The 72,089-nt window shown below is 35.2% G+C and overlaps 4 protein-coding genes across 5 annotated transcripts; 2 read left to right on the forward strand and 2 right to left on the reverse strand.

The window, feature by feature from the left end:
- Nucleotides 1-7,399: 7,399 nt before the first annotated feature.
- On the reverse strand, nt 7,400-45,237 carry LOC123313425 (transmembrane protein 184B). 2 transcript variants are annotated; one of them, XM_044898306.1, is made up of 8 exons: nt 44,994-45,237; nt 41,743-41,917; nt 30,007-30,172; nt 29,554-29,812; nt 28,380-28,549; nt 21,630-21,859; nt 20,365-20,449; nt 7,400-8,529 (listed from the first exon to the last, which is right to left on the reverse strand). In XM_044898306.1, the coding sequence occupies exons 2-8, from the start codon at nt 41,914-41,916 to the stop codon at nt 8,330-8,332; spliced, it is 1,284 nt and encodes a 427-aa protein (XP_044754241.1). In that variant the 5' UTR covers nt 41,917; nt 44,994-45,237; the 3' UTR covers nt 7,400-8,329. The 2 variants fall into 2 exon arrangements, with proteins under 2 accessions (XP_044754241.1, XP_044754250.1); XM_044898315.1 differs by lacking the exon at nt 7,400-8,529 and adding an exon at nt 16,193-17,029.
- Nucleotides 45,238-49,806: 4,569 nt separating this feature from the next.
- Nucleotides 49,807-59,648, forward strand: LOC123317806 (COP9 signalosome complex subunit 1). The gene is made up of 3 exons (XM_044904419.1): nt 49,807-50,011; nt 50,105-51,454; nt 59,407-59,648. Exons 1-3 carry the CDS (start codon nt 50,003-50,005, stop codon nt 59,488-59,490), a joined length of 1,443 nt encoding a protein of 480 aa, XP_044760354.1. The 5' UTR covers nt 49,807-50,002; the 3' UTR covers nt 59,491-59,648.
- A 2,657-nt stretch (nt 59,649-62,305) lies between these two features.
- Nucleotides 62,306-70,331, reverse strand: LOC123317140 (syntaxin-8). Its single transcript, XM_044903532.1, has 5 exons — nt 70,226-70,331; nt 69,985-70,170; nt 66,248-66,462; nt 65,106-65,198; nt 62,306-62,951 (listed from the first exon to the last, which is right to left on the reverse strand). The coding sequence occupies exons 1-5, from the start codon at nt 70,255-70,257 to the stop codon at nt 62,791-62,793; spliced, it is 687 nt and encodes a 228-aa protein (XP_044759467.1). The 5' UTR covers nt 70,258-70,331; the 3' UTR covers nt 62,306-62,790.
- Nucleotides 70,332-70,687: 356 nt separating this feature from the next.
- Nucleotides 70,688-71,641, forward strand: LOC123317148 (NHP2-like protein 1). Its single transcript, XM_044903541.1, has 2 exons — nt 70,688-70,845; nt 71,215-71,641. Exons 1-2 carry the CDS (start codon nt 70,843-70,845, stop codon nt 71,593-71,595), a joined length of 384 nt encoding a protein of 127 aa, XP_044759476.1. The 5' UTR covers nt 70,688-70,842; the 3' UTR covers nt 71,596-71,641.
- Nucleotides 71,642-72,089: the final 448 nt, after the last annotated feature.

Here is a 72,089-nt window from a genome sequence, read left to right on the forward strand (position 1 = left end):
AAAAAAAGGGTAATTACCAGAGCTGAAGTTTTCCGCAGCCTTACCTACAAAGACAAGGGAATCAACACTCAGACTGCTGCCACTATCTATATATATGCAGACCACTTATCGATTATGGGCACAATCTATACTTGGGCTGTAGAAGACCAACCATTAGGCAACTTGAAATAGCAGAAACAACAGCAATGTAGAAAATAACCAAAATTCGCCATCCCAATAATCCTTTACACAATCCTCCAAACTCGCTGCTATACGATCTACTCAAAATCGAGCCTATAGTTGACAGAATGAGGAAACTTTCCATGAAATTCGCACAAAGAACGCACAACTGGGAAATCCTACAACCGCACTTAAACCAACGAAACCAGCATTCCAAGTCCAGAGCAAAATACCCCCTAAAAACTATCAGAGAACAACTTGAGGAGTTCAGAGACAGTCCTACCCACTGAGTGAGCATGCAAGATGCCGATCAATGACCACCACTTCAACCACATCAAAAAGAAATAATATAATATATATATTGAGTTTGTATTTTTTTTGATCTGTACAAATGTTGAATTTTCAAACAATCAATCTCCAAATATTGTGCAATCTCACATTTCATTATTATAAACTTACCTGGCTGTAGGACTAATACTGTCGATGGCCATTAGGCCTTTTGGTCAATAAATTGCGTTTATTATTATTATTATTTTTTTTTTGTGTCCCTGCTTAGTTACAGTCCCCTGAAGATGGCGTCCGAAAAGCAGTTTTTATTTTTTTTTTTATTGAAAATCAATGAACTTTCCTGTATTAAATCAAGCAGATATTTTATACGGACGGGAAGGCATCAAAAAAATTTTGGTTCTGTTCGTCTATGATAGAAAGGGGTAGAAAAATCCATCCCTGATCCTTGCTTAGCAAGAAACTTTTTCGATATTCATATCTTATAATAAAAAATTAATTTTGGATAACTTAATCCATTCTCAAAAAATCATCTTGAGATGTTTGTCACATATACTCATCAAGATGATTGTGTGCACAAAAGCAGAAATATTCGATATGCACTTTGTTTACGGCCTTTTTTTTTTCGTGAATTTTCCCAAGAAACTACAAGAGACCTTATTTATTAGGAATGGATCAAGCTATCCAAAATCAATCTTTTATTTTGAAATACGGATATGGAAAAAAGTTTCTTGCGGAACAATGTTTAGGGGTAGCTTTTTTCTAGCACTTTCAATCATAGAGGAACAGCACCGAGATTTTCTACCCCGCATAAAATATCTGCTTGATTTCGTTCTTGTCAGTTTTTCGATTCGCAAGAAAAAAATTGAAAACTACTTTTCGGGCTGTAACTAAGCAGGAGGACTCAGAAAAGAAAATTGCATATTAAAGGTCCACCCTATTTTCTGACGAAGAATCACCCCCTTAATTTTTTTGCAACTATTCCTATGGACCATGTAACCATGTATATATGCTATGCCATACTTAATGATAATAAATTTCTTCTTTTCATTTGATATAGAATTTATCTATTCTATTTTCAACTGTGTGCCCAACAAAAATGATCAAGTTTACTGAATGTATATCACTGTGTGACTAATATCAATTAATATATCCATTACTTTAACTTATTAGAAGTCTATGACTAAATTTTATTTCATTCAGAAATAAACGTTCTATTTCTTGTGAAATCTTAATTTAATCGTTGCGTTGTAAAAATGATCTGGAAACTCGGACACATCGATTCCCTAGGTCACAATAATTATGAGTTGTTATTAGTACCAACGTGTACAAATCCCAAAGTTACATTTTCACTGACACAAAAATTGATATTAATATTTTGAACTAAATAATTATGATAAGGGCGGCAAAATTTGAATAGCCTACTGGCGGCAAATATGTAAATCCGCCACTGGGCTGTTGATCTCTTTAAGATCTGTACTGGTCAGCCCATGTTAGCAGTATATCCTCTAAGTGCAGTAAAATTTTGTACTTAACAAGAAAAGTCTTCCCTAGATGCTCAGTAGACACATGCGGGCAGCTTCACATCACCTACGTTCTACCAATACTGGAACACGCTGGCCCTGCATGGTTTTCTGATCTGATCTCATCAGCAGCGATTTTTGCGAGAATTCGCCCTTCTTATGAGGATAGACTTAAAGTGTAACTCAGAAATTTTTCTGGTTAAATCTGATATATATTTCTCTATCAACTTTATTGACCAGTCGTTTTACACATTCGAAGAAATATCAGTAACATGTTCCCCATAGTCTACAGAAAGATAGTGGTGAAAGATGGATCCACTGAAAAAATAGATCACTGGGTTTACTAGTAGTTTCTATGTGTATAGGAATGCTGAATTTTTGTTTCTTTATTTCTTGATTTTATCCTCTGAAGTGTCTGTAGTTCTTTGTTGCAAATTGTCGTAGAATATCTCTGTGAAATTTGGCCAGAGATAGCTTCATATAAAAGAGAGACAACAGGAAAATGATGGATAAAGTATAATTTTCCAAACTCCATTATCATATCATTTCGGAGTAAACGATTTTGAAAAAGTAAAGATTAGCTTTCCTTGTCAATAATTATCAAATACACAAGTGTTGCACTAGAACGTGTAGTTTTCGGCTACATAAAACTAAATTTCGAAAATCAAGGACCGAAATATCTTCTCCAAAAAACATCCCCGCATCCATAGAAATTTCAATGTAAATATAGGTCGTGCATGGAGTAGGAGTATATGCAGTGGGATCCAGATTGAATAAATTCCTTATTCGGTTTATCGTACATATTTATAGAATATCCTGAAACATGTGGAATTTAAATTATAAATTGATATTCTCCAATGTGAAGATATGTGATCTCTATCTTCAAACCTCTTCAAGTGACAATTATCATCCCTTATTTTCAAATGCGAAGTATGGGTTCGTGATATATCGTTTGAGAGTTAGCTTTATTCTCTCTCCAAAAATCTTGTTGTCCTTGAGTTGTTTTCAAAAAATCATATAACATGTCAACGTCTGATTATCGATTATCAACTCCATACAATACAACCAATATATAATACTACCGAGTATTAACATTGAGTATCGAATACTGAGTGTTATCTATATTCAGGGTTAGAACTAATTGAAAGGGGACTACTCTACGGGGATATCGAAAACCTTTTGTAATACAGAGTGTTTTGGATTACAAAAAGTTTTTTTATTTGTGGGTGAGTGTGTTGTTATGTAGTTCAAAAATATCTCCGAGGGTTCCCGAGATATCTAGAAAAAACTGAAAATCAAGATTATCTATGTCAACGAAGTATATGTTCAAAATGTCCACCGTGAATATCTTGGCAACAATATAATCAATACATTAATTAGAAAGAAATGATGGAAGATCGGATCGTGGATGTTCCTCTGTAGAGGAGTGTGAAAGCCGCAAGACTAAGGTCATAATGATAATCCAGTTCGAAAAGAAATGATGGAGGATCAGGTAACCAGCATACATCCAGGAGACGAGGAAGAAACAGGACCCGACCGACATGAGGAAACCGAGAAGAATGCTGGACTCGACCACAACCATGAGTCCAAAAACCAGAAAAGGGCTCCAACAGAGCTTAATCCTTGCGATGTCTGAGATGTCTAGGATATATGAATGTTCCTCTGGAGAGGAGTGTGAAAGCCGCAAGGCTAAAGTCATAATGATAATCCAGTTCTAAAAGAAATGATGGAAGATCGGGAAACCAACATACACCAAACAGAAGAGGAAGAAACAGGACCCGACCGACATCAGGAAACCGAGGAGAATGCTGGACTCGACCACCACCATGAGTCCAAGAACCGGGAAAGGGCTCCAACAGAGCTTAATCCTTTCGATATCTGAGATATCTAGGATAAGTGAATGTTCCTCTGGAGAGGAGTGTGAAAGCCGCAAGGCTAAAGTCATAATGATAATCCAGTTCGAAAAGAAATGATGGAAGATCGGGAAACCAACATACTCCAAGGAGACGAGGAAGAAACAGGACCCGACCGACATCAGGAAACCGAGGAGAATGCTGGACTCGACCACCACCATGAGTCCAAAAACCGGGAAAGGGCTCCAACAGAGCTTAATCCTTTCGATATCTGAGATATCTAGGATAAGTGAATGTTCCTCTGGAGAGGAGTGTGAAAGCCGCAAGGCTAAAGTCATAATGATAATCCAGTTCTAAAAGAAATGATGGAAGATCGGGAAACCAACATACACCAAACAGAAGAGGAAGAAACAGGACCCGACCGACATCAGGAAACCGAGGAGAATGCTGGACTCGACCACCACCATGAGTCCAAGAACCGGGAAAGGGCTCCAACAGAGCTTAATCCTTTCGATATCTGAGATATCTAGGATAAGTGAATGTTCCTCTGGAGAGGAGTGTGAAAGCCGCAAGGCTAAAGTCATAATGATAATCCAGTTCGAAAAGAAATGATGGAAGATCGGGAAACCAACATACACCAAACAGAAGAGGAAGAAACAGGACCCGACCGACATCAGGAAACCGAGGAGAATGCTGGACTCGACCACCACCATGAGTCCAAGAACCGGGAAAGGGCTCCAACAGAGCTTAATCCTTTCGATATCTGAGATATCTAGGATAAGTGAATGTTCCTCTGGAGAGGAGTGTGAAAGCCGCAAGGCTAAAGTCATAATGATAATCCAGTTCTAAAAGAAATGATGGAAGATCGGGAAACCAACATACACCAAACAGAAGAGGAAGAAACAGGACCCGACCGACATCAGGAAACCGAGGAGAATGCTGGACTCGACCACCACCATGAGTCCAAAAACCGGGAAAGGGCTCCAACAGAGCTTAATCCTTTCGATATCTGAGATATCTAGGATAAGTGAATGTTCCTCTGGAGAGGAGTGTGAAAGCCGCAAGGCTAAAGTCATAATGATAATCCAGTTCTAAAAGAAATGATGGAAGATCGGGAAACCAACATACACCAAACAGAAGAGGAAGAAACAGGACCCGACCGACATCAGGAAACCGAGGAGAATGCTGGACTCGACCACCACCATGAGTCCAAGAACCGGGAAAGGGCTCCAACAGAGCTTAATCCTTTCGATATCTGAGATATCTAGGATAAGTGAATGTTCCTCTGGAGAGGAGTGTGAAAGCCGCAAGGCTAAAGTCATAATGATAATCCAGTTCGAAAAGAAATGATGGAAGATCGGGAAACCAACATACTCCAAGGAGACGAGGAAGAAACAGGACCCGACCGACATCAGGAAACCGAGGAGAATGCTGGACTCGACCACCACCATGAGTCCAAAAACCGGGAAAGGGCTCCAACAGAGCTTAATCCTTTCGATATCTGAGATATCTAGGATAAGTGAATGTTCCTCTGGAGAGGAGTGTGAAAGCCGCAAGGCTAAAGTCATAATGATAATCCAGTTCGAAAAGAAATGATGGAAGATCGGGAAACCAACATACTCCAAGGAGACGAGGAAGAAACAGGACCCGACCGACATCAGGAAACCGAGGAGAATGCTGGACTCGACCACCACCATGAGTCCAAAAACCGGGAAAGGGCTCCAACAGAGCTTAATCCTTTCGATATCTGAGATATCTAGGATAAGTGAATGTTCCTCTGGAGAGGAGTGTGAAAGCCGCAAGGCTAAAGTCATAATGATAATCCAGTTCGAAAAGAAATGATGGAGGATCGGGAAACCAGCATACACCAAGGAGACGAGGAAGAAACAGGGCCCGACCGACATCAGGAAACCGAGGAGAATGCTGGACTCGACCACAACCATGAGTCCAAAAACCGGGAAAGGGCTCCAACAGAGCTCAATCCTTTCGATATCTGAGATATCTAGGATATCTCTATTATTAAGCTGTTATTTATCACACTGATGTTGCGTGTCTTCTCTGAAATTTACAGTATTGTGTGTTTTGATATGAATCATTTGACTTATCAGCCTTCTGTTGTATGTTTGGCTCAACGTCCAAAATGCTGACATCTTCAAAATTGAACTCATGACCTTCCATGTGCGTATGTGCTGTTAGTGATGTCTTATTCTATCTTTCAAAAGTTGTTTTTTCTGACCAATGTAGCATTTCTCACAGTTATGGCAATCAATCTTATACACCACTTCTGACCTTTTTTCAACAGGAGTTCTGTCTTTTAATCTTGTAAAATATTTCCCCTTGTTGTCCATTATATTGTAAAAAGCTGCTGTACAGTAATATTTTGCTGATTTTGTATGACAATGAGTAATGACGGGTAAAAAACAAGTTTGAAATTTTTTTGTGTTCTACTACTTGTTTTGTTGGATCAGTGCATTTCTTGTCTGATTAGTTGTAGTACTTGCCTGATTTCTGTGGTATATGGTGATGCATGATTTGATGTAATGTGAGGTGTAGTTGTTTTGTTTGAGGATTTGGATGACTTTTTCCATATTTTCTTCTTTATATTTATCGTCACTCAAACTTATTCCTCTGTTGATCAGGTTTATGGCTACGGTTTTCTTTTGTGAGGCACTATGATTAGAATAGAAATTGACGCACCTTTCCTGAGTTGGTTGGTTTTGTATACCAGTTTGCTACCAATTTGTTGTGTTCTCGGATAACAGTTATGTCTAAAAAGGAAATTTTACAGTTCTTTTCTTTTTCAAGTGTGAAATTAATTTGCGGGTGAAATGAATTGAAATAAAATTGTAAATAGACGGTTCAAAAACCTCCACAGCAGTTGGCAATCGAGTCTATGGGTCAGGCACCAATTACTAACTATCGTTAGGCTCGTCCGAGAGTTTTTCATGCAGAAATACTTGCAAATGAAAGCAAGGCCAGATTCAAGGAGGTTTTTACCACCCCATGAGTATCGAAATCCATACGCTCTGAGATCACGTGAACTTCATTTGAAAGTTTATCGAGGTGATAAAGCGAAGAAAAGCTAATATTCCTTGATTGAATGATGCTTGGAAATGAGCTCAGTAAATAGACTGTCAGAAATGTGATATATAGCAACTCCTATTTTATCAAGCAGATGCCAAGGCTCTTAACTTAACCATGTCATTGATTCAAAACTGATATGTGAGTGAGGACTATTATGAGGGAAGTATTGAAAGAGGCAAAAATAACAAGGTCCCTCCTTTAGTCTGGGTTCCCGACCATACGGCGATCAAAATAAGTGAGAAAGCTAAATGGGCCAATGTATTTTTTTTTTCTATGTGTGGTGCCTCTTCTGTGCTGAACCGCGACCTTTTAGCCCATTGTTTATCAGTATGCAGCTGCTATACCTACCTTCCTACTATATTTGGAGTGATTTATTTTTCATTACTTCTCTGTATAATCGTTAAAGTAGGTGTGCTGATTTTGTGAAACGGTATTGAATTAGAAATGATCAACTGATGTAAACATTCCCTTTTCTTCTAAATTAATGCAAGCTGATTGTCACAACAATGTTTATTTGACATTTGTTCCTATACTAACACTATAACAGACATAAATAAATAAATTATAACGAAATATTTTGATTGGGGATTGCACATCGTTTTTGGTAATACATATTACATTCATGAAAAATTTTTTGGAATATTGAGGTAAATCAACAATAAACAATATTTATTTTGTATCTTTGGTTCATTTTTTGTAGAAGACGTATATTCACTACTAATATAAGTATTTTTTTTTTCAAAATATCTCAGAGTATTATTTAACCATATATATTCCCAATAAGAAATACAAAATGTTCGGATATATTTTGGAATGATTCATTGCACTTAACAAAGCTCCCCTGCAGAAGTGAATAGATATCGTAAGAATAAGAAGATATCTAATAATAATATACAAGGTACTGCCTGATTGATGCAATATAATAAGTACAAAAATATTCTTTCTCGATAAAACTAAAAAACTATTCACAGGTAGCATCCTTGGTATCATTCAGAAACTAATTTTCAATATACTATAATTTCAGAAAGCTTGTATCTAACAGGCATCAGATAAATAAGGCCTTATCATAATTAGGTACTATTTGTTAATTGAGTTCATTTTCAACATAATTTTATAAGCATCATATCTTTTCTTGTAGCTACCTATTCAATGTTTGGAATGTATGAGAAAGTAGATTTTGAGCGAAATTTCAATTTACAACCTTTAGTTCCAATCAATAATTTTCCAAAATTATAGCAGATTCTATTAACAACAATATAAAAATGAATAACAGAAGAATGTCCGAAATGTTTATGCAACTTCGAAAATGTGAGTGCATGATTAACATCTAATACCTTCATGCTCTTGGGTTCCATGAAAAATTTATTATAACAAATAGGTAGGATGTATAGTATGAAAAAAAATTGTTATTCGAATGTCATATTCTTAGTTTTCTTCGTCGGAACTCAAAAGCATTGTTTTCTCTGTATAACTTAAATTCAGAGGTTTATGGGAAGAAGACATAGGTGGTATCCTAGGATTGTCAGTACTGTTGTAGAATTGTGGAACGCTTCCCCCACTAGGGCTCATCGGATCATCTGGATCATATGTTGATATTCTTTGTCCTCTTTGGTTTTTGCCAGCAGCTTGAAAAAATATTTTCAATTAATTGAAGAAAACAAATAATGATATAGTGACCCCGAATTCTGGACCATTGATTCTAGATTTTCAATTATATTGAAAATAACAAACTTTTTTCCAATTACATTCTACAACTGCACTACTATCTGTGTCCTGAAAAATTCGTCTTCAAGTTGGCTTAAAACTGTTGGTTTCCTGTACCTGAATGTATGCTGAGCTTATACCAACTACCACCTACTACGACGTAGTTCGAATAGAAATGTTGGGAACACATGCTGTAAAAGGCAAGAGCGGAAGAAACCGAGAATCATCAGGCTACAGAATGCCTCGCAATCACAAGCCATCCCAAAAAATGGTTTGGACAAGGAACCTATAGGGGTGTAAGGGGGAAGGATGCGTTTTATAGCCTCTCCTCTCAAATTCCAACCTCACTTACTCGCGGTGCACCCTGTTCTTACGAACGAGGCTCTGGCGACCGAACATGAGCGGTATAACTCTGTTTCCCACAATCACCTAGCCTAAATATTGGCTTGAGCAGGAAATGGCTCACTGCGTTGCTCAAGTTACGTCTCAGACCTTGTCGTCTCAGGATACCTGTGCCACAAGATAATCTAATAGTCGCAACTGCAACCAAAGTTGCACTGACAGCGTTACCAGTGCAGCGTTACCTTCTAACGCAGTCTAATTCAGTCGAACAGGACAAAATTTGTATCCGGAGGTAAAATACCCTCCCATTCGGATCTCCGGGGAAGGGTACCTGAGCGAGTGATTCATCGTACAACAACCAATGAAAAGCACATAGCTTTTGCAGCATGGAACGTCAGAACCTTGCTAGACAAGCCCAAGGCCGAACGACCAGAAAGGCGTACTGCCCTAATCGATAAGGAACTGCGACGAACATCCATTGCAATAGTTGTCTTAAGTGAGACACGCTTCTCGGACGAAGGTAGCTTGGCAGAACAAGCGTATACTTTTTTCTGGAAGGGCTTGCCAGAAGGCCAAATCAGACAACATGGCGTAGGCTTTGCCATTAGAAACGACCTGGCCGCCAAACTAACCGAAAATCCAGTTGGCATCTCAGAAAGTTTAATGACCCTACGCTTTCCGGCAGCAAATAACAAGTTTGTGAACATCATTGCAGTATACGCACCCACTTTGAACTCCTCTGACAACTTAAAGGACACTTTCTACGAAACACTCGTTGATGCATTATGTAAAATTCCGAAACGGGAACGAATTCTCCTCCTTGGAGACTTCAACGCCAGAGTGGGTAGATGTCAAGACTCAGAACTGTGGCCAGGAATAATAGGGAAACACGGCACAGACAGCATCAATTCGAACGGAGAACGTCTGCTGGCTCTTTGTTCAGAACACAATCTGTGTATAACGAACACCTACTTTATAACAAGACCCAATTCAAGGGAGAACTGGCGCCCCCCGCGCTCAGGGCATTGGCATACTCTCGACTATGTTATCGTGAGAAGAAAAGATCTCAAAGAGGTGTTGGTCACTAAACCCAGAGCAGATCTGGAGTGCTGGACTGATCATGGGCTGGTAATCTCGAGAAGATCCCAATGCTCCCAAAATACCAACGCAAGCCAAAGATACTAAGAGAGCGCCTTCAAATCTCCAAACTACAAAACCCTTCTACAGAGGAAAGCTTCACAGCTGCCGTCAAATATAGCCTAACACCACCAGATTATAACGACGACATTGAGAGTCATTGGCTCCGCTTCAAATCATCTCTTACTAATACAGCGAAATAAATACTGGGCACAGAACGATCCCGAAAATCCCAAGACTGGTTCGCTGACAAAGAAACTCATATCGCACCCCTTTTGGAGGCAAAACACAGAGCGATGAAAACAGCAATTAACAAGCCTGGCGATGTTGCAGCCCAAAAAAGTTTTATAAACATATAATGCGAGGTCCGTCAAGAAATAAGAAAAATCAAGGACAGCTGGTGGAAAGAAAAAGCTAGGGAAATACAAGCTTACGCCGATAACCATGACTACAGGCGTTTTTTCGAAGCTATTAAAACTGTTTATGGTCCAAGCAGAAAAGCTAACTTTCCTATAAGAGATGCTCATGGAGCTATTCTAACTGATAATAGAAAAATTCTCGAGAGATGGAAGGAGCATTACTCACAGGTCTTGAATCAAAATAACGACTCGGATGTATCCATTTTAGACCTGCTCCCCGCGTATAGTCCGATGACATCGCTTGATGACGAGATCTCAATGTCGGAAGTCATAAGTGCGATTAAAAATATGAAAAATAATAAGTCACCTGGTCTAGACGGTATTCGCTTATCGCTATCAGCTCAGAGGATCTACAGATAATGTTGGACACCTATAAACATATATATGAAGCTTTAGGCCTTAGACTCAATATCGACAAAACCAAAATCCTGGTTAGTCTGCCAGAAAGCCTGGAGAATGAAACTCTAGAACAGGTCGAGCAGTTCAAATACTTGAGACGACTCATAAATACTAGGGATAACCTAGACACGGAAATACAAAACCGGCATCACGGGCATTCTGGAAGCTAAAGGACAGAGTGTTTAAAAATCACGACCTCAATCTGAAGACCAAGACAGCTGTTTACAAATCAGTGGTCCTCCCAACGCTTCTTTACGGAAGCGAAAGCTGGACGCCCTATAGGCGACATATTAAACAGCTTGAACCAACGCAATAACGTCATCTAAGACAGATAAAGCACATCAGATGGTTCCAAAAAGTTTCGAATGCAGAAATCTTGCAACGCGCGAGTTGTACAACAATTGAGACTCAAGTAACGAGAGCCCGACTCAGATGGAGCGGCCACATTCTGAGGATGCAAGACACAAGACTCCCCAGAATAGCTCTATATGGCGCATTCACTGAGAGAGCCCGGAATCCAGGAGGCCAGTATAAGCGGTTTAAGGATATACTACATCAATCCCTAAAATCAGTTAATGCCAATCATAACTGGGAACAACTAGCGTTAGACAGGTCACAGTGGAGGTCTTTGGTACACAGTTATAATGGAGACTCGAGAAGGATACAGCGGCGGCCAGATCTGGTTGGTGACTATCCATGTCCGGAATGTGGTAGGATCTGTAGGTCACGGTTGGGTCTCTACAGTCACAGGAGGGCACACAGTCGCAATTCGCCCTGAAAAATTATAAGTCTGTTCGCGCCTTTTCTTTATTTTCCTTGTTTGGTCTTTTTGTAGATTCATTCCCGGTAACGGGATACAGCAAGGAATGAAAGTAAAGGAACAAGGATGATAGAATGTCTCTGTACAGCTCTGATAGGGATGCACAATAGACCTTCGCGATGCGAATAACCGTACAATATCCGAAGTGATTGGGTGTTCATCACTTTTCTGTACAGTATTTGAATAAGGCGTTGCTAATTTTGTAACAGTGTTTCTCTTGCTTTTCTACATAACTATTCAGAAGTTAGATATGCAGTGTAAGTTCCAAATTTTTCTTGTAAATATGCTCGATTAGTATTTTATTGCGCTTTTTTGATGTAAGAAAATTTTATACGGCCTTTACTAAATTTGAGATATGACGTCATCGGTAATTTCATAAATCATGAGAACATTCAAGACTTGTTTACGAACGGATATTTTTTCTCATCCCTTCAATATATAGGAACGAATCTTATACGAAAATCTGGAATTAATCCAACACTAAACAACAACAGTAAAATTTCTATCCGACTGTTCCGCATATTCTGTATAAAAGAATTAATTCTATTTTCGACGGTTCTGCCTTTGTCGTCGGAGCAAAAGCCACAGCAGCACTTCATCTTCGAAATCCATGGAGTAAAAGGAATGGTGCGTCGGATGCATGCAAGATGGCTCGTTCTCGTGTGTATGGACAAATTTGCCGTCATCATCGGGCCTACAAAAATATTCATGAATTTCGGGTTCTCCTGCCTCGGGTACAAGCGTCTGTTATAGTTGCGGTTAATCAATCATAGTGCTGCAATAATAGTAGGCGCCGCCTACCCTACCCTCTGAAGTCTTCAGTCCATCTACCAATCAAAATTATGAACAGAATACACAACACGGGTTAAGCTGCATTCACAATTCACTTCGCGGGTCGAAGTGCACTTCGGCACGGAAGCTTAGCAAATGGCGTTCTCCGTTACCATTCCAATGAAATTCAAGACTAGCACGGAATTGTAAATTGGTAAAATTTCTTGCAAGCTTCAAACTATCACTTCGGCAGAGAATTTCGTGCCGGCTATGGATGATGCTAATGCTTATGTTTTTGATCAGTTACATGTTTAATTCATTTGAGTATTTTGTCCGAAGTTTATTGCGAATGGTAAATTCCGTGCCAACTTTCGTGCCGAATTGCAATTCGGCCCGCGAATTGCAATTCAGCCCGTTGATTGTGAATGCAACTTTACAGTCCCTGGCCAGTTTATTAGACGCACTGAGGATTTTTTTTATATTTACTGGTATTGCTCGAGGAAAAAGCAGAATATTCGAATTTCATTTCCACAGTATGTCAGTTTCATCTACTGCTCTCATCAAATTGTTCTATTTGGCATTTATTTTTGATGTTGTAGGGTTAGTACTTAAGTATGAATTAGTACTATGTCTTCCAGTGGACGTCTTGCATTCTGCAGGTTCGGACGTTATTTCGATAATCCACATATGAAATCATTATCTTCGAATGCAGCAAACCGAACAATTCTGCATTGATAGTATGAAGCTCTCATAGCTACACAGGGTGGCTCAGCAAAATATTAGAATTTCATGTTTAATCATCAATAAATCAATATTTTTTATTGAATATGATATATTATATGTGAAAACCATTTACAGATGAAGTATATGTAACATATACATTCAATTTAATAATTCAATATTGAGATTTTGCATCGAATCAATGCGTCTAATAATATGGCCAGGGACTGTAAGCTATCACAATAGCATCTTCATAGGTGGGTGAAGGTAAACCCACCGATATTATTGTGATAGCGAAACGCGTGTCGCTGTTTAACAACTCATGTTACTGAAAATCATGTAATTCTGTTTTCAGTTCAATTATGTATAAGCCGTTGCCGTTGAATTTGTTTTGTTCATTTTATATTCTCAACACATTCCACAAAATGTGTATAATGGGCCAGCCCAGTACTTAAAGAAAAAAATTGGTATTTATGGCTGAAATAGATAGTGCTATACAGAGTCCTGCAATAGTGCGTTAGGCTTCCATAGCTGCCAAACCAGACGTTTTTGAATTGAGAAGAATTCAACTTGAGTTGAAAGAAATCCTGATCAAATTCATGTTTCTATCGCTTCTGTAAATCGGTAAAGGGCTTTTACCGAACTACTGTTTCGTCGAAATTTTGCTGTTTTTTCTGAATAAGATCTGTACCGTTGCAAAAATATCCCTAATATTTTGCACCTTGGTAGAGGTATTGAAGAGCATTGAAAATATGCAAAAATATAAGGGGTGTTCCATTTAAATAATCACTCATTTGTAGAATGTATATCAGAAATTAATTTCCTGAGATGCAGAATTGAAAGTACAAAGGAAATGATTTTCAACTAAATTACTAAAACTCTGGTTTGGCAGCTATGGAAGCCTAACACACTATTGCAGTACCCTGTATATGTATTGAGTTGTGCTGTACGAAACGTACAATAAATATCCAAAATTAGATATATCAAAAATTCATAAACTCAATTCAACCAAATATTTCCATTCGAAATTATTTAGATCATTCTTTATTTCATAATTGTTATTTCATGTGTAAGTAGGCCAGGTGAGACAAAGGATTGCAATAGTTTGTTTTAATATCTAACATTCCTTAATCCAACTGCAGCAATATTGCAAATAAAGATTTACCGAATATGCAAAATGTAATTCGATTTCGATTATGTGGTCTTGACGTCATTGTACAATTTTACTATATATAGTTTGTTAGATTAGGAAATAAACGTTCATTATCAAGTGATCCGCATTATCAATCTCAATCCTCGAGTCCCTAAGTTTTCACCAAACCAGAACTCTTAGAACTTGAGGTACAATTGAGATACCACTCCTATTCGAATTTTTTGCGACATTTTCTCTTATTTCTCAGAAAATCGGAAATGAAGGAAAAAGTTTGCCCAGCACTTCCATCCTAAAAATGAGTGAAATAATTTGTGCTGACTTGTGCCGTAAATATTTTCTTGAAAATTCGTCGAATTTTCCAGCGAAATTGAAGAAAGTTAGCCGAGTAATTATGATACACGTGTGCTGTTCAAGTTTTCACTGAAATACTGTTATTTTCTGGAAAAAAGTATGCCCAGCAAATTCGTTTTTTTTTTGTTGAAAATTTTCCTATGTATATGTAGATGTGCAACATTTCAGCTGACTTGTGCAGTTGAGATTTTGAGAATAAGCTCCTAACTTTTTTTTCAAATGGTGGAAGTTACTGTGTTTATTGAATGAATTATTAAATTAATTCCACGCGCGACGAAGGTGTATTTATCTGAAATACCGTCTGTTCCGAAATTCCTGAACAGTACTGTCAGTATTCCAGAGACGATGCCTATTGGCCCAGTCGTTCGAGTTCTATTGTTATTCGATTGCGGGCCAGTAAAACCAGCAATATCGGAACAGGCCCAGCACATTCAAAAATCTAGTGTTGGAGAATGAAAAGACAATTTTCTTTTTACTGATTTACTTCGCATTTGGTGACCGGTCAGCCAAAAATATTTTGTATTTCAATCGATGCGAAATTTACTTTGCCCAGCAGTAGAAATATATTGATATTTTTAAAATTCGTTCGGAAACATTTTTGAAACAAGTGCAGAAGTTCTAAGAAAAATTCCATCTGCATTGAATACTAAATCATGTCAAACAAAAAATTAGAAACTTGTTGAGAAGATTCATTTTCAGTTCCTCAATACGCGGAAGCGCCGAGGGTGTAAAAATGTTTTAGATCAGTAGAGAACACCGAACAACATCATAATATTCATGTTCCCATTTTCAGATTTCAAATGGGCCTAGTTCTCCAGAAACGTCCAACAGGCAATGAACTTAGGACATCCTGCATATATAACTCCTCCTAAAATAATTATTTTGATTATACTGAGAGGAGTCCTTTTAACTTTGGGGAAATAATGATTGTCGTCCTTTTGTCGATTGTTAGTAAGTAGCTTTACCATAATTTGCTAGCCTAAAGGAATTTTTTATTGTAGTTATTCTATCAAAAGTAATTGAATACAGATCAGAAAATTATAATACTTATATTCTGTATTGTGTAAGAATTTTGAGAGAATATTTCAAGCAAGACAATGAAAGAAAATTCTCGCTTTTTCTTACAAGTTGGTAAATATACAGTCTTTATAAATGAAAATAAATGGGTGGGCATCAATTTTGAAATTCTATGACATAGTTTAAAGTCTTTCAGTAAAAAGCAGCACAAAGTGATACAAATCCATGTTACGATCATAAAGACCCTGTATTTGTAAAACCTAACTACACCAAAAAACAGCATTCCAGTAGGACGTCACATACCCAAAATCATATGGAAATCACAAAAATCGAACATTTATCCTTATTTATCTCATAATGTGTTACCAGCTTGTCTAGGACACATGATACGTAATTTCAATTCAATTACCTCACAATGAACCATGTACACATCACCATGCAGTAATAAAAATACATCAAAACCAAGCCATTTATTAAAAAAATTACATTTTAAATAAAGGTACTATGTCTACTTTGATAAAAAAAAATATTTAATTCAACTGAGTATATACAAGAAAATATAATAAGTACTTAAAAAGCCTTTGTATGTACAGTTTTTGTGTGATGAAATTTCCAAAGAGAAGGTGCAAGTCAACTTTCACACTTATCTTATTTTTAAAGGCAACAAAATGCCATCATACAACAGTTTTATATAAAAAAAAACAGTGATTTCCATGTCTACATGAGATATGCACTGCACATCAAAAGCTCTTTTTCATGCTATGGAGACTATTGGACGAAATGTTTTTCAAGTTTTAAAGCTAGATGAACGATAAACGATATTTTAACTTCATTAGTACTATGCATCACAATGTTTAACTTATTTTGTCATTTCATCATTTTTAATACAATTCAGGCAATAAAACTCAAACTTTTCATTCTTATTTTCTTATAAATGTCATCGTCTTCAATTTCGAATCGAATGAAATTAAAAAATGTCTCATGCTTCTGTTACTCAAGGCATGATTATTCAACATTATTCAGGTGTTACCAGTGCAAGTTTAGCAAGTAGAGTTGTTAGTTGACGGGAACTTGTAAATGAAAATATAGTGAATTTCATAATGAAAGTTGTATGACTATTGCCTGTTTATATTACTATTAGCAACAAAAGATCTTAATGCGGCGAGCCTACAAGATGATACCCTGAGCAACTCATTCTGTAAGGGCCATGCATGAACAGAAGAACATGCTAATGATGATCACATTCAATTTTCAACATCAAAGTCTCTCATAGGGCAAGTGTGAACCAACGTCTGTAAAGAGTAATTCATTAAAAAATATCCTAAACTGCGGCTCCAGATTGCATCCCAACTATATAACCATATCGGCCTGAACAATACCAACACTGAATCAGATCGAAAAATTTTTATTTTGAATTAGAGTCGTATGGAGTACGTTTCACTTTTGTCACAACCATCAGTCTAACTTTTCTTAGTGAGCTTCATCACATGTTTCAATTCTGTTTTATTCTGCTTTATTCATAGGCATGAGCGTCGGTATGAAATTTCATAGCAGTGTTATCATTTTGAATTTCTTGTACATGAAAGCAGATAACTAGGAATGAATTTTAGCAGATATTCTATGGGGTCAAGAAGGCAACAACAAAAAAATTGGTGGTGTTCCCCTTTAATGTCAGCGGATAATCCACCTACTAGGTAAATTCAAGTTCGACGAAGATCTGAAATTCTGTACGACTCACGCTACGTACCTATTGAAATTATTTTCTCAAAAGCAGTTACTTTTAGCAAGAAAGACCTAATTTGTTCAAAATGAATCAAGTCATCAAAAATGTATTTTTCAATGGTATAATATGAATAAGGAAAAAAAAAGTTTCTTGCCTTCTTACTCCCATAGAATGTATGCTTTATTTAATTTCAGGTTTTCAAGATTTTCTACGAAAAAACTAAAATGGGCATATTTTGGAGCCTTCATATAAGCGGGGACTGTTCAAAAAAACTTAGTCGTGTTAAGTAATTGATCTATGTTGTAGGAACAACATACAAATACCGGGGCTTTCAAAAGAAACATCCCTATGGGAACATAGTACTCATTTATGGAAGTTACCGTTGTGACTGATTTCGTTGCAATTTTCATTTCACTTATGTTGTAAAATAAATACATATCGACGCCCAGGGTTACAAATGAAAAAAAGTGAAACGTGCTTACCCATACGACCTGCATCCAAATTGTGCCAAAGAAGAATAGATATTTTCGATACAGGAATATATAAATCCGTAGTATTAATTGAAAATTCCAAAAAACCATAAATTTGTCACCCAATAATAAAACTATTTGTTAGTCCATGGCCAGTCGCCGACATGCAATTTTTAGTTGTGCAACAGTTTAGTTACAAAAGTGTGTGCCATGAATTTGTATTACTTCTCCCGACATGCAACTGTGAAGTTGAGAGATCAAATAGTTTGTGCCTCGACTTAAACTAAACGATTGCGCAACTTTGAGATTATGTTTTGTGCAATAGGATCTCAAATGTATCTGCAATTCCTCTCTTCTGAAGTAAACCAAGTTCCTAATTCGAAATGTAACTTTAGTTTATCATATTTTCAGAGATTATTTTACTCTAATGATTATTTTGTTTTAGTGACTAGAGAGTTATGATTGTAGTTTGCAAATTTGATATTTCAATGTATAATTATTACTTGAGAAGTTTATATCGTTATTTAAGATATTTACCTGAGAGTATGTAATCAGAATGAATCACAATAATGAATATACATAAATATGTATAAAATTTATAAGATGTGAGTAGAAAGCAACGCACAAAACTCATATTTTCGGTATTTACTACTTTGTTAGCAAAATGCTCTAACAGGTTAGTCAAGCAAGTCTTCCTTCAAAAATATTTTCCAAATATATTCTGTGTGACGTCACTAGTTCTATCTTCGTCAAAATGAATAGTTTTGGAAGTTCCACATCGCGATATGAGCACAAGCGATGACAGCGATCTGCAGTTCGAACCATAGACATAGAGAATGGACTGACCATTCCCTATTTGGCTCTACAGTAAAAATGACTACCGAACATGCGGCAGTTGTTGTATTTTTCTAGAATTTCGATTGGTCCACACTCACGTCTATGTCCATATATAAGAGACAGGTATTGGCCGCATCATAGCTTCCTCTCTTTTTACAGAGAAGAATTTTTCATGCGGTATTACTCTCAGTCCATTCTCTATGTCAATGGTTCGAACCATGTCAGAATCTGCTTTCATTTCAAACATTTTTTGACGTCCCTATTGTAACGCAAAAATACGTATTTTTCAAAATACGTATGAAATATTTCTGAAAAACATTCAAGTGAAAATACAGCAAATAGCAACTTTTTCAGAGTTGCCATTGCCTCGTAGCGGTATCATTCTTTCAAATTCCAATAAGAATATAACATTTAATTCACTGAATACAGAACGTATCATTTACATATTGTTTCTGATTTGTGAAGGGATTCGATGTATCCAATATTTCTGCTTTTCCGTATTTTCTCCAGTCTATAGAGAATAAAAGCATATATCATTGCTAACTCGTTGATGTCCATGTTGCAAATGAAAAATTGCATGTGGGCGTCCACCTGGAGACCGAACTATGTATTTCTTCCGTATATGGGCGCAATTGAACCTTCTGCGGTCAAACTGTTGCGCAACTGAATAAGTGCTTGTCGGCGACTGGCCTTAAGATATGCATATGTGCGATCAAATCAATTGGAAAAAAGTGTGAGTGTAATTAACCAATGTTGCAAAATACCTTAAAATTCAAGTCTCAGACAAATCGTTCAGTTATATCAGTAGAAAAATGTAACCGCTCATCGAAATAGTATACATTAGAAAGTTGTCAAAGTCGGGATACCCAAATATCCGCATCCCAGAATTTCGTTTACTTGCAATAAAATACCGCTGCAAACTCCTCATCAAACGTAGGTAAGTCTTCGATTTGTAAACTTTTCATGAATGGATAGCGAATAATGAAAAGACAGACGGTCGTAGATTAAGAAATGCAGGATTATTCCTGAAATATTGCCTTCACAAATGTAGAAATAAAACGGACAAAAATGTATCTAAATTAAAGGTTATATTCAATTCAAAGGTGAAACAACTCGGGTGTTGCTGCAACTACGTCACACCCTCGCGTATTGGCGTAGCTATCAAAACATTTGGCGGTGCAGCAATTTTTAATAATTCAATCATCATCTACTAATTAACTTTTGTTCTAAACTTTTGACTGAAAAATTGTGCTTTCTGTAAAAAAAAACGAAAATACTTTTTTGTTTCATATTGAATAAAAAATTTAAGGATCCATTTTATTTGGGAAAAGTCAACAGCATACTTTTTTTCCCTGAAAATATGAACTCAATATCCGTACGAACGCCACTGTTGTTACTTATATTACTTATTATTATTATATTATATTATTATTATTACTTATATTACTTATAATAAAAAACATACATCCATGCAGCGGGCAAAACAATATAATACTTGACTATTTCAGTTACACAAGCAGTTGTTTTGGATATGTCGAATGAATTTTCACATAAAATATTTCTACATAATATTGGGACCGTAGATACTATTACTCACCTGAACTATATTGAGTATACTGTTGATACTGAGGATGGAAATTATGAATAGCATCTGTCATTATATCCTTCGGATTCATGGTTTCCTGTAAACAAAGTTATAAATCTCCACCCTCAAAGAAACAAACTGCAGGAAACATTGCAAACTAATTATGTAAGGAAATACTTGAGAAGAGAACAATTTAACAGGAAGTAAAAAAATGGAGGTAATACGTATGTAACTGTTTGATCAATCTATTTCTCGTTCAGGTAAAAACAGTGGGAGATCAGCAGTCTCTACACGGCTAGACAGACTCCTTTGTGATGTGGCATACGAGTATAGACTGATATTTTCCAGTAAAATGCGGGCCAAGCTCGACAGATGCAATAACAAGCTTCAGATGGCGGTCTCAGTTATTGTATTGTATTGTGTGAGTACGAAGGAGTTAGATAAGTAGCTGGAATTGACCCCTTCTACCCCATCTGGTTCGAATTCGAGTCATTGTCCCATCCTAAGTACAATTCAGGTACAAAACCTAACAGAGCGGCTCATAGATCCCTAATCGGAGCTTTATTTTTATCGACTACTTCTCAACTCTAGTAACACAGATTGAAAGCATCTGGATAGTAATCCAGATGCTTTCGTTCTCAATTTCTATCAAGTAGTCCTTTGCCAGAGTTAATAATTGTAATTACTCCAGCCTGCAAGGCCATAGTGCAGTTTCCTGGTAGTATGGTGGGAGTGATGTTAAACTCCTCACTATTTACATGAACACCCCTTGAGAATTGTTTGATCCATCAGCTAATACCATTATATCAGTGGGTAGTATAAGAGGTCCCACACATATTGAAGCATGCTCCAGATTTAGAGCTATGAAATTGTTTACCGACATTGTTACAGTCTTCCGTAATGCGAGATCCAAGGGCTGCTTTCATCGCAGAGAAAGAAGTAGTTCGAATCGCTCCAGTTATAACTAGGCAGGCCAAACACTAGATGTGATTGAAATACTTCTTTTTAGATAGTAGTAGGGTTCTTATTCAGCATAATGAGGCATTGAAAGTTAACATAGGCAGAATGGGAGCCTCCTGCAGCCTAAGCAGCGCTCATGTGGTTGAGGGAAAATGTAATCTAACCAGGATTTTCTATTAAATATTCTGCTACCGTCATTCCAGTAGTAGAACCTCTTTCACATTTTTATATTAATTATCGAAAAAATAAAAATATTTTTCCAAAGACCTACAGAATAACAGGAGGAATTCAATTATTGTCGAATTTAAGTGTCTCACCTTCAAACTACTCGAAATACTCTGCATGGTGACGGATCGTCCTCTGGAATCTGTTACACTACCTTGAATATAAATACGATATGGAAAGGCAGACCTCAGAGCGAGAGCGGCAAAAAACATTTCAATGCAAATGAGGAAGTTCTGATAACCGGCAGAAACAGTTCCAGTACCCGTGCTGTCGTTAATCGGAGTTATTACTTCAGCTTTCTCCAAGATGGCTAGACCAACACCTGTAAACAAAATAGCACGAATATCATACAATGCTCAAATTTTTTCGATTATCAATTGCGACAATGAACTCCCGGTAGATCAGCTTTTTGATATATTTGCGCTTATAATTGGGGAGCCGACGATGCTAAATCCGAATTTACTCGACCGTCGTGGAGACCTAGTGGATTTTGAATATTAGATGGTAGAAAAAGAAAAAGGTTCTATGATGTATGCACTGTCAGCATAGGGAAAAGCGTTTGCAGGTTTTCAAAGATAATAAAAAAACGTCAGGTGTACATACTCGAGAGTGTAGGATTAAAATACTGTATATGCTCTACGTGTCTCTGATAATAAATTCATGTTAATCTGACAGTTTGCGTGGAGGGGCTGGCCGTACGGAAGAGTTGAAAATGGTAAAAAAATTGTTTCGAGCGAGTCAAATTCTTAGAGGATATGTTAATTGGGCCCAAACGAAGCTACATTACAAGAAACTGACAATTCGGACGTGAATTCACAACAGTTCTTTGAAAATGCAAAAAAATCGTTACTTGTAGATACGCCAGCGTGTCAGAATTTCATAATAATGGTTAATCTCGGTGTAGCAGACTGAAACTAATCAGGGGAGGGTTCCTTAATCTGACAGTTTGAAGATAATAAGAAGGCATTTTTTTTTCAAATATCCCCCATCCCCCATCCTATACAACTTTTATCTGAAGCAATTTTTCATACCCTTAACCCTTGGCGAAAAGCCAAGGTCAATGTAGAAACCCAGTCTATTGTACAGGGTGTCCCAGTTAAATTGTCCCTTTACCTTATTGTGGAAACTCAAGAAGCTAGAATAAAAAGTTGAATACAAAACTTGTCTGTAATCGATTGAACTTTCATTTTTCATAACCCTCCTTAATAAATTTTCCCTGCTGGTATCAAATTTCTTATTCTAAATGAAATATTATTGCATTTTTGAATTCCCTGTCAAATTTCAAGGTAACTTTGGTATGACAACTATGTTTCTATAAAGCACCGATTCAGAGATATTCGACTTTTTCCTAAATTCTTGACAGCTGTAGGTGCTCAGTAAAATAGCTGATACTTATTTTCTGATGAATGTTTCAAAACCAAATTTTGCCTAGATCTTGTCAACATATTGGATACGTTACACCTCTATTTTTAACAATCTGATATACTGGGTATTCAAAAATCAAAGTTGAAAATTCAAATAGAAGTTCAATCAAAACTAATTTTTTTCAAATGGCAACCTCTATTTTCTTCGTATTCATCATGTAGAGTTAAAATGACAAAAAATTTATTCAATTTTTTTCTGTTAAGTGAATTGTTTCAGAAATATGGACGAAAAAGAGCATTTTCTCGAAAGAACCAACAATAATTATTGATTAGTGTTGCTGCTTAATAGTTGACTTTGATTTATTGATAAATTTAATTAACTAGATTGGCTTATGAAAGATAAAAAGACTCTTTTTCTTATAATCAGTACTCGCTCCCAATAAAATTAAATTTTCTAAATTTTAAAGGAGACTCAACTTACAGATACATTTTTCTCAAAATAATCAAGTAGTTGTCTAACAACATAAAAAAAAACTCAAAAATACACTTAGATAAGTGCTAGTTTCCATAGTAACCATATTCTATCAGCTTAATTAATTAATTTTCGTTCCATATTTCTGGAACTATTCACTTTACAGTAAAAGTTGAAATAAATTTTTTGCCCATTTCAACCTGCTCTAAATGATGAATACGAAAAATATATAGGTTGCCGTTTGAAAAAAATTAAGTTTCGATTGAACTTTTATTTGAATTTCAATTTTTGACCCTGTATATCAGATTGCTAAAAAAAGAGATGTAACGTATGATCCAATATGCTCATAAGAGCTGGACAAAATTTAGTTTTGATACATTCATTAGAAAACTAATGCAAATAACTTTTCTGCTAGCTCCTTCAGTTTCCACAATAAGGTATAGGGACATTTTAACTCGGACACCCTGTACATTTATCGCCATATATCTCAGAAACTTTCAAACGTAGAAAAAATTGCTTCGGACAAAATTTGTAGAAAATGTTATGCTCTACAACTTTTATGATGAATGCGAAAACGATGTGAAGCCCAGGAGAGGAGATAATTCAAAAAAACTTTTTGTGACCTTTATGGCCAATTTTTCTTGTTTCGGCTTGCTGAAACTGTCAGATTATATTTTTTCCGTTATTTTTGAATCATTAGCTTCAAATTTAGAAGAAAAGCCACCGCAATCGAGGATGTACTCGTGACTTTTTTTTGCAAGTTTGGCGCCCTCCCACACATTTTCGTCACGCTCAAATTGTCAGATTAAGAGAATATATATTTTTTCTACAAGCGTGCGCGTTCAACCTTTTTCCCGCACGCATTTCAAGTTGCCTTTGCAACTCTTTAAAGTGACTCTTTAGTCACTTTCCCAAAAGGTGCGAGAAAAACGCCTGCTATTTATTTCCCGCACGCATTTGCGTGGATGGATTATTAGCAGGGGTTTTTCCCGCACGCAAATAATATAGAGTAAATTAAATTCTATCATATCTCTATACACCGGAAGCCAACGATGAGAAACCCATGGTAACGACATGCAGAATTACGTCTGTCATTATACATGAATTAATCTAATGAGATCATAGACATATTAAACACATGGACACGGCGTAGAGAGAGAGGGGGTGCGGCCGAAATAAGATAGAGCTAGTATGGGCAAAACATTCGTTTGAACTTTGTATTTATCGAAATTTTCAGAATTTTCTCATCATTTTTAGATCAACTTTGAATGTCGTATCCTTTTTCTATTATGAAAGTAATAATGGTGTCCTCGTAGAGTGCAATTAATAGTACGAAATGAGTTGAAAAGACAGATAAAGTGAAATTTCACAGGTATAGTAACTTCGAATGTATTAATCGATTTATTATATCATAGTTGAATAATTCATTTCAAATCAATAAATGTATGTCAATTCTTTTCTCATCTAGCTAAAATAATACTCAAGAAGCACTTGAGATTAGAAGAGAAAATTAGTATGCTGATTGTAATGTCTATTTTTCAACCTTTTGATCAATATTGATCAATGAAATATTTTTTCAGATATTGAACAAGAATCAGAATATTGTGTTGGCTAAAAATGTGCTCAATTGTTTTTATTCAAATCAATTTATTTACAAACTTTTCATGAACTTATCTGTTGTATTTTCCGAGGAATAGTTGCCGAAAGCAAAAATTGTGCTCTTTAGTTCTAATTGGATCATTAAACGCAATCTAAATGATACTAATATTCGTTCAATTTTTTATATTCGATTATAGGTACTTGTTTTTATCTCTAACGGGCGCAAATATACAAATATAGCTCGGAAATTAATACCATCTTGCCCATACTAGCTCCATCTCATGTTGGCCGCACTCGTGGCTATTGAAACTCACTGAAAGGGCGCGTCCATGTGTTTTATAGGTCTATGAATGAGATATGATCGGTTTCGTGAAATGGATATATTTATATATTTCAAGCGCTTGTAGAAAAAATATTGTTCCTAACTCTTGGGGAAAGTGTCTTTCCCGCACTCAACTGCTTAGCCGAACTCTGCTTCGCATCGTTCGGGCAACGGCAGTTTCGTGCGGGCAAGTATCACTTTTCGCACTTGATGGGAAAATAACTATTTCCAATATATAATTAACCAGCCTTGGATATTATAATAGAACCACTAACTTATATAATGAATTGTTCATTTAAAGAAGGTATTTTTCCAGAAGGACTCAAGATATCAATTATCAAACCATTGCACAAAAAAGGAGATTTAAATGATATGAATAACTACCGTCCAATAAGCCTAATTACCACCTTTGCAAAGGTTTTAGCAGAAGGGCTGGTAAAATTTCTTGATAAATTTAAAATATTGACTGAATGTCAGCATGGTTTTTTAAGGAACAGAAGTACACAAACAGCTATTTACGAGCTAACTAGAACAATAATAGACTCTTTGGAAGGTGGTGATATCCCTGTTGCTTTATTTGCAGATTTATCGAAGGCCTTCGATTGTGTGGACCACACCAGACTTCTTCACAAGCTGGAACGCTATGGCATACGTAATGAGCAACTAAAACTATTTGAGACTTACTTGAGAGGTAGGAAGCAGAGGGTTTGTTTAACTCAGAGCAATACCACCTATGTTTCGACGGAAAAAATCATTGAAATGGGAATTCCTCAAGGTAGTATACTGGGACCCATCCTTTTTGCTGTTTATATAAACGACTTACCATCTGCATTTGAGGATTCATCTATGCAGACGATACAACTATACTGTGAGGGTACCGCATGCTCAGGCTCTTAGTGAGATCGTTATAAGGGCGCTGTCAAGACTAGAGGACTGGTGTCTTGAAAATCAACTGGTGCTGAATCCCACAAAGACAAGACAAGAATGTATGGTGTTTTCTACTGATAGATCTAGACAGGAATTCCCAAAGAAAATACAGCTCAATAATGAGGTTCTTCACATACTTCCTTTCGCCAAAACCCTTGGAATACACATCAACATCTGAAGTGGCATGAACATGTGGAACAGCTGGGACATAAATTGAACTCCATGGTGTTCTCTTTGATGGTGCTGAGACATCAGGTGGAGCATGAGGTACTAAGGATGGTATATTTTGCCAGTTTTCAATCGCTGATGGACTACGGTGTCATTTTTTGGGGAAACAGTATGCACATGATGAAGATATTTGCAATACAAAAACGCGCCATAAGAATTTTGCAAGGGTTGAAATTTAGAGAGACCTGTAGAGGACTAGAGGTTCAAGTTAAATGGTATTCTTACCTTAACAGGAATATATGTGTATAGAACATTGTTATTTCTCTACAAATTTCACAATGTATCTAATAATTTGAATAACACAAGGCGAACATTTTTTATCCACGCCACAGACTTACTCTGACTGAAAAGCAGCCATACTACACAGGCTTGAAACTTTTTAACTATCTTCCAATAAGTATCAAAAATGAGAAAAACTTATTCGTTTTTAAAAAGAAAATCTTTGCATTGATTCTCGATATTGAACCATATACTTTGGAAGAATATTACTCGTCATGTAAGCATTTAAGATAATAGATAATATGTGAGCAGATATTGTATTATGATATTAATTTTGTTATTAATAGTTGATATTTTTGCTGACTTGTTTTCTATCTTCTCTTACTGTACAGTGGGTGATGAGAAAATAAATAATTATTCTATTCTATTCTATATCTCAATGTGACACGCTCGAGTATGTACAATGATCTTTTTTTTTACTATTCTGACAAGCTGTCCTAGACAATTTCCCCTATATACAGGTCTAATTTTTGGTAGAGGTACTGTACAGAGGACAAGGGATCCCCCCTTATATTAATTTGACACACTCGAGTAAATCCCGAATTTTCCACTTGGGCTCCACAACTATTACGATTGGATTGGCATTTTCGCCATCGCCTGCTAGAAGGCAATGGGTTACTGTTACAACTTCAAAGCGGCTACTGACATCTAATGAAGATCCACCAATAATTCGTAAGCATTTTCCATCAAGGTGAGAGTTACGTTACTCTGACGAGATCAAAAAAGACCGAAAGCATGGCCATCATCTACTCTTCCTGGAAGGAAGACTTACCGTTGGCACTCTGAATGATTGTATACGTTGGCAAGTTCGATTCAGATGCTAACATTTGTTGAAAGGCAAGTGTTTCTAATAAGAATGAATTAAGACGAACCAGCCACCCGCCATCTTTCGGAATACCGACGGGAAGATCGCTACTCTTATTCTGAGGTATGCTTTTTTCATCGGTATCCTGAATCATGACAAATGGTTAGTTGGATTTCGATTCTAGCATTCGTTGATATTTATATCCACAGGTGCTATACGTCTGAATTAATTCGAATTATTGCATTCATGCCTTACTTATATAGGTTTGATCATATTTTAATTAGTATTTCTAATTAAGTGTTCTCTAATATAAGTTCTTTGAACACTTCCTAACGAGAACTCAAGGTGGCATGACAGCACAATTTCCCGAGAACAAGAACGGGAAAAAATTACGGTAACTGCAAAACTTGGATTTTCCTTCTCGTTTCTTCGGAAACTGGTTGTGCATGGGTACTTAAAATTTAAAATATAATATGTTTATCACAACTTCTTTTTCTTCTCGTTTCCGTTCACGTTCTCCTTCCCTGGCAATTGTCCAGCCGCCTTAAGTCATGTTTCAGCAGATTATAATCATTATTATCCTGATTCTCCTAGATATCGAGGTGACACCTACTAAGCATTTCTGAGAAAATTATCTAAATATGCATCTGGAAAATTAATGCTAACCTACTCTTTTTCACACGTTTATGTCATTCGGATTAAATCAATAGTACTAACATGAAACTCGAAGGTTTTGAACTTCTTCAATCGAGTGGTTTATGAATTTAGACGCTTTTTATTATCAGTGATAGGTGTAATATCCATCGGAAACATTATTATTGGATCACATAATCAAACGTTACTCACCTTGCCAAAACGATAAAAAGATCACAGACTTGACTGTGCAGAACTTAAGTACGGGCTCGAATGGAATAAGAAGATCACGTGTTGCATAATAAAATAAAAACAATCCATACAGAGCCAGCGAAACAGAGATATTATAGATTATGGTGATGTATAGGTAACCTCCATTTGGACTGAAAAAAAAACACAATATTAATAATCCCAGATCACAGAAGGAATAACATATCGAGATTATTACTAACTGATATGTTTCTAGTACCTATACTTGCTTTCAAGCATAATTGACATCGAAGCAGGTCTCAGACGCAGCTTCTTATTATTTTTAAAGAATTACTAAGACATAAACTCCACAAGTTTCGACTTCAAACGAGGACTGAAAACTTCGATAGCAATTCAGGTTGAGGGAAATTTAAATATGGGTATTTTTTTTCTAGTGTAGGTAGCGCTATTCAAAATTCGACAGGTTATTGCCAATTGGTACTTGAACATAATTAATATTTGCAATCATTTATAAATTGGTACCCTTTATTTTCTTATATTTTAAGGCAATTTATATGGTGAAAAACTATAACTTTCTAGTTCCGAGAAAGAGTATAGAATTTGCATTTTTCGAAGACCATAGACCTCGGAAAACATGTCAATATGTTCAAAATGATTTATCGTAAAGTTGCGTCTGAGAAGGTGATACCTCATCATTCAAAATGTGAAATTAAGCTAGCGTAATTTTTGATATTAAAACTATTTGAGAAAAATTCCTAGCAGATCCACCCTAAAGTCCGAAACGCTTGCTTCGCCGTTTCATGTAATTTACAAGATAACCACAAAATGTTATAGTAGAAGCTAAGCATTACGCTCGCAGAATATTCCCCTCCAAAATTTCGTAGCTTACTTGACAAATTTTTTGAACCTACGTTACAGTACCTAGCGTAGTATATTAGTGTTTCATGATGCCTAGTATATTTTATTGAACTGAGTCTATGATTACATATTTTACTGTAATCATCCTATCATCGGGATTCAATTGAGATCAATGCAGAACAAGATTCAAATGCCATGCAATCAGGTATCGATACAAAATCTTTGTATCTAAGCCGCGAAAGAAAAATGGCGAGGGACTAAAAAGTGTTCACTATGCAACTAAAATTTGAACGAACTGCTTAATATGAGAGAAACTCACCTCCAATCACCATCTCGGTAATGCCCAAAGGACTGCAATATAATAATAACGAAGGCCATAACTGGTTTGATCAAACAAAATTGCAAGGTGGCTTGCTTGCAAAAACGTAAAAATCCAATAGTATATGTTTTACCATTTAGACAACAGGTACCGTATGTACAACTAGATCGAATTGGTTTTCCTCTGATTTCTGACATAATATTACCTTCTCCACCCAAATATTCGTAACACAGAGACAAGAAATTGTAGATTACAAATGCTGAAAATAAGAAATAGAATGAATATGATGGTTGCCAATTTTTTTGCAAAATTCAGTTTTTTGGTCACTACTACATGAATTTAAAAAGAAATCCGTATGCAACACTTAACGAGGCTACGAGTTTACCTCAAATGCTTTGAGCATGAACGTACTATTAATTCGAGAGAAGCAATGAGAAGTAAATCGTATCATACCTTCATAACAATCACGCACGGTGAAAAAATATATGTAATATCCTTCGGAATTGAAGAATAATAGACTTATCCATGAGTACGTTGCATAAATAGGTACGATAAACAGAATCCTTACTATCCATCTTTGTTCTGCTGGGTTTGTGTACCACCTTAGGTGGTGGTAAATCTGAAAAGAAAAAATATTGAATACGAATAGTAATTATTAATTTCTTGGTATAAAAAAAATTTCAAATTATTAAATTAATAACCCAATAGCCACCAAGTTACCACCACTGGTTTGCGATAAGAAGTATGGACGGCAGTCAGCAGACAAACGAATTTGCATTGTCCATCTATGTGAAATCTTGTGAAAAACAATTTCTAAATTGATAAATTGCCATTGTCTTTGAATATAGTTCCGTATAAATATTCATCTTCACGACCGTATTTATGTGAAGAAGCATAAACCAAAAAAAGAAGAGGCAGAATGAATGGTTTTCCACTCGAAATGAATTAAGGCATTCGGCGATTGATTAAAGGCCTCAACTTAGAAGTTAGAATCTACTGACTGGCGTAACTACCTCCGTATAGATGAAGCAACATATCATATTATTACTAGAAACGATAACATCAATCATGGAAAATGATAATACTAAAACCGAAAACGAAACTAGGTTTCGGTCTTTTTCAAGGGAGTTCCAGAGTAAAAAAGAAATAATGTTGAGCGAACTGAACATCTGGTTTTCAGATGCTATTAAACAATAAACTAAAAATTACAGGATTATTCTCCTGATAGGTTTTCATTCGGAAATTTCGGAATAAGAACCTAAGGAGAAAATAATTCTGAAGATTTCAGTTAATTGTGGAAGGAGAGAGTCTATTACGGTGAATCACTCACGTACTCACGTTATTTCAATATTATTTGTTGAGCATTGTTTAGAAAAATGCTTCTAATGAATAGTGCATAACTTCTAAGGCAGAAGCATTTCTAGTAACCATTTTTAGTATTATCCTTTTGTTTATAAATATCACATATCGTCATCAATGGGCAAATAATAACATACGCAATATTTAAAACAAATGATGTGTGTTTATGATGAAGCTAATGAAAGAAATAAATCCATTGAGATGAATTAAAACCACAATTTAAGAGCAGCTGAATTAAAGAAGGTCGAACTTCGTGCATGGTCGAATATTCGGTATAAATAAGATGTAGAACGGAGGTCAAATCATATGAATGTGATAAAATAACGTCCAATTCATTTCGAACAACTTCAAGTCGGTATATAAACATTCAATGGTAGTGAAAACTACTATTTATTTATCAGAGGAAAGAAATTCAAAAAAACAATTCCATCCCCTGCCAGTTTACTAAAAAAGCAATCAAAATTTGAAAATCGGAATCTTTTGTTATTCCACATGCGGTCCTCTTGTGTACTTTTATTGCAGATTGTATCCAACCTGAAACACCTTTTATTTTGCTCTTCAAACCAGCTCACCTGAACTTCTATCCCCTTCGCGTTTCAAACTCTTCAAATCCTAAATCACGAATAGTTTTCATGCCAACATAAGATTACTATATGTAAAGGTAGGGATTTCGAAGAATCCAAAAATAATTTTCAAATTCTGTAATAGGGAGAAAGAATTCCTATGACGACATTGCTTCCAAAAAACCAGCTGAGGGTGGCAACAACCTCAAACATATTTTGTATAGGGAGGAGATATTGGAGGAGATTTAGTTGAAAAGCTTTTTACTTAAAACACAAAAACAATTTGGGGTTGTTGCCACCCTCACGTGGTTTTTTCGGAACAATGTCGTCATAGGAATTCTTTCTAACTCGTACAGAATTTGAGAATTATTTTTGGATTCAAACTAACTAACACTCGACATGGGGATTGATGGCACCTTCATGGGGTGGTTTTTTCGAAACAAACTCATGATGGAAATTCGTCCCACGACACGTGTTTCGCTATCACTGTAGCATCTTCAAGTGGGTGAAGGTAAATTCCTTCATCCTTTGGGTTATTTGCACGTTATCTAAACATAACTATTTTTGAAATGTTTGTCTCCAGCTCTCCAGATCGGCCCAACCGATTTTCAAGCAGCTTAGACTCTCTAAGGAAAGCTTTAGATTGCAAAAAATTCAGAGTCAAGTACAATAGAGTAGCGTACAGTAGATTCTATTCGAGCAGAGGGTAGTGAAATATTGTAAAGTTGAGTAAAGTAAAATCTAATATGTCTCTCTTCTCAGAGTGAAGAAATTCTGTCCGGCGGGAATAACTATTATTAATGAATAAATAAAAATATATAATTCATATAGTTATATTTATATAAGTTTCTTCACTCGATTCACAACTTGGCGTAGGTAGGTTGAGATGGTATTTTCCTATGAATACAACATAATCCTCATTACACTTATCTTCCTGATAAAATATACGGTCCTCTTATAGAATTAATTGTGATTATATCAATGAATGTTTTCGCATTTATCAGATTTCAATATACTATGAACAGATAATAAAATATGAGTTACCAAGGTGAGTGAATTTTAGGTATATCCTAATTTTTTTTTTGGACTTTTATCCTATCCTTATACTACGGATAAGTTAGAACTCAAAGGAATATAAATTTTTGCAGATGTACTTCTTTGGAAGAATTGCGTGAATGTGAAGTATGTTCTTCTATGGCATGAACCTGTCACGATGAAACAACTGCGGTGAAAATAAATGCCTGTGTTTTAAAGTTGTCTTTGTGAATTATTGGTACTTGAACCAGTTTTGGCATTATGAAAATATAAATTTTATTCGACCTGTGTTATTGAGGGTATAAAAACTTTTTTCTAAAAGCGTGCACGTTCAACCCTTTCTCGCACGCATTTCATGTCGCAAAGAATCACTTTGCTAAGCGGCATAGAAATAGCGGGAAAGAAATAGCAAGGGGTTTTCCCGAGCTCAAATATTATAGAGTAAATTATTCTGTCATGTCTCTATGCGCCAACGATGAGAAACCCATGGTAACGGCATGCAGAATTACATCTATCATTCATATTCATATATACCGAAATACCCCTCAGAATCTCCGTTAACTTGTGCGAGTTCGGAGAATCAGTTGTGTTCTGTGTAGGATTTTTTACTGTGCCCTTACGCCACCTTAGGCACAGTGTTAATTTGAACCCAACAGTGAATGGTGGCCCGTACCCGTATAGACCAGAAAATTCCTTCTCTAGCCCGGTATCGAACCCAGTACCTTGGGGTCATGGCAAAAGATTCACATGGGTCGCTTCAAAAAAGTTTAAAGTAATTCTGGCAACATGAGGTCGAGCATTATCTTGCTGAAATATTGAATTCTCAAGCCGGTTAAGGTAAAGGAGAACATAATATAGCTCCACTATTTCTAGAAAGTAACGCAGTCATGTTTCCTTGAATAGAGACTAAAGGTGACCTACTTCCATGTGCAATAGCACCCCATACCATAACGCCTACTGTCCGGTGTACAGGGTGGACAAATTTCGATGTTTTAGCACTACAGCATTCAAACCAGAGGAGATAGACAAAATCTGATACGCAATTCTCGTTCTCTTTTTCTGAGAAACTAACAAGAGTAGTAGCAATTTAGGCCACCTTCTTTTGTTTTCGAGTTATAAGCGAAAATTGGAAAAATAGCTATTTCGAAATAAATTTATATCTCCGCTAATACTGATGATAGAGCTCTGAAATTGAAACATTATACAGGGACTTTTTTGAGTAGACTTTTAGCAGGATTTTCAATTACAAAGCTATGACCCAAAGTTATGTTTCTTTAAATGGGAACACTATATTTCTGTGCAATTTTTTGAAAGCTTATTTTTTTTAAAAAAAACCTTCACGATTTTTTTTCCAAATTTTAATCATTTACACTATTGCTATATTATATATGTTTCCCCAAAAAAAATTTTTAAATTTAAACAGCTCCTTCTGGGTGTTGCAGTTTCTTTGTCAGTTAGTAGTACAGGTAAGCAGTTGAGGGAAAGTATCACTTTCCGCACTTAGAAAAATAACTATTTTTTTAAACCTAACAGAATTCTGGGTCCCTTTCGGTCACTTTTCCAGGACATTTCTCACATTATGAAGGAGGAAATGTTCTTTTTGCAATAAAAATCCCGATACTTCCACATCCTATAGGATGTGTTAATATATTAATGAGCACAACTCTGTGCCGAAACCAGTACATGAAATCTACCCGTCTTATAATCCACTTTGAAGGAAGAGCTACTTTTTATAGTCACTTATGGTCCATTCAAGAATGATTGACATCCCAGTAGTACTAGAAAGTCCAGACGCGCTTAATATCTGGTCACAAAAGATATTCAATTATTTCTGTAGTTTCAGTCACAGATTTGGAATATACAGGGTGTATTTAAAAGGGAAGCTTTTTTTAACAGATAGAAGAACTGGTCAAAATGACAAAGTTAACAATCCAACTATCGTAAAATTGGGGTGAAATAGGGTAACAATAGTAGCACTTTGTCAACATGTCTCAATTTTCTACACTGTTTTCACTCCAAATTGCACGATAAAACAATTTTTTCAAGTGCAACTAATGAGATGGACTCGAATGTACTGAACCATTCATGGTCCAGCCATATGTTTAAGTTTTGTTTCGTTTTTCCGATGCCGGAGTCACCCCTTCCACAGTCCTGTACCTGAAATTCAATAAAATGTTGTCGAAATTCTAGGGGCTGTAGCTCAGCCATCTTGAATATCTTATATACACATCTGAAGAGAAGATCTTGTCAAAAAATTTTCAATTGCAATATCAAATGATTCAGCTTAGTTAGAAGGAAATTTGCTTCTTGGCATTCATTGATTACTTGTGTCAATACCTTTCTATTCGCCAAACCTAAGTATAGAGATGGCCTTGCCTAACCTAAGTGGTATAAAAATATTTCAAATTTTCAGAAGAATAAAAACAATCAAATCAAAAAACATTCGAAATAGAATAGGGTGATAGTAAAAATAACCCTTACATTTTTTTATATTGGATTTTTACTTTTTTGTAATGAAATTTCGAATATTTCCTGCATTTCAAAGGTGATCACGGAAAGATGCACCCGATAATGCACCATTTCCCAAAAATCAGTATTTCATTTAAATTCACGGAAAGGAGTAAAACGTACTTCCGTGTTTTTTATGAGGTCTTCTAGGTACGACACGCATAGAAATATTTTATTTGAAATATTACGGGTATAGAGAATATATTATTAATTCCGAGTAAAAAGATGACCCAACAAGAGTATTAGGGTTTTATTGAAAAAAACCAAGGTGTTCAATAAAAATTAATATATTCAACACGGAATGAAGAAAAAGACAAATTAAGAGTATTATGTTTTTATTAAAAATAACTGCAAGTTTTTTAATAATAATAAAAAGACTATCACGAAGCTATCACTATACTGATGGCTGGCATGTATAAAAAATTACGGGTATAGAGAATATAAAAATCCACAGATTTTCATTAGGCAAGGTTTCGTAGATGAGATACTATTTTTCGCCCCTACTTGAGGCTGTATTTTTCTGAGAAGGCAATTTGGAGGAGAATTTTATAAAGATTTTCTTCATTAGGTATCTGCTATACATGCTTTAAATTTTAGACCAACCATTTTAGAATCACGTTGTATATCGTTTGAAAGAGTAACCGATGCAAAATATTTGACCAAAAATAAATTAAAATACTGCAAGTTTATAATTTTTTTTCTGAGTGGCGAAATGGTAAATTTTTTTTGGAAGTAACGATATTCGTACGTAAGGTATATTTTATTCTGACGCCAAAAAAGATACTTGTTGAAAAAACGAAATTGAGCACTTTGTGTGAAATTGCTCGAGCAATAAGGTCATAGAAGATTGGATTTCTATTTGTTTCCTAAACAGCCACTCTTGAAGGGCCCTGGATATCCAGCTTCAACCCCGATACAAAATAATTAATTCAAATTGATTTTTCGACGCTGCTTGGGTTTCTCGACAATTTCCTATTTGCGTTCCACCGGGGTTAGGTAACGACCGACCAATTCATTTTAATGGAAAAGAACTTATAATTTTTTTGTCTACCAACCTTGAGGTGGAACTATTCCGGAATAGTGACATTTCTTGCTGAAACGAAATCATGGCTATATTAAAATCGGTGGAACGCAATCTGTTCGGAATGACCTCGCTAAGAGGTCGAACACAGTGAATGAGTTTCTAATTTCTACAATTGATTAAATGGAGACAAGAAATTCGAAGCGTCATCGTCAATTTCACACGCGCTCTTCGAATAATTATTCGGGTAAATCTACGTAGGATTCGGTTAATTTCTTTTCAAAAGTCAACATTATGCTCATACAATTCTATTAATGAAATCCTCCATTAGTGTGAACGGTATTTAGAAGAGGTAAAGAAAACACACTAATCCAATTTTTTATTTAATTCTCTTGGCGATCGATTTCGGCATCTATGCCATCATCAGGCCAGCTGAAATACACAAAAACATATAATCAAACAGAATTTCCATGGACAAGCTGTTAGACATGACATAACAATTAACAAGCTAACAGGGAGAACATGAGTGACCTCGAACATGGACCTACCGTCAAAATATGAAGAATCGTTGCAATAAGTGTCATACGGGTATTATAAAAAAGGGTTTATCAAAATCCGTTGTTTAATGTCAGTTTATCTATCAAGAAGTACCAGAACCATCAAATTTCCACTTCAAACTCCAATAGAAAAGCATGTGTATCGTCATATGAGGTTAAACGAATGGACCGGAAACATTAGGTGACAACTCGCTGTCAGAGTCATAACACCACAGAGTATGGTCATATCATTGGTATAGAATATGGTGTTATTTTTCTTATGTTGGAAATGTCTCTTATAAGTACTTGAATAAATGCCTCCCAGAAAATTCTGAGATGTCATTTAGAAGGTGAATATTATCCTTGTTTTTGAGGATCTCATGCTGTTCAAGGAGAACTAGTTTATTATAGTTGTTTTCTTTTCGTATCAGTGACAGATTTTCTATTGTGGTCCCATGTTTACATTCGATCTGAATTCTCTTAAGCTGGACCCCCATAAACGATACCTTCTAATTTCATTCGATATAGTTAATTTATATAATAATATCCCAGTTGAGGATACACTTGCAATTTTGTATAAACAGCTGAAAGATTATCTTGAAGCCAACAATGATCTTAATTTGGACGCAACAGATATAGAAAATATCATGGCTCTAGCCAGAATTGCTTCCGAACAAAATTTTTTCATTTTTAATGATAGGGTGTATGTAATGAAGGACGGTTTACCAATGGGATCTCCATTTAGTGGCCCAATGTCAGAGATTTATCTTAACTTTGTGGAAAAATTGATTATGCTTTTACCTTTGGCTCAATATATAATACTATGGAGGAGATACGTTGATGATGTTTTTTGCGTGTGGACCGGAACTGAAGAAGAATTAAGAGCGTTCTTCAACACATTAAATATAAAATTTAAGATTAAATTCACCATAGAAAAAGCGCAAAATAATTCATTAAATTTTTTGGATCTGAAAGTTACTTTGACAGAGCATAACACTTTCACATACAATATTTTCCGTAAGTCAACCCAGACAGACGTTATCATCCCTTACAGATCATATCATTCAACCCCTATAAAAAACTCTGCTTTTATGTTTCTTTTCCACAGACTTCTGAGTGTTCCACTGTCCAAAAATGATTTTGACAGAGAATTGACGACAATATTTAAAATCGCTGAATCTAATGACTTTCCCAGATATTATGTTGAGAATATTTTGAGTTCTATAAGGAAGAAAATACTCCTCAAAAAAATATACCCCCACATTTGTATCAGACAAAATTACATCTCCATACCATTCTTTAAAGAGTTTAATGATAGACTGAATTCCATTCTGAGAAAACATGACTATTTAATTGTCAACAAACGACATCCAACCCTAGAAAATATCTTAACTAATAACAAATCCAAACTTAGTAATGAATATCATAGTGGTATATACAAGATAACTTGTAACGATTGTCCGGCCTTTTATATAGGCATGACAACTCGTGCTGCCAAAGTAAGGTTCAATGAACATATAAAAAACAGGCCTAAATCAGCTTTTGGAAACCATTTAATCGAATGTAAACATGGGACCACAATAGAAAATCTGTCACTGATACGAAAAGAAAACAACTATAATAAACTAGTTCTCCTTGAACAGCATGAGATCCTCAAAAACAAGGATAATATTCACCTTCTAAATGACATCTCAGAATTTTCTGGGAGGCATTTATTCAAGTACTTATAAGAGACATTTCCAACATAAGAAAAATAACACCATATTCTATACCAATGATATGACCATACTCTGTGGTGTTATGACTCTGACAGCGAGTTGTCACCTAATGTTTCCGGTCCATTCGTTTAACCTCATATGACGATACACATGCTTTTCTATTGGAGTTTGAAGTGGAAATTTGATGGTTCTGGTACTTCTTGATAGATAAACTGACATTAAACAACGGATTTTGATAAACCCTTTTTTATAATACCCGTATGACACTTATTGCAACGATTCTTCATATTTTGACGGTAGGTCCATGTTCGAGGTCACTCATGTTCTCCCTGTTAGCTTGTTAATTGTTATGTCATGTCTAACAGCTTGTCCATGGAAATTCTGTTTGATTATATGTTTTTGTGTATTTCAGCTGGCCTGATGATGGCATAGATGCCGAAATCGATCGCCAAGAGAATTAAATAAAAAATTGGATTAGTGTGTTTTCTTTACCTCTTCTAAATTATGCTCATAATCCTTGCACCTCATCGAGTTACAAAAAACCTTATATATGCAGTTTTTCGTTCCGCAATATAGGCATGGAAAAAGCCAGCACAATTCGCTGCAACTCATGTACTGACATAATAACTTCCTACTGAGGAAGTTATAAAATTTAATTTAACACGACACTTTAAGGGCTACTACAAGAGATCCCCATAAGGCCCAGAAAATTCATCCCCGGCCGAAACCTCAACTCAGAGACTGCTGATTTTGACAGGTAAGCAGGAAATTTTTTTGGGAAATAGGTATGTATCGGTAGTGAAAATTAAGAAGATGGTGAATTCGTGGAAAATATCGAACTTGTTAATTCATATGAAATCCTAGACTATTAGAGCGGCCTTGGTTGGCATTAGCGCGCTACTACTCCAATTTGATTTCGGAATATGACGATACAAATTATACATACAGTTTACACAAATTTCTATTTGGATTATTAGTATTATTCGTTTAAATTTCTTAGATGAAACACACTTATTGTTAATATATCACAAGAAAACCGAAAAATATCGGCCAAAACATTGTAACGTGCGTCATCAACTACGATATGGAATTTTTAAGGTTGATATTATATGACCTCACGTAATTCTTTGCTTGAATCACTTCACATTCCCAAAATGAAAATATGTAAACATTAATGACATTTGCCTATACAGGGTAGTACCCTGTATAGGCAAGCCTATACAGGGTAGTACCCTGTATAGGCAAGGAGGGAGGTGGAGGAGGGGTAGTTTTTGATGCACAAATTATTTCATCCTACAGGTCGTGTTCAGTATAATGGTAACAGCACAACTCATTTCCATCAAAAAACCCCGAGCAACGGGTATTTTTTACACTTTTTACTGTATCAAGTTCGTTCAACTTCAGATGGTTGGAGGGGGGGTAGTTTTTGATGCACAAATTATTTCATTCTATAGGTGGTGTTCAGTATAATCTTGAAAACCTATTTCTATCAAAAAACCCCGAGCAACGTTTTTTTTTACACTTGTTACTGCATCAAGATAGTTCAACTTCAGAGGGTTGGAGTAGGGGTAGTTTTTGATGCACAAATTATTTCATCCTATAGGTCGTGTTCAGTATAATGGTAACAACACAACTCATTTCCATCAAAAAACCCCCGAGCAACGGTTTTTTTCGTTTTTTTTTCACACTTGTTATTGCATCAAGTTAGGTCAACTTCAGAGGGTTGGAGGGGGGGGGGAGTTTTTGATGCACAAATTATTTCACCCTACAGATCGTGTTGAGTATGTTGGTAACAACCCATTTCCATGGAAAAACTCCGAGCAACGGTTTTTTTTCATAGAGTATCAATTTCGGGGGGTTGGTGGGGGTAGTTTTCGATGCACTTATTATTTCACCCTATTGACTGTTTTTATAATGTTCGGAGTAACCCATTTGTATCAAAAAACCCGAACAACGGGTATTTTTATATTATATATATGTAGTAGAAGCGAAAATGAAAAAACCGTTTCTGCCATCACACCCGTCGTGAGGGTAATGACAGACGCGGCGGTTTTGTCCGAGAGAAGAACCGTATCAGAGAGTCGTCAATGGCTTTTTTTCAAATGGACCATGTCAGACGTAGCTAGTGATAGAAGGGTATCACTTTTTTTTGCCGATACGATACATCGGGAAAGTTCTGGTTTTATAATTCCGTTGCGAGAAAACGTTTGTAATTGGTAGGGAGTCCCTAACACGGCGTTTTTAACTAGAGTTCAAATAGAATGGAAGCGGAAACGGGAGCTTGTACAAAGAGTTTAACCTTTTTAGGCCCGGTACTTTCACGATAGTAAAATAACTAAATTTATTCGATAGATAAGTAAAAATTCAGTCTTTTCAGTTTCAGATAGTGTTATTCATCGAATGAATCTGTCATTGAAACTTAATCAAAAGAGTTTATCTGTCATAGATCCAATGTCGGTACGTAATTATTGGTTGAATTTTTTAGATTCTTGATATATGGTTATTCTTTGTGTGATTTTCACGAAATATTTGCTTTCTAGTTGAAATTATGACAATTTCTACAATGCGGTGTCTTATTTTACATTAATCAGTGAAAAGTAGTATACCGTGTTTTCATAGAATTGTTATTCGTCAAAAAATTTCATGTGAAAGCACCGATATAAGGTATCCTTCAGAGAGGAAATAATTTGACAGATACTTATTGACATTGAATAAAATTTATTCGAAGGTGAAAGTACCGGGCCTTAAGAAAAATTTTAACTTTAGAATAAAAACTTTTATTTTGTTTGTATAAGTCTGGACGACACTGTGTTATAGCTTAACAGCGTACCATTAGGTCCTTTCGTCTGTTTCTCATTGTAGTGTATTCTACACTACACTTTGCATCAGCTGATTTAAGGTGTGCAAACGAATGAAAAAAACACTGGCGTTAGGTTGTCACGCTCATAGGCTAATAATTTTAAATTAATATATGGTAGCATTTCTCAGAAGATTTGTTACTCTTTCATCCTCTTGTAAAGTGATGAACTTATCGCAAATTTTAAATTTAATCGTATCCATTTTGAAGTAGAGTACTGTGACGTCCGTAACATTAACATCAAATTTCGCATTTCACACCACAGAACACAAATATTACACCTCATTTCGAATAGGTGTAGATAAACGAATACTGAAATCGAGTGTAAATTACACCGAGTGTTGAAAAGTGCTACACTTCCTAGCGTGAAGGCTTCAAGTGGTTTCACAAGCACTAAGCACAATGCTTTGGCACAGCTCTGCCGTGGGACAATCTACCACAAGTAGAAGGTTGCCATTTTGTTGGTGTTGAGAGAACGCAGAGTTGGTCGGGGTGAGTGTCTGAAGATGCCACTATACCATTGAAACACTTAAATGTTTTCTTAAATCTCTCAAAACTTCGGAGATGTGAGAATGGAATTTATGAGACTTACCTGTGTACAAGTTATGAAGAGGGCGGCAAAGACGAAAATTCCTGCGATAACTTGGGCTAGTTTTGTCTGAAGAAATATTGGTTCTGAAGGATGAGAGTATAGTTCGGTCGTGGGAGGGACTTGGGAAGTTGCATTAGCAACTTGCGTTGTTATGCTGCTGATTGTACTCGTCATACTGAAACAATTAAATAATAATATATTATTCATAATAATGATATAATACTGGTAAACACTCGTAAAATATTTCGAGGTAATTCCGTATTTCAGATGAGGAATTCATGAAAATCTTTTCGCACAACTTGGTTTTTGGCCGCATTGAAATACTGTACTGAAATATGTAAAACTCGAGGTAAAACTTAGTTGGGGTAGTTACTCTATTCATAACTAGAGATCGACATTTTGCATTGAACGGCTCTTTTAAGGGGTTTCGTCGGGTGAAAAAAGGCCTATTTTCAATTTTTTTTTTCTATGTAAAAAATTATTTATTTGATTCAAACTTTTTTCTGTCTTATAGATACATATTTAAAGAATAATTCCTGAAATTTTCAAAATAAAAAAATTAAAACTCCTCCATTGTGAGGTCATTTCCGATGACCCCTCGGAAAAAAGGTGCGTCCGCGTTGTCAGCATAACTCCTGACAAAACCATCTAAAATGAAAAAACAGAAATAAGTGGTTTAGTTAAGACCATAAACTCGTGCTTGAACGAAGGAAAGAAAAAAAAAGTAAAAATTGGAATTTTGGCAGACATTTTTCTGAAAAAATAAAAATTTCGGTCAAATTTGCTTGACATTTTGTTTTTTTTTTTTAAATAGTTGTAATTGAATAAAAAATAAATCCTTCGTCCAAGCACAAGTAAATTGTATCTCGAATACCTGTGTAAAATTTCATGAAGATCGGTTGTGCAGTTTTCGAGAACATTTGACAACCGACTTTGAAAACACGGTTCCGAGAAATTTAGCGTTAAAAGTTTTGAGCAACAATAAAAGGGACTTGGAGAGCACACCTTCCAAAGGCTGTATCTGCAAAACTATTATTCGGATCAACTTGAAAATTTAGGACAATATTCTTGAGATGTTGTAGAAAGTAATGAGCCAAAAAAAAATTAATTGATTTTTTGAACCCACGAAATCCATGTAACCCCTTAAGATTCTATAGAAGAATCTAGATCTAGACGAATATTTTAAAGAAGAAGGAATTGTTTCTTTGTATGCAAGAGATTAACCAAACTACTATTACTCTTATGCAGATTGCATGGGGATTTTCATCGGCTCAAATATGTTCCTCAAATTGATAATACCATCCCAAGTGGAAAAGTTTACTTAAGAACAAAATCCATTGGGAAAATTTCACAAACAGGTTCAGGCCACAGCACGAAATTATGAAAATGCTTTATGTGGGTAAAGTACGGTAAAGTACAAAATTCCCAAAAATTTTCAATTGATTCGAGATCACCGTTCTGAAGTTATGTCGGATCGAAGTTTAAAACTTCTTTAATTTAGGTGTACTTCAGCCTCTTAATTAGACCTGTGGATAATAATTTCGGGCTTCAAAAGTACATCGATTCCGGAAGTGGTAACCTCCTTGATTGAAATAAAAAGAGACTGTGCGTGAATCACCCTGTATATTTAAATTTATGCTTAAAAGTAAAAGTTGAATTTAAAAGTTGACGAGTCCCAGTGTTTTTCATAAGGAATTTCATTACATAAAAGGTTTCCACACTGTATGGCGCAGTAATAAACTTGAAGTATGTATTTTATACGTTTTCCCGCGTGTTTTCCCTTCATAACCGACTGACAGCTGGTAAGTATTTTAGTAGCAATATTCTAAAATTTTGATTTTGATCTGTTGCGACCGAGGTTGCGAGCTAGTCCCGAGCCTAGTCCAATGGGTATCGGAGCAAATCAAAGTGAGGATTCGGCGAGAAGGGCAAAAAATGTTTTCCAACAGACACGAGACAGACCCTTTGTCAAAATTAGAGTCGAATAAAACCTTTATTTTTCAATTCGGCCCTATTCATCACCTAAATAGTTGAAAATGGCAAACTCGTTGGTATTGATCTCGGTATATTGATATGTGTGAGCAATTTCTTGAATAAAATAACTTTGAATAATATCTCAAGAAAAAAAAAATCAGTTCAAGGGATATACATATACAGATCTCGATACAGATAAAAAAATAAGCATAAGCCCCTAGTGAAGAGACGGCAGCTTCTGGAGATGCTCGATCTGCGCCAGAAAATGACTGAAGAAATCTTTTAAGAGGATACTATACGGGTACATTCTGAACTAGAAAAACGTTATTCATCGCTGTATTTTAAATTTTCAGTAAACGATGTTTATAAACAATTCCCCAATTCATTGTTGTTAATTGTCAAATCGTAATTTTAATCTCCTGAAATCTCATTACGAGAATGTTATCAGGGGAGAAAGAGAAAAGGTTTCTCACTGTTTAATTTACTAGTTTGAGTGTTTAAAACTCTACCACCATGACTCATTAGACTGAGTGATCTTTTGAAATTGGAAATCTGTTAAGGTACATTAAACTTGTTTACATATTTGGAAATACATAATTTGAATAAATCAGGAATAATTACAGAATAAAGTGATTGTGTGAACCACATTATTATTTTTTGGGATTTGCAACCGAGTTTGCAACCCAGTTAACTACAAAAGATGAGTATCAAAATCAATCAGAGGCAGTGAATTATCAAAATAATGATTTTAATGATAAGATTTCAAATTAGAGCAAGCTGATACATTTTTCAAATAGTAGAAACAAATGAGTGTTATCAAAATTCTTTACACATACATTCAAATCATCGAATTTGATATTTTTTCCTCACTATATGAAAATCTGAGATAGTTCGTTTTACTTGTCGGGAAGTCTTTTTTTATATTCTTTATCAGAACCAAGGGTTGATCTACACCAAGATGCCTTTGCAATACCTAATTTTATATGAAAAGATGTTGAAGTGCAGTTTTCAACTTTTTGTAGAGTATTGTAAATAGAAATATTAAGCAACAAGACTGAAGTAAAAATAAAAATAAAGCAGTGATGATGATAATTCCACTATGATCTGGTTTCGGTAACAATGGTAGTAAATGAGATATTTAAATTTGTTATTAATTCCAACAGTATGTTCAATATCCTTTCGAAGCTCTAGCTATCCATTTCTACTTCAAACTGGTGATCAGTCACAGTCAATTAACATAGGGAAACATAATATACACTGAACATATGTTTACTCACCTCAATTTTTGCGATATCCTAAGCAATTAGAGAACAGTCCCTCACAAAAGTCTATAACACTGCAAATATTCGAATGACTTCAAATCAGTCACTCGTCATATTCCACTAAAAAACCCAGAACGGGAGATAAATGAGAGTCACTGCAAGTTATAACATTAATCATTTTAGAAAAATTTTCAAACAATCATTTCACAATCATTAGAACAGTATAAATTTCGTACTGTCCAGATGACGTTAATCCGTCAAAGTGATGTCCTTGAATATCATAGAAAAACTTTAATATGACAGATTCTCTCAGTCGCATAGAAGCTCTACGTTTTCTTCTTTCCAACATGACTTGATATTTATCTTTTTTGAAAGGATTTCAACAGAGATATATCTCTTCTATACTTCATTCAACTTTATTTTAGCAGTCGGTTGGCCATGGAAATTTGACACATTTCACTCTGTATAGTACGAAAATGTGGGGTTATGAAGCTTGTCAAAACATTTTTGGGTTTTAAATCAACGCTATGTTGCCTGTTCTACGTAAAAGTTTCTGTTATTACGTATTTTATCACAATGTCGAATCTCTTCGGAAAATATGTGACGAACGTAATTGAAGTTTATACAAACTGATTGAAGGCATACCAAATCTAGTTATTTTCATGGAAAATACAAGAGATCAGTATAATATCATAATATGCACTAGCTTGAGGAGAGTTAATAGTTAATGTTCGTTATCTTCTTTGGCTTACATCATTTGTAGATTTCAAAAATATTAACCCGAAGATGGAATGCATATGATGCAGTGGTTGGGAATGGGTATCTCCCGAAGGAATTAACAGATAATTACAAGAACATTAAATTCTTCAACAAAAATCATCTTGCATCAATAAAAGTAAAAGGAATTGAAGGAAGCTTCAAGTTAAGATGCAACTTCACCTTTGAACAAAAATTTCACATGAATTAACAAGTAACAGGGCAACTTGCGCGTATTTGTGGCTATTCATCTTAATACATTGATGTAATAATAATAATTAGGTATTTATTAGTACCTTAAGACATTTACATTGTATAGGACAAGTCAAATGAAAAATAGAAAAATCCATTTTAGGGAACTTATTCTCCGATGACATTTATCGAAAATCCTGTAGTAAACTTTTCGCATTAATTCACTCAAACATAAAACTCTCAAATGCCACCACTTTTTTGGGTCTCCCAATATAAGGAAATTCTTTGTCATCCTTTTCATTCACAATCTTTCTGATTGTGGAAATATTCAGCTGAAATATAAGTCGTTTAGATTAAGATGAAACATTATATAAATTCTCTTACATTGAATATGTTCGCTACCGTCTGACGTATTGTGGATTTTAGAATATCAGGGTATAACTATTTGAATGAGCGGACCTGAATTCTAAATAGCACTTCCTGAAACCCTGTCTCTTTTTTCAATCATTTTCGAATTTTGATATTAGTTTTGGCAACGACGTTATGACATTAACGACATTTCATGAGTACCAACCTAACTTCGTCCTAGTTACAAAAACTTGAGAAAATTATTTCATGGCCAACCGACTGCTAAAATAAATGTGAATGAAGTATATATCTCTGGATTTCAACAACGAGGAATCTTTGATTTCAACCACAGAACACTAATATTATTTCAACGATGGATTCTGGTATACGACCAGTGGCGTAGCAGACGGCTCAGGCAATGAAACAGGACAATGATTGTGGATTTATACAAATCTTCGTTAAACGGCACTCCCGAAGATTTTACAGTTACCTCTATTATCTTTGGGCGCGCCGTTTAGATCGTTTAGAAGTGTTTTAGCAGATATACAGGGTGAGTCTTCTACTTAGAATAAGATTGCTGGGGGTCAAAAGGGATACTCCTTACCTTCACCATTTTTTTCTATTCGGATCAGTTGAAGAGATGCAGGGTGTTGAAAATCCATGAAATGATGTCATTTTCAGTTAGATCCCATGAACGATTTTATCGAATAGAATGATTTTCGGAATATTTTGTGTTTCATTGATGTCATGAATCTTCTCCGAAGACAAAGTTCGTTATGGCCATTAGATACCATTTAAATACAGAAAATTCAAAGAACCCAACTCTTAGAAGTTCAACGCACCCAACTCTTAGAAGTTCAACGCTCACGAAAGAACACTTATGGCCACTTTGAAAAAAAGTATTCTTCATATTTTCTCGTATACTGCGCCGTTGTCGAGTAATTTCATATAAAATATATCAGGAAATTCGAAGAATTGGGTAGGTAGGTATTTACAAAGAGGTTGGTATTTAAGCTGAATGCAACTCTGTTAAAAAAAAATCACAGATGTGTATCGTCATAAATGAAGCTTCATTCTGAAATTTTGTTTTTCCAGGGCCGGTATCTTTTAAGCCTAGCCGATTCGGAAAAAATGGTAGAGCTAAAAAGTGTTTTTCCTTTGACCTCAAAAATCTACATTTAAATATTTGTATGAGTCGAAGACTCACCCTGTATATTCGTAGATACGCAGAATAGTAAATACTTTATCCCCAGCAAACATTAAGTGAACCAAAAAGTGTAATGTCGTTTATCTTACATTAAATTCAAACCAATAAGTTTATAATACTTTCGTCTTTTGGATTAGAGATTTGTTCACTGTATCCAACTGTTCACAATAGAGGTCCACACGGAAACGCCTTTTCGAGATGAAAACCCAACTCAAAAGTCTTTGGCTTTTTGGATTATCATCATATAGTACCAGGGAGGAATTTTTGATAGTACCATTGAGTATTAAACCTCAATACCTTAATACTCAATGATAGTACCCATTTTCGTCTCCAGTGATCTGAAGCTCAAAAAAAGGTTCTTTATGGTGCCGTTGAAGTAATGCTTCGCATGACGTGTTGGATCGGTTGGTTTTGTTCTCTTCGTAATTATTTTATAATCCATCGTAGAGGTCAATATGAATGAGAAAAAGAATTCACAATTGGGACGGAGCCCTTTTCGATCTAGTTTTTGGATATTTAAATTTTTTAATTTTATCGATGAGAATCTGGTGACTAGTACTAGCATTGAGTATTAAATATTCAATGGTACTAATCACCAGATTCTAATCTGGTCGAAATGGCTTTAGTAAAAGTAATAACTAGTAGTACATCGCAAAAATTTTTGGCTCTTCCATTGTTACACTCATGGAGGTAGGAGGTGTAACCTCCATGGTTACACTTCTATTTTCTGAAGTTATGACGGTATGTCGAAACATACACAAAGAAGGCTGTACAATAAACACGGAGCAAAATAGAGTAGGATTTTTTAGACATTCTACCCTTTTTCAGCTTGCTCTCTTCGGACAGGTTCAGACAGATTACGGAGAGAATTACTCTGTAATCAGTGGACAGATTTTCAGATTATAAAGAACCCAAACGCCTGCCCAGCTCATTTTCCCAATCTGATTCAGATGTTCCTGGATGGTCGAAGAAGTTGAGGGTGTTAGGTGTTTAACAGTTGTTCCGTATTCTTCGACATGAATTTGCTTCGACTTCATCCACACCCCAAAGCAGGTCGACGGTCTTTTTGATCGGTAAGAGTCAGAGATCATAATCAGCGAATCTTGTTTTGCACTGTTAATAGCCTTGCTGAACTCATGTCTTGCTACTCTTGCTAAACTCTGACTAGCCGCCACCCTCGATAAGTTGAACTAACCCTATAGTCTTTGCTGCCACCTCAGATCAATAAAAAACATTTTTTATTGATCTGAGGCCGCCACCCTGTAATATTTTATTTCTTGGTTTCGCTATCAGAGAACTAAAATTTAATAACTTCTTTAAACCCTTTGGCGTTCACCATCTTAATGAGGAGAGGATAATTATATGCCTTATTTTTGGTGAGAACTTAATTTATTTAATCAGACTGCAAAAACACGTCTGCTCGACTAGTTTCGGTGAGTTAACATATCACCATCTTCGGGAGCCAAGTAACAAGACGAGATGCAGCAGTCCTGTCATAGCTTTCCAAGTGGGCAGAAAAATCGACCGTCATACATATTTGTCAACATATAAAAAATATAACAGATACAAAACTAAAATTCAAGTCACAAACTTTGAAAATTTAAAAAGAATTTTCAAGTGAAGTGAATACACAAACAAAACAAAACAATAAAGCTACGGCACGCAGGTACACCGCCGTCAAGACAGCTGACAGATTGACTGACAAATATGTATGACGGTCGATTTTTCTGCCCACTTGGAAAGCTATGACAGGACTGCTGCATCTCGTCTTGTTACTTGGCTCCCGAAGATGGTGATGTGTTAACTCACCGAAACTAGTCGAGCAGACGTGTTTTTGCAGTCTGATTAAATAAATTAAGTTCTCACCAAAAATAAGGCATATAATTATCCTCTCCTCACTAAAATTTAAGAAATTTAAAACTTCTTTATGTTGTTATCCACAGATTACAGAGTGTGGTGGTTCACTCAGAGTGTGGTGGATCACTCAGTTCACTGTTCGCTACACTTCACCACTTCACGAACGTTTTGCTCAAGGAGGTTTTGCTGAGCAACTGGTTCCTAACTTCATTTGTAACCATTGAACTGAAGAAAGTTCAATGTTTGTAACACAAATGTTAGGAATTTGAAATTTCTGTGGGTGTGTTCATAAACTTACTCCGAGAGTAGAGTATGAGTATGGTCATGCTCAGAGAGCATACTCTGAGGAACTAAAAGTACGTTTGTGAACGCTTCGAGTAATCAGAGCTTACTCAGAGTAAGTTTGTGAACGCAAGCTGTCTCTTGCAGAGACAACCGTCTCTTGTCAGTTGTCTTTGTCTTTGATTTTGATTGTCGATTGTTGATTTTGATTGCATTGTGGATGGCAACTACAAATTTACTATTTCATCAACCAGCTTTATAACATAATTATTCGAACATTTCGGACGTGATTGCAAAAATTAACCTTCCTCTTTGGTGATTGTTTATATGTATTTTGTAATTACCATATTCGATAATTAAAAATTTTCGGGTCCCGCTTATAATGGCACAGGTAATAAACTACCTGAAAATTCGTTGTGACAAATAAAATTATCAAGTCTTCTTGAGTGTAAAATATTATTTTTGACTTTTCGAATTATTGCAGAACGCAGTAGAACCTATGCAAGTGGACGCGCCTCCAGAGGATAATGACAACATTGATGAAGAAACATATAGTGTGGAGAATCCAACACTGGATCTGGAAGTGTATGCTAACAGCTACACAGGATTAGCAAAACTTTTCAGGTTGTCTTTCATAATGGATCATTGTCCATCTTTGAGGCTTGAAGCATTGAAAATGGCAATTCAATATGTAATGACCACATACAACGTTTCCTTATATCAACTTTTCCACCAAAAACTACAAGAAGTTATCTCTACGATGAACGTTCCAGATGTTGCTTCTCCTTCAACTTCTCAAGATATACCGGTTATCGATCATTCTTGGATGGAAACTCGTGCTAAAAAGGCAGCTCTAAAATTGGAGAAATTAGACAATGACCTAAAGAACTACAAAGCAAATTCTATCAAAGAGAGTATAAGAAGAGGTCATGATGATCTAGGAGATCACTATTTGGATTGTGGAGATTTATCAAATGCATTGAAATGTTATTCAAGGGCTCGAGATTATTGCACTAGTGGGAAACATGTGGTCAATATGTGTTTGAATGTGATAAAAGTTTCAGTTTATCTACAAAATTGGTCTCATGTGTTGAGCTATGTATCCAAAGCAGAAAGTACCCCAGACTTCAATGAGGCAACATCACAAAACAAAGAGCTCCATCAATTTACAGTAACAAAACTAAAATGTGCTGCTGGGTTGGCAGAATTAGCTACTGGCAAATATAAATCAGCAGCAAAGCATTTTCTGTTAGCAAACTTAGACCATTGTGATTTCACAGAAGTGTTATCTGCAAATAATGTTGCAATGTATGGTGGCTTATGCGCACTTGCAACATTTGATCGTCATGAATTGCAAAAAAATGTATTCAGTAGTTCCTTCAAATTGTTTCTAGAGTTAGAGCCACAACTAAGAGATATTATATATAAATTTTATGAGTCAAAGTATGCATCATGCTTACAATCCCTCGAACAAATAAGAGACAACTTACTGCTTGATCTGTACATAGCACCACATGTTAACAATCTTTATACCAGAATACGTAACAGAGCTTTAATACAATACTTCAGTCCTTACCTTTCTGCAGATATGCATAAAATGGCAATTGCATTCAACAGATCTGTCAGTGCATTGGAAGATGAACTAATGCAGCTCATTTTGGATGGGCAAATTCAAGCAAGAATAGATTCACACAATAAAATTTTATATGCAAAAGATATTGATCAAAGAAGCACCACTTTTGAAAAGAGTTTAGCGATGGGAAAGAAATATCAGAGGAGGACAAGAATGCTTATTTTGAGAGCATCAGTTTTGAAATACAAAATACATGTAAAGGTACAGTAAACAATTTCTTTTCCTAACTCAGAAAAACCCATTTCCAATGGTAATTTCTCGTCGGGAATAATGAAATAAAGTAAAAGAGCATCATTAATATGCCACTCTGGAAAACTTGTTCAGTATATATATATATCAGATTAAAACGTTCTTCGCCGTCTTCCGATTTCTAATCGGTTTCTCCATAGTTCTTCTCCGATCCCTGTATCTCTCATTTCCTTATCGACTCCTTCCCTCCAACTTCTCCTAGGTCTTCCCCTTCTTCTTCGTCCTTGTGGGGTCCATTTGAAGATTTTCTTCGGAATTCTACTGTCGGGCATCCTCTGTACATGCCCGAACCATATCAGTTGTTTTGTTCGGATGTCATCTACGATGTTACCTTTGACACCCATTATTTCTCTTATTCTGTCGTTCCGTACTCTCTCCATTCTTGATTTTCCAGCTGATCTCCGCCAGAAGTCCATCTCTGTTGCCATGAGCATTTTTTCAGTATTTGCTTTTATCGACCACACTTCTGAGCTGTATGTTATCACGCTCTTCACTATTGTGTTGTATATCCTTGTTTTGTTCTCCTTGGATATATTTTTATCCCATAAAACACTATTGAGCATCGAAATCGCCCTCCTTCCAAGAGTATTTCTCTCCTGTTTTGCCCCATCGAGAGATCCATCTTTCGATATCCTCAATCCCAGGTACTTGTACGCATTGCAGTGCTTTATAAACTGAGAGCTTGACAGGGCTAGATTTGGGTCAGAGTTCTCCTGACTTCCGCCGATGCACATGTATTGGGTCTTCTGGATGTTGACTTCTAGCCCCCATTTGGCGTACTCCTCTATTAGTTTGCGCGTCATGTAGTTCAAGTCTTCGACGTCTTGTGCTATTACAATCTGATCATCCGCAAACGAAAGAGTGTAAAGCGTCGTCTCCTCATCCAATGGGACACCCATGTTGCGACATTTGTTCTTCCAACCTTTCAGAGCTCGTTCCAAGTATATCTTGAAAAGTGAAGGGGACAAACAACATCCCTGCTTCAATCCTTTGGTCACTCTGAACCCCGTAGTGAGTCTATTTCCATCTTTAACTTTCGCTCCGTAATTCTCATACAGTGACTTGACAGCTTTGATTATCTCCACGTTCATGTTACTTTCTTGTAAGGTCTCCCAAAGTTTGGTCAAAGGGACACTATCATATGCTTTTTTAAGGTCGACAAAGAGCAAATGTATTTCTTGGTTGAACGATAGTTTCTTCTCAATAAACTGGGTGACCGTGAAGAGATTGTCAATCGTTGATCTTCCCACTCTGAAACCGGCCTGTTCTTCAGCTTCCATTTCACCATATTCTTCCTCTATCCGCTTTTTAAGGATTTTTCCATAGACCCTGCTCAAGGTATTCGATATGGAGATACCCCGATAATTATCACATCTACTCTTGTCCCCTTTTTTTGTGAATTGTTGTAATATAAGATGTTTTCCACTCAGTAGGCACCTTTGACTCATTTATACATCTTTGAAAGAGATTTCTAAGCCTCTCAAACAGCTTGTCTGATCCATACTTTATCAGTTCAGCAGGGATGTTACCAGGTCCAGGGGATCTAACATTTTTCAATGCTCGACTTACATCTATAATCTCTTTTATATCTATTGTTATGGGAGTTCCTTCAGTTGTTATATTAACATCTGCGTACTCTGTAGTTGTGAAGGCTGCTCGATCTTCTTTGAGCATATCTGCGAAGTGCTGATTCCATTCTTTAGGTGTTATAGGTGAAATTATATCTTTATTGGTGTCGCTCCTCATTTTCTTCAGTAGTCTCCAGCTTTCTGTACTCCTTTTTCCACCCAGATACGAATTCAGCCTGAGGCATGTATTTTCCCATTTTTCATTCTTTTTTTGTGTGATCATGTTTCTTACCTCTTACTACTTGTTCAGTAGTCTGGCATTATATATCACTATATGCTCTATCTGTACTGCCTTTTGAGTGTCATATGTTTTTATTTGCTATATTCAAAATTCAGTAACAATTTGCCAAACATTGGTTTTGAAATGTCGCCTAATGAGTGAATGATTTGTGATGAATATTTTAGATATTGAATGTTAAAGATGAAAATTACACCTTTAGGTTTGCAGTTGGTTAAAACAAAAGGTCCTCAAATAATCGTGGACAAAAATGATTACATATTATTTACATGTTAGTCAGACTGCCTGACTCGCTACAGCAACCAGTGTGGTCTGTTGTTACTAAAATACATCGTTGGCCATTGGAAATGATACAGCGGCTCTGTAGGTTGGCAGAACCGAATTATACAGGGTATCCCAAAACTAGTGAAGCAAACGTCACATAACGATAGAGTAGACCAAATTCTATTGAACGACACCAACATTACTTCAGCGAGAATGTACCGTTTCCAAAATAATTAGAATTTGATGAAAATACCTTAAATTGCCGATTTTCGAACTATTTTCTTCAATCACAGGCCTAGTTTGTGATTAAGGATAGCGATTTAAAGCCAGTTTGCAACAGCCGAGAATTCTCTAGAAAATTTGCTCGAGAATTCATGCTCCGTGAATTATGTATCGTTACATACGCACTTTCGGTAGAATTCTCTGTTGCATACAAAATAACCTCTGCCGTTTTCTTACCAAAATTAGGTAGAGAATTATCGGCTGCTACAAACGGGCTTTAGCTCATATTAATCCTACATTATTTTATCATCACTCCTAATTAAAATTATTCTAAATAGTTAATCGAAAACGCTATCCTTAATCACAAATTGGTCCTGTGATAAAAAAAAATAGTTCGAAAATTCGGCAATTTCAAGTTAGGTTTTTTTTTGGAAACGGTACATTTTCGCTGAACTATTGGTGTCATTCGATAGTATTTGGTCTACTCTATTGTGGTGTGCCTTTGATTCACTAGTTTTGGGACACCCTGTTTAAAAATGGACACGTCGATTTTTTTATTCCAGAGGGACAATTTATAAAACCAAATTCAAAACCTTAAACCTTAATGTTAAAACCCCAACCCCTATATTTTGAATAGGGAGGATGGGGTAAGTGATACCTCATTTGAAAACCTTTCTATTCTGAGTTGAGCATATGTAATTTTTTTTCATTCTATCTATTCGTTTTCGAAATATTATTGTGGTTATCCTCGAAAGTTAGATAAAATCGTGGACTCATTTATAGAATTCTTCATGCTCTAAAAACAGAAATTAATCATTTTTCTCTATATACTATAGTTTCCTTAGCGTCAGCCATAAAGACCTGAAATCAACGGCTTCATTCACTACTTGTTTACAAAACGATATCATTATCATCTCATTATTATTTAGAAATGAATTTCACACGAAAACCTTCTCGAACAATGGAGGCTACCCTTCATACCTCAATAATACGCAACAGCCCTTAAATATGGTTGTTTCGTTTTGACTCCAACAAGTACATACTTACAATGAGGAGAACAAAGATACAATATTGGGCCTCTTTGTTCAGACTTCTTCTCTTGAAAGATTGTGTCGAATTGTGTTGAATTTTGATGTGCATAGACATGCAGGTTGAAATTTCCACTTTGCCAATTCAGAAAATCAACACTTTCATATCTACGGGGTGTAAATGAATAGTTTCGAAAAAATTTAAGGGTGATTCCTTGTTAAATTATGTAGTTATTTCATATAATTTTTTTTGAGCAGCCACTGCTTCTGATTAGTCTAAGATCAGAAAACAATGTCACCTAAGTATAATAAAATGGAATTTCTTTTCGGTAACCGATTTCTTGAAACAGATCTGAGGTTTCGCATTGCACTCCTAAAAAATAAGCAGTTTCTTACAAGAATGTAATTTTTTTCAAAAAACTGTGAATAACTCAATAACAAACTGACATACCTACAGGGAATGCTGCCAGAAAATAAAGTAAAGTTTGAACATAAATTATAAATTTAATAAGATACAGAGTCTTCCATTTGAAATACGCTAGTTTATATTCATTTCCGTGGAAACCTGAACTCATAATACCTTGCAAGTACATATTTATAAAAGGAAGGTTTTTGGGCCTTATATCTTACACAATTTCAAACATCCAATATACAGGGTAAATTTGAATGACACAAAAAAAATTAAAGGTTGATTCTTTGATGAAAATTAAAGTGGGTATTTGGTATAAAATTTTTTGAAAATACTTTCCCCGGAAAAATTACACCCCTCCGAAGATTTAAATTTAATCAAAATTTGTGCTTCCAATGCGCGTTAGCCCAAAGTATTTATGTATGTAAAAAGCATATCTGCTCGTTCTAAATTCAAATATGTGTTTATATTTTCAATCAAATATTACTATTTTCTACAATTCACAATCATTAAACTTGTGAAAGAATAAGAACGGTCACAGAAAATGACAGTGCACAATCCTGGTGTCGATAGTATTGTTTTCATAATTGGCATAATAAAGCACAAACTACTACAAGATATTGATGCAAAATACCCTCGCTTTAGCTTATCTTTTTGAAAACGCATTGCATTTTTCTCTCATAAATGCTTAAATTGTCCAGAATACTTGGAGAAATAAAAGAAGTTAAATAGCATGTTTGTTTTTAAAGGAGAATTTTCATCCAAAAAAAGAGAGAGAAAAAATATACTACTTCAACTCTTTCTGATCATACTTCAGGGATGAAAAAATTCCAACATGTGTAATTTCATTGACAAATGATATTTACCAAATTTCGTGTCTTTAGCTTAATATACAGGGAAAATGAAAAAGAAAAACCATTTTTGTTAATCTTCGGGTGTAACTTTTCAAGGGGCAGGTTCTTCAAAAAATGTTCTACCAAATTTTCACCACAGAATCACCCCTTACATTTTTTCGGTGTTATTCAGATACACCCTGTATATTTCTCTTCAAACTTCTAATTGGTACTCTCAGTGGGGAACCATGTATACAGACTAAGTTGAATTCATCGTTATTCATTGCTCTCATCTCTAATACTTCGTTGGGGCTTGTGTATTACGTTCACGAATATATGCGTTTTCAAAATGTGTCTGATGTGGGGTGATGGTTCTGAGTTCCAGATGAGTGTTTATGAAACTAACATTAATTATTTGACATGCATATTCTACCATGACAAATTTCAGTTCATTTCCATATATTGTTTAATTTTGACTGGCCTGGAAAATAGCAGATGTGTAGATTTGCATTGTTTATGAAAGAGATCAATTTTTTATTACTTCACATCACGCATCTCGGGAATAACAGTCCTGTTTACAAACTGATTTGTAATTAACAAAACCTTTGTGAAAAATAATTCGATATACATATTTGACGATGAATGATGATGAGACCTATGAGTACGAATTCAGGTGATTTTTGACAGGTTACTGGTTACTAGGTCGATGATTAATCACAAAACCAACTTTTTGGAAAAAAAGCCAACTAGTTTCGACTTTATTTTAAAATCTTCATCAGGGCTCTGAAATGGAAGAACACTCATATTATTTATGTGTGTATGTATTTTAGAAATAAGTTTTTTAAAAACAAGATTATAATCTTTTAAGTGTAAGTTTTGAATATCTGAAATGGTTGTGGTTTGTTCTACCATTTCAGAGCCCCGATGAAGATTTTAAAATAAAGTCGAAACTAGTTGGCCTTTTTTCCAAAAAGTTGGTTTTGTGATTAATCACAAGTAACCTGTCAAAAATCACCTGAATGCATGTTTAAATTTTCAGATAAAGTATTTACAATTTGGGTCCCTTTTTTGATGATTAATATATTCTAATAATCTTTTAACATCACCTATGCAAAGTGAAGATTTTGAATGATTTAGATAATAACACAATTATAAGGAAGACGTCAATATCTAAGTACTTAAATTTTAAGATAAAATTACCCCATGATAAGAATTTGCTCATGATAATATGTAGAAGCTATTTACTTGATGTTTGTTTATGTTTTTTTATAATTTTTTTAAACAATCACCATCTAGGTGATAGGAATTAAATAAGTCTCCATCAGTTAAAATGAGAGGGTCATCAACTTGAGATTTATTTGGTGCCAAATGGAGCAGAACCCGTTAAACGTCATGAATGAACATTGTCATCCTCACAATAGTAACAATGAAAAGAACATTGCAATCCCTAAAAATACGAGTTCCTGAAAAAATGGAAATCCTCATAAAGCCAAAGGGACAAAACTTTTTACGCAAATGACATGGTGGCGCCGCCACGAAACTAATCCCATATCCCCGTTTGGTCCAAAATTGATGCTTAATAAAACATTACAAGTGCGTGCACTAGTGTATTAGACATCTCAAGTAGAATGCCCGAACGCTACACCGGTGGTGACATAACCAAACTTGTGGAGTAATCAAAATGACACCAGGTGAAATGCTTACGTGTGTTCTGAGTGGTGTCGCCACTGTTCGTTAATGGCCAATGGGTATAATCGGACCGATGGTTTCGTAGTTATAGGCATCTCAAATTTTTGCTCTAGGTACAAAAAATACTAATGGATGTTTCAGAAACGCTTGGCAACCTCGTGAGTACTTCAGAAAACTCTGTCTCGAAAATTGTTTTTTGCTGTTCTTTTTTACCTTTCTGTTGCTCTGAGCACTAATCAATTAACAATCTTTGGAATTGTGCTGACCATCAGTAGAAGTGATATGAAAGAAAATTTATCTTATGGCGTCACAAAACGCTTCAACCATGATTTTCACTTTACGTTGTATTAAAAATACCGAATTTATTATATGCTTTGGAGTTTTTCAATTGCCCAACTCTCTTTTGAACTGAAATATGAATATCTCAGAATATTTGCTTCTTCCCACCAATGTGGTAGAATACCAACAGGCTCTCCTTCATTATAAGATTGTACAGTTTTTTTATGTTTGTCAAAATTCAGAACTTCTTTTGTTCTGTAATATTCTGTGAATTGGATTGCTGATCCTTTGTGGGAAGACTTTGTTTATTATTACTTGGTTGTCATATCTTTTCTCTAGCTTGACTTGGATCAATTCGTGTAACAGAATCCTTCAATTTAATTTCTACCAGCTACCAGATATATAAATGTTCTCGAATTGGGCGCTGACAATGCTTTATGAAGTTTTTTTGGAGAAAAACAAAATACAGACCCCAATATGGCCATTGAAATTTGGTTGGATTTGTTTCCAAATTAGGTCCTTTCGTCTGTTTCTCAGTGTAGTGTTATCTACACTATACATTGCACCTGATTTTCAGTGTAATTGTGCAAACGAATGAAAAAAAAAACACTGACGTTAGGTTGTCACGCTCATAGACTAAAAATTTTGATTTAATATATGGTTACGTTTCTCAGAAGATTTGTTACTTTTTCATCCTCTTCCTAAGTGAACTTATCGCAAATTTTACTGTGACGTCCGTGACATTAACATCAAATTTTGCATTTCACACTAAAGAACACAAATATTACACCTCATTTCGACTAGGTGTAGATAAACTACACTTACTTTACACTGGTGTGAATCCAATCAGCAAATGAATACTAAAATCGAGTGTAAATTACCTCGAGTGTAGTAAAGTGCTACACTTCCTATGCAAACGAAAGGACCTATTGTCAATTGATATTTCGGGATAGGAGGTAATTAACTTTTTATGTCCTTGTTTTGTGTTCGGTTTAAATTCTTTAATTCAATATGGCTGTTCCGATTCGGCAAACAAGTCAACTGATTTTCGTTGGATTTCAAAATTAGAACTCATGGGCAGTTTGTCAGAACCTTAGGTTAAAAAAGCCTTCTTCTACCATTGTAAAATGAGGGGGTTGAATACAAAAAGGCTCTACTTTAGTCTGTAGTTTAAATGCCTTCAAACCAGAAATAAGTACCTAAATAATTGTTGTTTCTTGCTAGATGTTTTTTGTTTATTACCCTGTTATAAATGGCAGGTTATAAAAGAAGAGTTTTTTATTGCAATATACCATATCGATTATATTTTTTTAGAGCCCTCAAAGAGATACCAGTGGACACAGTGGAGAAACAACAGTGGCTCCTGGTACTAGCTCAATCCTCTTACCTAAAAATTAAGTTTTCCTCCAGTCATTAAAGATACAAAAAAATTGAATTTTTGTTTCTTCCTATAATTTATGTATCGATCTTTCACGTATTGTAAATGCTACCATTCATTATACAGTTTTTGAAAATTTGATTATAGTTGAATAAATAAATAAAAACGTACTCAAATTTATGAGTTTACTTTTTCTGATATTTGAATATTATTGTTAACTAAATGACACTAAAAACAATAGTTCAAGTATACATGCTTCTTGCTGGAAAAGTTTTTATGCCGAATCGGTACGTACGTGATTTTTAATCCTGCTTTTAGTGTCTGTGAGTTATTGAAAAATGTATTCGAATGTCTATAAAATTACTATAATTTATTTTGCCCCGGTGTATAAATATTCAACTAATGGCCGTACGTATATGCGCTGTTTCATCAAACGAAAATTGAGCTTTTAAGCCACGACTAAACATAGAATTTCTGTGAAAAAAGGCAATTAATCTCCTAATGAACCGATGCATTCGGCCATGAAAGCGATTTGCAAGTACTTCTGCTTGCTACTCGAAAATTAATCTTCGATCCAGCTCTTTTACAAATAACAAAAACAGTGACAACACTTCGGTGTGCGTTTTGCCATACATTACTTTTCATTTTCTCTTCCATATTTAGGGCCCGTTTCACCAAACGGTGATAAACTCCGCACATTACTCTGACCTGACGTGGGCCCGTCATATTCAGATTAATCTGTAGGCACCTTTATAGTCGGTTGCTAACGCTGCTATCCACAGTTTCATAGTTGAAAACACATGTTTACATAACAAAATGCAGTTGTCCCCGAGATGATTCATTAAAAATATGCCTACGATACAAGATTCCGCCCTTCATATTCGATGCCCTCCGTCAGCAGTAATGTTGCAAATATTGGACAAAAGTACTTTCGAGGACGTGATTGTTTCTTGAAATGACGATTCTAACTACGCAAAATCGAATAAATTTTTATGTATTATTCAGATTTGAATATTGCCTTCATGTTTGGAGCTCAGCACCCAGCCATTCGATGCAACTTCAGAAATTTTTTCACAATGGTCATCACAATCTTCTTCTTGTTCGAACCCTCCAACAATCGTCGTGAAAATGGGATGAAATACGGTTTACAATAATAGTACTTTGCCAACATAAATCGCACACGATACAACAATTTTTTCAAGTGACCTGATGCAACTAATCAGATAGACTCGGAAGTACTGAACCATTCATTGTCCAGCAATATGTTTATGTTTTGTTTACTTTTTCCGATGCCGGAGTCACCTTCCACAGTCCTGTACTTGAAATTCAATTAAATTTTGTGGTACTCAAGAGTCAGGCGCGTACGCAGGGGGGGAAGCTATTGGGGCTCTAGAAAAAATGGATCACTTCAACACCGAATGATCCCGAATCATGTCCTTCATCAGCACTCGAGAAATGTTGCGAAGATTTTTACCCAAATTTGTACATATTACTTCAAATATTCTTAGTACTTCCTGTAACAACAGCTGAAGAAGCAGAGCGCAGTTTTTCTTCCAAGGAGACTCAAGAAGCACTATGGCAGAAAACTGCTCGAATGGATTAGCTCTGATGCACATAAATTACGAGAGAGTCATTGATACAAAAATGGTTGTGACCAGATTTGCTAATGCTGCCTCAAAGCGCTTGGAGCTTAATAACTAAAAACTAGTAAGCTGTTTGATATTTTTTTTTATACATTTATATTTACAAGAAATCAATGATTTTATTTCATTTGATAACGAAAAACTAGTCAATTCTTACATAATTTAATATTTTTTCTTTTTGTATTACTCATAATTTTTTATAGTTATAAGAAATAAATAAATGTTTTTGTTACATTTTCCTCTTTTATTGGATTATAGCTGGGTACGCGCCTGGTGGTACTTCTAGGGGTTGTAGAACAGCCATCTTGCATATTTTATATAGAAAATTTTTGGTGAAATGACTTATTTTGATGACTTCTACCTTCTGTCGAAAAAAGCCTCACCTTTGAAAACAGCCTACATCTCCATTTTACGAAACAGATTAAATTTGGATTAATTCACGTCTTGGAACATAGATACATGGAATGACCATTGCAGTGAGTGCTACAAAACTACAAACGCTTTTGTTGTCGTCCACACATTCGATACTTATGTATCTAGCGCGACAAAAAGGTAGTGGCGTTAGATGGATGAATTTACATATTTTCCTTTTCGCACAATTTGATGTGACAGCAATGTCTAAGTCCATTTTGTGATTGGAGACACTAAGGAACTATCTCACGCTAGTCTTTGGTCAACGACAAATGTTTATTTTCAATTCCATCATGTATCTATGTTCCAAGATTCATATGAATGGATAGACGTAATTCTGCGTGTCGTTCCTCGTTACCATGGCTATCTTATAGTTTGCGTTAGGTGTATAGAGACCTGACCTGAAAAAATTAGTCGCCCACCAGTATGCATATCAAACCATCAAGACTTATCGTTGAGGAGCTTTAACCGATCAAGTGAAAAATTGCCCTGCTTGCCCCGCCTTATCCTTCTACCTTAGGATGCTGTAAAACAGTTCCTTCGATAATGGCATTGAGTATTGATACTCAATGATAATAGATTGCAATTTTAAATTTTTGACGAGTAGCAGAATCTCAGATTTGCGATTGAGCATATTACGGGAGTATTTGCTTGAAATTGCTTATAATTCACATAAGTTAACCATTGGATATCCTACTATAGATATCTTCAATGGTTAAATTATGTTAATTAAATTAATTGTGCGGAAGTAGGTCAGTTGGATAGTAATAAAATAAATATAATCTTTTGAAGTAATATATTGTATAAATAGATAAAAATAGCAGATATATAGATCAATATAACAAGATATGACAGGACACAATTCGCATTTATGAATTAATATATTATTTGGTATAATCACAGTAAATATTTCTGAAACTCTCTGAATATTTCAATTAGTTTTGATTTGGAAAGACGAAGTAGCATATATTACATATGTCAGAAGGTCTAAAAACCAAAGTCTGCAATATCATAAAGTTATAATCAAATCAAATCACATGTAGATTACAATTTTTTTTGTGAAAAAAAGTTGAAATGGTGCATGTCGAATGCTTTGCTCGAAAAATGTTTTAATTTTCATAAGTTGCGAAAACTCCTTGAAATATTCTTACACCATTGTTTCGAATCAATTTCAATCCTTGGCAATTGGAACTAGGATTTTGAATGATGTCTTTTGAGAATTAATAAATATACATTCATTATTTTGTATTGATCGTGTCATGTCTTCTAAACAATCGAAACTAAAACTATGCTTACGAATAAAAGTATAATAACTATCCAATATCCACATGTGTTATCCTTTCTATCTATGACACCTATATTTTGAGTTTCAGTTCTCACTCTGGTGTTTGTTCTTTCCATTTGAGTGTCCAAATCATCCAGGATATCTTTAAAATAAATTTAACTATTATTCTGTCCAATATATAATCATTCTCTGAATCTCAAAATAATATCAACCCAGTGAGTCCGAATTCATGAGTTGAATTAAATTTAGCAAATGAATGAACACTAATTAACTCCAAATAATACATAAGATATTAACTATGAAGTTGTAAACGAGAGTTCTAAATTAATTTTTCGCTTCAAATTTAAAAAATTCAGGAATCTATTTCCTCAGAATATCCATACTTTCTAGGAAAGGCTCTGTGCAACTACTCGTTTGAATTCCCCTTGCTCGGTTGCCGGGCCCACCCTGTCTTCGAATCGTTGAGATATTATTACATAAACTGTAATATTTTTATACTATTTTTCTGTTTTTATTGTTGTTCCCTAACATTACTAAATGCGAATTATTAAATGCAAATTAATTTCTATATACGCCACTGCTCATAGAGATGCGTTTGTTCAGTTCTATTACCTAGAGCATTGCCTAGTCCAGAATGTTGTATTGTGTGCATGAAATATGTAATAATTTTTGACTTCACTACACATCTTAGAGCTAGTTGGTAGATGAATTTACTAAAAGTTAGGAGGGAGTGGAGAAGATAAAATTTTCAGTTTTTTTGCTTCAATCTAGGACATGAATGCCCTTCAGAGAAAATGAAAGCCGATTGAATTTGCCATAAATTGATTTCCTGTATTCAAAATTAACGTTATTGAAAATCGATTATTTTCAGCCCAACCTTATACCAAAATGTTTGCTTCTAGTGTTGCATACGATATTTTTTTTAGAAATTGTGCAAAAATAAGGTAGCATTGATTATTAACTCAAAGGTTGTAGGACGTTCAATTCCCTTTAATTTGATGTTTTAGTTATAAATTGAATTGCAATGAACGAAACCGTAATCGACCAATTTCTCGTTAGAAATATTGGATAATACAATGGCGCGGTTATTTGGGTTCCACTTTACCTCACTAGTGCAGGAAAAGTGATACTTTCGAATCTGAAATGAGCACGGAAAGTGGATAAAATACACAACGCGGGTTGAAAAAATTTATCGCGTTGAAAATAATGATCCGAAAGATAGGAATGGCCCAATAAATACTACAATAACGAATTGAGAGTGAAAACAACAAAAGAAGATATTATTCTTACATATTTTATCTTATGCAGGGTCTCCATCGTTGACGGAACGCGAGGCTCTATTACTTTTAAGCGGTTAAGTTTTCCAACATTTTCAACACAAGATCAATAGAATCCTTTCGGATTACATTCTTATATAGTATTGAAATATACAGGGGTCCCAAAAGAGTCAAAATGAAAATGTTTTTTCTTATGAACGGCCAAGATTTTTAAAGACTGCATGACCCTAATTCACGAAAAACCTGTATATTTTAAGGTAAGTATTTCAGCATTTCAAAAACTATTAACAAAGTAAGCCCTCCTTTTTTTTGGTTAATGAGTAGTCAATTTTTTCCACATTGCCTTCTCTGTCATTTTAAATATTGAATATATGTGGTAGATACTAGGTAAACAGAACTACAAATTTATTTGATTTTCACTAACGTGAGTTGGTAACACCATTACGAGTGTTTCGCTATCACAATAGCATCTTCAGGTGGTTGAAGGTAGAGCAAATTATTTTAGTTTATCTAAGATGCCATTGTGAATATTGTGATAGCGAAACCCTGTGTAGTCGTTTCAACAACGCATGCTAGTAAAAATAATATAAATCTACTTTTGGATCTGCTATTTTAACTGATTATGCATTTCATTATCCATGAGAATTTTGATGCTAAATGACAGGTTCATAAATGTCAAAGAATGATGTTGTGTATTGTTTACTCAATAACAGCTGGTGATTTTCAAGAAGGCAATCTAGGTATCTTCAGGTATCTAAACCTAAACATTGTAGTCAATCTGCTGTGCTTTATTGTCTACGTTATCTGTAGTCGATGCCAAATGGAAGCCCTTTAAATTTTGAATCCCCATATTGGCTTTTCTTTTTCAAATACATACTTGAGATGGTGTGTTTGAAAAGCGAAGGTTTGAAGATATTTCATATGAAATCATTTTCGTCTAAGGAAGAATTCCCCATTACTACAAAGTCTTGAATTTGTCAAAATTCGGAAACAGAAATAAATTAATACATCAGACTTACCATTATGTAAATCTACTTCATTCGATATGGTTTGGGCGATGTTCTTCTGTCTGGATATGATTTGGTATAGACTTTCAAGTCCCCTTTCTTGCTCTGTCAACGTAATAATATTAATTTTTGACCATTCAGGCAAATCATTAGCTTATGTGGGAGTGTCAAACAAAACTGAATGAATTAGGCAAAAATATCAAGAATCAATTTTTCATCTAAACAATCCCCATCTCACCACGTTCACTTCTGAAATACATTATGCAACAGGCTGTTGAATCTTCAACACTCGGGGATTACACTTGCCAGAAAGGCATCAAGAATGCCAGTTACTGCCCACTTTTCTGTGGGGGAAGGGGAAAACCGAGAGAAAATCTTCCAGGGATGGATCGCTCCAAAAATTTCCTTGGCAACTTTAAAACTTCAAAGATCCAAAGGGCATCTGGATCTCGGTAAGAATATAAGTTATACCTCTTCACTGGTTGTCTTACAGGACACCGTCGCCCAGGTAGCATCTGATTCTGATGAGAATGGGTGTACATTGCAAACCAACAGGAAGAATGGCATGGACAAAAAACTTGTAGCAGTGAGGATGTTACCTCCCTGAAACCTTTTCAGATACAGGAATTCAATAGAAGTCTGGAAATGGAAGGTGAACTGTAGATATCGCAGTGGTGAGAGCAGGTATGATTGGGGGTAACTAGACCTCAAAGTCGCGGGGCACTTTAACCTCTGTTAATAAATCTTAACTATTCAGACAAGTATACAATCAAGAAAACAAACAAATTGAGGAGCCATAAGGTGATGGATCACCATGAATCTACAAGAGAGAAGTAGGACAGTGGACTGCTGCCCAAGGTGGCAAGCTTCTGCTTTAACAAACCCTCCAGGACATTGTCATTGATCGAGTTCAATAACCTAAATCAAACAGGCTTCTTAAGCTTGAAGGTTCCGCTAGTGAAATAATGTTCCATTATATAGGCAGAACTGCATGCTGTTCTTGTTCGCACGCTAGAGATTATTCCCAAAGGTTAGTTGGCTAACACATTCAGTGTGAGCGGAGGACGGCAGTAGTCGGAACTGAGCTTTGTTCTCAACTTCTGCGAACGTTGAATGTTTTAATGAGTTCAACTTCATTCATAGGAAGAACTTACCACCTATCATCTTTTGTTGAGTATTCCTGATGTCTGAAACAGTGTCTCTCCTGAAGTCATCATCATCAAACATTGAAGATGTGGCACCAAACAATGACTGTCTCTCTTCATTATTTTTATGTGTTAATTGGTCATCGAAAAGCTTCTGCATTTGTAATCCCTTCGATTTCAAAACCTCAACTTGTCTATTCCTTCTCTCTAATTCTGCTGAAGTTCTATTTATTTATTGAGGAATGCAAATAAAATCCATAATGGTCATATATAAATATACAATATATACTTAATATCCATTTTGCTTATTATATCACTATACAACAAAACGGAAACAAAAGCAACTGAATAATCTGGTCAAGATAAGACTTTCGAATCTTAAGAAAGAGAGCATGAATCAGACAGAACGAAAAAGGGAGATGGGAAGCTTTTCCCCTTATTGTAGTATAACGTGATGAGGAGACGATCACTGGTTACTGACTTAATTGCATCTCGGGCCACCAAAGCAGCGTGTTCGTGGTAAGAAACGGTTGAAGAATTGAAGATGAAATGATTTCTCGAAATTTAATGATGATGAGAAAATTCAAATTATTCAATGTTATTATCAAATTATTTAATATTATTTCAAGACGATCACACAATTCCAGGGACAATAAAATTGTTGCATTTAATGATAGACCAATTCCTTCACGATCCACTATCCCTAGAATTATTATTATTTAAGAAATGTGAATGTGTACGAGCTAGTCGAAAATGAAAACATATTGATGAACCATCAAAATCCATGAATGACAATAATCTGAAAAGAGATATGGAAGTGTATGCCGCTGTTGAAAAATTAGCCTTGTACAAGTCGACAAATCGGTGATATTTTGAGGAGGAATGTATACCATTGCTATAACGTGCAGGTCAGGAGTTTTTTTCCAGAGGCCAACATAAAAAGAATCGTTATCGAAAGACAAGAAGATGATACTAATCAAACTGCCGTTTGGCCGTTTCTTTCACGCACATAGCCTCCTAACACTCAAATGTTTGTGCAATTTTTTTTTCTGAGGCCAACACAAAAAGGATGAAATTCTGTAAAATCGTTATCGAAAAACAAGAAGATGATACTGAACAAACTGCCGTTTGGTCTTTTCTTTCTAGCTCATATGAGTAAATCCACGACCGTGACGACGCCGTATATGGATTTGGATGCACCGCAGTTTTATTTTACAGGCATTTAAGTACCAATAGACACAAACCCGTTTGTCTACAACTGGGGAGTCCAACACGCAGATAGCCCCCTAACACTCAAATGTTTGTGCAAAATTTTTTGTTAAAAATCTCTTATTTACAGAAAGTCATCTTTTTATTTGAAAAGAAAACAAAAACCATCAATGAGGAATTCTCCTTAATTTGGGTTATCAGTGCATATGCAAGTTTAAACTGAATAATTATGAGTTTCATTCATGATTTTTTCAAATTCACTGCGGAAACTATTCAAAATCATCCTTCAAATAGGGGGTTTTAAAATTTAAATCGCTTTGTGCTGAGCTTACGATTTGGCAACAGCGCATACGAGACAATGAAAAGAACAATGTCCGATCAGCTTTTTTATAAAATAACAGCTGTTGATGTACAGGCGCGTACTTACTGGTGAGCTTCAACTGCAACCGGCCATAAAAATCCCATAAAATTTTACGACCTTCCTCGTTCGTCGCAGACTTCATAGACAGCAATCTTTGTTTATCTCATCAAGATAATGCATTTGTTGTTCTTTATTATCAAGGCATATTTCAGTCGATGTTGCCAGCTTGTGTAATTCTCACAAAACGCTTTAAACTTTAAATACCCATTTTTATTTTTCATTTTTAAGTGCTTAAAATAATTTTTTTTGGGAAACGGTTGAAATGGTCATTTAAAATGTGACGTTTCAAAGATATTTCATAAAAAATACATCATTTTCGTCAGAAGGAGTATTCCCTATTGTACGATATTGGTACTAGGAAGATCGACATTGGATTATTTGTGCATGAATCTACAAAAGCTCAATGTTTGGACCAGTTCGAATGTGAGAACGACGGAATTCGTTCGTAGCACTGCAATGGCCATCCCAAGTATTTATGTGCCAAGGATAAAACAGATTAATATAATTTTCTATGTATTGCAAGTCTACATTTCGAAGTTTATTTTCCAATATTGGTTGCCAACTTAACCAGCAAGCGAGAAAGTGTTGAGTTATCAATTCCACATCTGGCAATCAAAATGTTTTATGCTTTATTAATTTATAAATGTATATTATTAAATAAATTTATTATTAAATAAATTTTTACGGATAAAGTACATCATCCTAAAAAGGAGAGAATTTGGGCAAAGTATTATGTACAACTGTTCCCAATTTTCACATTATAGGCATGTTTTGGTGTGATGAAGTTTTCTGAGGCCTCTGAGGTACAAAGTTTTTATATTGGCAACCCTTTTCTGAGACTGTCATCGTTAGCATGCATATAAATTTTTTGTAGTAAAATAATAGAATTACTTGATTTTTAATTAATTCATAATATGTTTCGAGCGATTAACAGCGCATCTTCAGGAGAAAAATCACAAAAGTGAATCTTAAAAGATGAGAAAGAGCTCATGGAGGAAAACAGCAACACAAACAAATATAAAAGAACAAAAGTATAAAACCGAATTATACATAATAGCTTTAAAAACAATGACAATTGAAATGAAAAATGAAGCAAAAAAATAAAAAGGTCATCAATTAAAAATAATACAAAAATCTGCTTAATATAATTTCTTTTATAAAATTATATTTATGGGACTTGTACCACACCTTTATATAACAAGGAGGTAACATTGCTAGGTTAAATACTAGACTGTCAATAAAAGGGGAAGTGATAGTATAAAATTAGCTATTGTGGTTTACTCACTGAAGGTACTAAGAAACTCTTTAAACTTAAATATCTTGAAGACGAACTTTTATTCCTTATTATCATATGGCATCATTTTCTGGGGAAATAGTGATAATGTTCAGTGTATTTTGGTGACCCAAAAGCTAGCCTTGAGTACAATGCTGGGGTTTGGATATACAGGATATAGACAGAGCTGCAGGAGAGCCTTTCAAGACAATGGCCTGTTAACAGTCTGGAGATTATATATCTTTAAATGCATGATGTTTGTTACAGAACACCCACATTATTTTATTCAATACAAAAATGGTAACAACACTAGAAGGATGTACCCAAGGCATACCTTAGCTCCAGCACAAAATTGCGTCAGATATATGTGTATGAAACTCCATAATGTACTACTTAGAGTTTAGCCACATCTACGAGAGAACCCATTTCAAAAAAGAAATATTTCAGTTTCTGATCACATATCAAGGGTTTTGTGCCATGGTGGCGTATCCACAAAATAGCGATGTTATGGAGACGCCCTTCTATCAAATTAATAAATTCTATGAATATTGTAAAAATTATAAATATCCTTGAAGTAAAACCTAATATTATATTTCTTTGATATTTTTTCCATTTCACATTTTACTATATATATTGTTTTTTTGGAAATATATAGACACCATCTATCTATCTAAAATGACTTAAAATCTTCTTTACAAAACACCGGCTTAAATGATACTTCTTTCCTTTAAACCATCAAAATAATAATTCATTAATATATGGTGGGCACCCCTACTTATCATTGAGGACGACCAATGATCAAATCATGTGTTTTCATATCAACAAACATTTTACAAAGGATACAAGTTACCACCAAACCCAATTTTTTGAAGTAATTGTTCAACTTCGTTATTATATTGCTTTAGCCTCAATCTGATTGTAGCTGATAATTGTGAAAATTTATCACTCGTCCTTGGTTGCCTCTGGCGTTGAGTAAGTTGCTCCATAATTTCTCGATATAACTTCTCACAAGTTTCATGTTCCAGCAACCTGTGATTTAATTTCAATAATAATTATCAAAATTTTTATAACTATTAAAACGTACCAGGGATCTTCCCCTATATTGAGAAGAGCCATTTTCTCTTGATTATTTTGGAATTCTTATAGAGAAATCCAAAATAATATAAAAAATTGTTTCTTAACCTAAATGAAAATATCAAAAAATCTAAATAACGAACCACAGAACACAAAAAGGACAAATTACTCAGAATCTGGAACACAGAACACTTATGTTCCATTACCACAGACAAACATTATTACACTCCTTCCAAAGAAGTGTCTTAAAAAATTATAGACTAAATTAAATAAAATAAAACATAAACTGTATAATCTTTGCTCACCTTTTTGCACTAGACTATGGAGGATACCCTCCACACACCAGACAGACAAAACACCAGAAACGAAATATGCAGAAAAAGAAAAAGTATTACCTGTTCTATGACTCCACCATATGCACGTGCTCGAAACCAAGAGGAGGTTAATCTTTGTCGAAACTCGAAACGTTTGATTATTTGAGGTTAGCTTTATTTGATAAGTGAATAGTGAACCGCCTTGTAGGTACGCCGCACACGTATCCAAAGAAATTTTGAGTTCCTCAGTGAAGCAAGTTTTTGCAGAGAGGTTGCAAAATTCTATTAATTTGAATCAGACAAATTGAGCAAAATGGTAAGAAATGATTCAGAAATGTTTTAATATTTTCAAGTTGAAATTTTGGTGGCTAGAATTGTTTTTGATGGCTTCTAGATAAAATCTTTTCATATATGAAATTAACAAGTACCTATGAATTTACCTGGAAATCCGCACATTCTGGAAATGATCGTAGTACACATTAATTTATAAATGAAATACTATCAATATATATCATGGAAAACTTCAGTTCTGGGACGTCCATAGCCTAAAAAAAACAGTCATATGTATAAAGGCCAGTTCATCTCGAAACCCTTTAACTATTTACTTATTAAATATGTATTATTACATTAGTTTGACTACATCAATGAGAAATCATTAAACAATATTTATTAATCATACTTTTAGGCTGAAGAAGTAAATCCTAAAGCGTATCCTCTCGCTGAAGCCCAGCTGACCATGAAGATTCTAAATTTGGTTCAACAAGCTATGAACTACAAGCAGTTGAGGAAAGGTGCCAATGAAGTGACAAAAACTTTGAATAGAGGAATTGCTGAGTTCGTGGTAATGGCTGCTGATGCTCAGCCTTTGGATATCTTGTTGCATATTCCACTTTTATGTGAAGATAAGAATGTTGCATATGTATTTGTACGCTCCAAGCAAGCTTTAGGAAGAGCTTGTGGTGTTTCAAGGCCTGTAATAGCATGCTCTGTCACTATAAATGAAGGGTCCCAATTGAAACCCCAAATACAAACAATCCAAAATGAAATAGAAAGGTTGCTTGTTTGAAATATTTTTTGTATATAATTTTTTATTAAATGTACTGAATAAGTTATGTTGTTTTTGATTTCATCTCTTCGAGAAGGATGTAGATTCAACCTGTCTTGACTTGATAGTTCTGTTTGATTTTTGGGCAATCATATTCATAATTTGAATCAAATATGAAGCAGTATCACTAAAAACCATTGGAAAACAGACATTTTGAAAAGTATACTCATTTAACTATTTGACTTACCGGCAGTACTGGAATTTTAACAAGTCACATGTGCATGCTGTTAATATTTAATTTCATTACTGCATTAGGCAGCTTTCATGAAAAGAAATATGTTTTTGATCAGATTCAAATTATTGTCGTGGTTTGTGATGATATGATAAAATTTTATTTTCTGGGGAAGTCCGATTAGTATGCAATACTTGGTATTGTAGTTAGTAGATGTTATTATTCTGTTGCTGAATATTTTTCTGATTCTTGTGAGTAGATTTCGATTTTGACTGACAGGATG

Source organism: Coccinella septempunctata, chromosome 1, assembly GCF_907165205.1.
Source record: "Coccinella septempunctata chromosome 1, icCocSept1.1, whole genome shotgun sequence".
In the NCBI taxonomy this organism is placed as follows: Eukaryota; Metazoa; Arthropoda; class Insecta; order Coleoptera; family Coccinellidae; genus Coccinella; species Coccinella septempunctata.

Bases quoted from the DNA above. Each gene is read 5' to 3' on its own strand.
- LOC123313425 (XM_044898306.1), bottom strand. From the start codon at position 41,916: ATGACGAGTACAATCAGCAGCATAACAACGCAAGTTGCTAATGCAACT. The intron at 29,813-30,006 runs GTATGATACGAT...TCTTATTTTCAG, and splicing joins CGTGCGTGATTGTTATGAAG to CATTTGTAATCTACAATTTC. The intron at 28,550-29,553 runs GTGAGTTTCTCT...TTTTTTTTTCAG, and splicing joins TACCGAGATGGTGATTGGAG to TCCAAATGGAGGTTACCTAT.
- LOC123317140 (XM_044903532.1), bottom strand. From the start codon at position 70,257: ATGGCTCTTCTCAATATAGGGGAAGATCCCTG. The intron at 70,171-70,225 runs GTACGTTTTAAT...ATTAAATCACAG, and splicing joins AATATAGGGGAAGATCCCTG to GTTGCTGGAACATGAAACTT. The intron at 62,952-65,105 runs GTAAGTCTGATG...TTTATTTTAAAG, and splicing joins TGAAGTAGATTTACATAATG to ATATCCTGGATGATTTGGAC.
- LOC123317806 (XM_044904419.1), top strand. The intron at 51,455-59,406 runs GTACAGTAAACA...ATATTTTTTTAG, and splicing joins AATACAAAATACATGTAAAG to AGCCCTCAAAGAGATACCAG.